The 62,466-nt window shown below is 48.0% G+C and overlaps 21 protein-coding genes across 21 annotated transcripts; 10 read left to right on the top strand and 11 right to left on the bottom strand.

Moving 5' to 3' along the window:
- Positions 1 to 2,590: 2,590 nt before the first annotated feature.
- On the bottom strand, positions 2,591 to 2,996 carry FTJAE_13878 (uncharacterized protein; the record flags this gene model as incomplete). Its single annotated transcript, XM_037347062.1, has 2 exons — positions 2,591 to 2,762; positions 2,821 to 2,996. 2 exons carry the CDS (start codon positions 2,994 to 2,996, stop codon positions 2,591 to 2,593), a joined length of 348 nt encoding a protein of 115 aa, XP_037199122.1.
- A 4,853-nt stretch (positions 2,997 to 7,849) lies between these two features.
- FTJAE_13877 (zinc finger odd-paired-like (opl)) lies at positions 7,850 to 8,943 on the top strand (the record flags this gene model as incomplete). Its single annotated transcript, XM_037347061.1, has 3 exons — positions 7,850 to 7,989; positions 8,048 to 8,653; positions 8,706 to 8,943. 3 exons carry the CDS (start codon positions 7,850 to 7,852, stop codon positions 8,941 to 8,943), a joined length of 984 nt encoding a protein of 327 aa, XP_037199121.1.
- A 2,920-nt stretch (positions 8,944 to 11,863) lies between these two features.
- Positions 11,864 to 12,322, bottom strand: FTJAE_13876 (uncharacterized protein; the record flags this gene model as incomplete). The annotated part of the gene is made up of 1 exon (XM_037347060.1): positions 11,864 to 12,322. One exon carries the CDS (start codon positions 12,320 to 12,322, stop codon positions 11,864 to 11,866), a length of 459 nt encoding a protein of 152 aa, XP_037199120.1.
- An 829-nt stretch (positions 12,323 to 13,151) lies between these two features.
- On the top strand, positions 13,152 to 16,307 carry FTJAE_13875 (FLO9-like protein; the record flags this gene model as incomplete). The annotated part of the gene is made up of 1 exon (XM_037347059.1): positions 13,152 to 16,307. The coding sequence occupies one exon, from the start codon at positions 13,152 to 13,154 to the stop codon at positions 16,305 to 16,307; it is 3,156 nt and encodes a 1,051-aa protein (XP_037199119.1).
- A 3,891-nt stretch (positions 16,308 to 20,198) lies between these two features.
- On the top strand, positions 20,199 to 23,584 carry FTJAE_13874 (uncharacterized protein; the record flags this gene model as incomplete). Its single annotated transcript, XM_037347058.1, has 8 exons — positions 20,199 to 20,384; positions 20,442 to 20,850; positions 21,279 to 21,741; positions 21,800 to 21,977; positions 22,447 to 22,462; positions 22,626 to 22,771; positions 22,932 to 23,302; positions 23,353 to 23,584. The coding sequence occupies 8 exons, from the start codon at positions 20,199 to 20,201 to the stop codon at positions 23,582 to 23,584; spliced, it is 2,001 nt and encodes a 666-aa protein (XP_037199118.1).
- A 405-nt stretch (positions 23,585 to 23,989) lies between these two features.
- On the bottom strand, positions 23,990 to 26,424 carry FTJAE_13873 (nitrate assimilation regulatory nirA; the record flags this gene model as incomplete). Its single annotated transcript, XM_037347057.1, has 5 exons — positions 23,990 to 24,644; positions 24,720 to 25,073; positions 25,117 to 25,433; positions 25,483 to 26,163; positions 26,218 to 26,424. The coding sequence occupies 5 exons, from the start codon at positions 26,422 to 26,424 to the stop codon at positions 23,990 to 23,992; spliced, it is 2,214 nt and encodes a 737-aa protein (XP_037199117.1).
- A 1,162-nt stretch (positions 26,425 to 27,586) lies between these two features.
- Positions 27,587 to 29,199, top strand: FTJAE_13872 (uncharacterized protein; the record flags this gene model as incomplete). Its single annotated transcript, XM_037347056.1, has 5 exons — positions 27,587 to 27,643; positions 27,701 to 28,189; positions 28,235 to 28,615; positions 28,664 to 28,870; positions 28,933 to 29,199. 5 exons carry the CDS (start codon positions 27,587 to 27,589, stop codon positions 29,197 to 29,199), a joined length of 1,401 nt encoding a protein of 466 aa, XP_037199116.1.
- A 178-nt stretch (positions 29,200 to 29,377) lies between these two features.
- FTJAE_13871 (siderophore biosynthesis) lies at positions 29,378 to 29,974 on the bottom strand (the record flags this gene model as incomplete). The annotated part of the gene is made up of 1 exon (XM_037347055.1): positions 29,378 to 29,974. The coding sequence occupies one exon, from the start codon at positions 29,972 to 29,974 to the stop codon at positions 29,378 to 29,380; it is 597 nt and encodes a 198-aa protein (XP_037199115.1).
- A 978-nt stretch (positions 29,975 to 30,952) lies between these two features.
- On the top strand, positions 30,953 to 32,817 carry FTJAE_13870 (threonine synthase; the record flags this gene model as incomplete). Its single annotated transcript, XM_037347054.1, has 5 exons — positions 30,953 to 31,018; positions 31,073 to 31,159; positions 31,241 to 31,567; positions 31,622 to 31,786; positions 31,843 to 32,817. 5 exons carry the CDS (start codon positions 30,953 to 30,955, stop codon positions 32,815 to 32,817), a joined length of 1,620 nt encoding a protein of 539 aa, XP_037199114.1.
- A 3,731-nt stretch (positions 32,818 to 36,548) lies between these two features.
- On the bottom strand, positions 36,549 to 37,841 carry FTJAE_13868 (uncharacterized protein; the record flags this gene model as incomplete). Its single annotated transcript, XM_037347052.1, has 1 exon — positions 36,549 to 37,841. One exon carries the CDS (start codon positions 37,839 to 37,841, stop codon positions 36,549 to 36,551), a length of 1,293 nt encoding a protein of 430 aa, XP_037199113.1.
- A 627-nt stretch (positions 37,842 to 38,468) lies between these two features.
- Positions 38,469 to 40,403, bottom strand: FTJAE_13867 (uncharacterized protein; the record flags this gene model as incomplete). Its single annotated transcript, XM_037347051.1, has 1 exon — positions 38,469 to 40,403. The coding sequence occupies one exon, from the start codon at positions 40,401 to 40,403 to the stop codon at positions 38,469 to 38,471; it is 1,935 nt and encodes a 644-aa protein (XP_037199112.1).
- Positions 40,404 to 43,456: 3,053 nt separating this feature from the next.
- On the bottom strand, positions 43,457 to 46,192 carry FTJAE_13866 (negative-acting regulatory; the record flags this gene model as incomplete). Its single annotated transcript, XM_037347050.1, has 1 exon — positions 43,457 to 46,192. One exon carries the CDS (start codon positions 46,190 to 46,192, stop codon positions 43,457 to 43,459), a length of 2,736 nt encoding a protein of 911 aa, XP_037199111.1.
- Positions 46,193 to 46,872: 680 nt separating this feature from the next.
- On the top strand, positions 46,873 to 49,116 carry FTJAE_13865 (quinic acid utilization activator; the record flags this gene model as incomplete). The annotated part of the gene is made up of 1 exon (XM_037347049.1): positions 46,873 to 49,116. One exon carries the CDS (start codon positions 46,873 to 46,875, stop codon positions 49,114 to 49,116), a length of 2,244 nt encoding a protein of 747 aa, XP_037199110.1.
- An 815-nt stretch (positions 49,117 to 49,931) lies between these two features.
- On the top strand, positions 49,932 to 51,617 carry FTJAE_13864 (quinate permease; the record flags this gene model as incomplete). Its single annotated transcript, XM_037347048.1, has 2 exons — positions 49,932 to 50,832; positions 50,881 to 51,617. The coding sequence occupies 2 exons, from the start codon at positions 49,932 to 49,934 to the stop codon at positions 51,615 to 51,617; spliced, it is 1,638 nt and encodes a 545-aa protein (XP_037199109.1).
- Positions 51,618 to 52,208: 591 nt separating this feature from the next.
- FTJAE_13863 (uncharacterized protein) lies at positions 52,209 to 52,676 on the top strand (the record flags this gene model as incomplete). Its single annotated transcript, XM_037347047.1, has 1 exon — positions 52,209 to 52,676. One exon carries the CDS (start codon positions 52,209 to 52,211, stop codon positions 52,674 to 52,676), a length of 468 nt encoding a protein of 155 aa, XP_037199108.1.
- A 20-nt stretch (positions 52,677 to 52,696) lies between these two features.
- On the bottom strand, positions 52,697 to 54,196 carry FTJAE_13862 (polyamine transporter 4; the record flags this gene model as incomplete). The annotated part of the gene is made up of 1 exon (XM_037347046.1): positions 52,697 to 54,196. The coding sequence occupies one exon, from the start codon at positions 54,194 to 54,196 to the stop codon at positions 52,697 to 52,699; it is 1,500 nt and encodes a 499-aa protein (XP_037199107.1).
- A 1,053-nt stretch (positions 54,197 to 55,249) lies between these two features.
- Positions 55,250 to 56,467, top strand: FTJAE_13861 (beta-lactamase; the record flags this gene model as incomplete). Its single annotated transcript, XM_037347045.1, has 1 exon — positions 55,250 to 56,467. The coding sequence occupies one exon, from the start codon at positions 55,250 to 55,252 to the stop codon at positions 56,465 to 56,467; it is 1,218 nt and encodes a 405-aa protein (XP_037199106.1).
- A 124-nt stretch (positions 56,468 to 56,591) lies between these two features.
- Positions 56,592 to 58,396, bottom strand: FTJAE_13860 (uncharacterized protein; the record flags this gene model as incomplete). The annotated part of the gene is made up of 4 exons (XM_037347044.1): positions 56,592 to 57,286; positions 57,343 to 57,902; positions 58,087 to 58,096; positions 58,222 to 58,396. 4 exons carry the CDS (start codon positions 58,394 to 58,396, stop codon positions 56,592 to 56,594), a joined length of 1,440 nt encoding a protein of 479 aa, XP_037199105.1.
- Positions 58,397 to 58,904: 508 nt separating this feature from the next.
- Positions 58,905 to 59,942, bottom strand: FTJAE_13859 (quinate dehydrogenase; the record flags this gene model as incomplete). Its single annotated transcript, XM_037347042.1, has 2 exons — positions 58,905 to 59,647; positions 59,702 to 59,942. 2 exons carry the CDS (start codon positions 59,940 to 59,942, stop codon positions 58,905 to 58,907), a joined length of 984 nt encoding a protein of 327 aa, XP_037199104.1.
- Positions 59,943 to 60,662: 720 nt separating this feature from the next.
- On the top strand, positions 60,663 to 61,718 carry FTJAE_13858 (4-hydroxyphenylpyruvate dioxygenase; the record flags this gene model as incomplete). The annotated part of the gene is made up of 1 exon (XM_037347041.1): positions 60,663 to 61,718. One exon carries the CDS (start codon positions 60,663 to 60,665, stop codon positions 61,716 to 61,718), a length of 1,056 nt encoding a protein of 351 aa, XP_037199103.1.
- A 184-nt stretch (positions 61,719 to 61,902) lies between these two features.
- Positions 61,903 to 62,355, bottom strand: FTJAE_13857 (catabolic 3-dehydroquinase 2; the record flags this gene model as incomplete). The annotated part of the gene is made up of 1 exon (XM_037347040.1): positions 61,903 to 62,355. One exon carries the CDS (start codon positions 62,353 to 62,355, stop codon positions 61,903 to 61,905), a length of 453 nt encoding a protein of 150 aa, XP_037199102.1.
- Positions 62,356 to 62,466: the final 111 nt, after the last annotated feature.

Here is a 62,466-nt window from a genome sequence, read left to right as displayed (position 1 = left end):
GAAGCACTCTGACTTGAACATAGCCTCCTACGCCCAGGATCATCTAGTGGTGCCCGCGTCCGTCGCCAGGAAGATGACACTTCTTTGCCCACTTTAGTCCCTGGGACCGTACTCCCCAATCCGCCCTTTAATCTCCCCCCCCTCCCCGCCTTCTTCACTCTGCCATTCAGCGTCCCACGGAACATCTGGGACCCATTCTCGCCTCTTGGTCCTATCTTCCTCGTCGTTTCGAGTGTTGTTCTTGACTCTGACCTTGACCGCAAGCGAGCTGAGGCAAGTGATTGCGTTCTCGAGGTCCTTGCCGAGGGCGTCGTTGTCGCCGTCGAACCAATCAACGCTTCATCACGGGGTAGTATCGAAATCTCGAGCAACCCCTTCAGAGCTCCACGGGAAGTCGAGTTTACTTACCGTCAGACCTGTGGTAGCAGTAGCAGGATTGTCGGGGCAATTGTCAACAATGTCGTGGCCAAGCTTGCTCCCCAGGATGCAACCGCGACTCCCATTCCTTCAATCCCCATCAACACTGAACCTGTGACTGGTACCAGTAGTGAGATTGCTACCACCAACAGCGAGACTGATATCCCTACCGGAACCAACAGCCAAGGTGCCAGTACCAACTCCGAGGGAGAGACTGTCTTCCCTACTGAGACTGCCACCAACATCAACAGCGAGGGTGCTACCACCAACAGTGAAGGCGAGACCATCTTCCCAACTGGGACTGCTGTTGAGACCAACAGTGAAGGTGCTACTACCAACTCTGAGGGTCAAACTGTCTTCCCTACCGGAACTGCTACTGGCACTGTCTCTTCTTCTTCTTCTACTGCCACTTCCCCTGCCGGATTCCCCGGCGATATTGGCGTCTTTAGCCTCTTTGGATGTGTTGGCTCTACCGCTGGCTTTCCTAGCTTCACTCTCGCTGAGTCTAGCGATTCTATGGATCTAGAAACCTGCGCTGGTCTCTGCACCGGACGCGCTTACTTTGGTGTCTACGATACGTAAGTGTGCCGTTTATATGGTGAGGTAACCTTGCTAACTCATACAGTGCTTGTTATTGTGGTGATGTGATCGATGTTGCTGATACCAGTAGAGTCACCCTTGATCTATGCGATATTGAGTGTCCGGGAGATGACACCCAGTTCTGCGGAGGAGATGCTGTTAGCGCAAAGCTCCACCGTCGTCAAAATGTCCCCAACAGTCGCCTTCTAACCGTCTACGCTGCTGACGAGGCTGCTGTCACTGTCACTGACTCTGTCACGCAAACCGTGACGGACCAAGAGACTATCATCACCACTTACACAACGACTGTCGTTGGAGCTTCGTCCACTGTGACTCAAGCTGTCACCGCCACTCTGGTATGCTTTGCTGGCAAATGCTATTCTAGCAGCTCTAGCGACGTTGCTGTCTATATCTTTATCGAGATCAATGGCAGCGACTGTGATGGCCAGTGGGTTTATATCTCTGAACCATGCTCCTGCGCTGGTGGTCAAAGATATGTTCCCAAGTTCTGCTCTGGAGGTATCTGTTCTGGTATTGCTGTCTATAAGCCCAAAGAGTGTCATGACTGGTACAACTATAGCAATTTCTTTGTTGCATCAGACTGTGATACCTGCACACAGGGCAAGATCATGTACCAGCCTTGGGAGAACTCTTGGGGTACGCCTGATAACTGCAACAGCGATGTTCCTGTTTGCAAGGGTCACGAGTGCCCTTCTCAGCACAATGGCGGGGGATCTCAGCACGGTGGCCACAACGGCAACGGGAACTCGACTGCTCATGGCGGCTCTAACGGTGGCTATCATCCCAAACCTAATGGTGGCTCCAGCAGCGGATCCAAGAGTGGTTCCAACGGCGGCTCTCAACCAAACTCTAATGGTGGTTCCAGCTCTGGTTCTGACCAAAGCCCCAACGGCTCCAACGGTGGCAGTTCCAAGGACACAGAACCCAGCGTTGTCCCTGTTATCAGCGGGGCTGGTAAGCAGGCCATTGGTCTCCTTTCTCTTCTTGCTGCTATTGCAGCCCTTTTGTAATGACATTTCGCGTCACCTTTGAGTGTCGTTTTCTATCTGCAGCTATATAGCTAGGCTTCAATATATCCGGCTCATTTCCATTCAAGATCTTATTGGAGTTAAACGGAGTGAGTAACAAATGAAGCCTCTTGCATTGCCAAGCAGCACTCATCGCACCAGCATATCAGCACCACGTGTTGGGATTTTACCCGGTCAACGACTTGAAGGTAATGAAAATGTTTGATTGCGCAGACATGCCAAAGAAAAGTGGCATTACGGACCCGGTATGCACAATGAGTTTATCGAATTCCAAAACCGATAAAATCCAAAACCAACTTTCAAACAAATGTCAGAGACCATTGCCAAGTAGCCCGCTCGGTTAAAGATAGTCAGCCCCGTCCTCCAAGTGAGTAAAAGTCTCCAAGCGCATTGATTTGCCACCAGGGCAAACCACTAAATATCAACAGCAACTTTCAAAACAAAATGTCGGAGAGACCACTGTCAAGACGCCAGCTCGATGGAGATAGTCAGCCCGCCCGCCAAAAGAGTGAAAGTCTGGAAGCCTGTTTTCTACCATCAGGGACTTAAAAGAGCCCAGGGATAGCAGGAAGCGAAGGGATGACGGGAGTGGCAGGAGTACCAGTAGGCTGACCAGCAGTGCCAGTGCCAGCAGGCAGATTGGGAAAACCAGGAATATCGGTAAGGCTGCCAAGACCAGGAACGCACTTGATGATACCAGTTACGAAGTTGGTAACACTACATCCAATTAGTAAATGCCGCTTCTCATGGCGTACTAACAGAGCAGAAGGCTTACCATTCGGTCGCTTCGAGGGGATCGACCTGGGTAATCTTCCCAACGCAGTCAAGGATGTTAGGGGCAGCCCCAAGACAGCCAAGGTCGAGAGTGTGAACCTGAGCCTCATCCGTAGCCTTGGGTGTAGCAGCGCCAAGGGCAAGGGCGGGAAGAACGAGCATGCCAAAGACCTTCATGATGGATGGTTTGATAGGAAATACAAGAGTGTAAGCGATTGTGTAAGGAATGTGTTAACTATAAGTGTTGGAAAAGAATGTTGATTGTAAGTGTTGAGGATTGAGTGATAACAAGCGGCAGATGCATCTCCTTTATAGTTTTCACAGGTCATATCAACATTATCTCAAAGGGGAGCATTGCCAATTCTAGACAATGCTAAGAGACCTCACTCTCCAAAGGAGGTGATACCATTGTTTCGGAGATTGTAGAACCGCATTGTGTGCTTTGATCAGTTGAACTCTAAGGTTAGGTACGATACGGGCTATGGTTTCAGCAGTTTGATATTATGTCCAAGTGTGTTTTGAGAAGTGTTGTTCAGAGCTGAGCTTTTCCCGGAGCCATCGCATTCCGCGCACTAAGTTCTCTCTGCTGGTATAAACTCCCAGACACAAGTCTCAACTGCAAAGAACACTTCTAGCTCACAACTTAGACATCAATACCGTCTCAACTCATAGGTGTGTTACATATTGCGACATTCTATCATAAGACTACATGAGCGAAGTGAGGTGTGTGATTGAAAAGTCCCGATAATCGAATCTGATCAACTGCTTGCTTCGGTTTGATTATCCAACATACAATCGTCCAAGAAACCTGAATCCCTGCAGCAAAAGGGGCTACCAAGGTTAGTACCTGTCACTTTTAAAAGCCTGGAACTAGCTCAGAAGAGGGAACTTCGACTCATTGTCCCATATCAGGGGCTAAGATAATGTACACGTGTTCCGCCACACTAACATAAATCCAATCTTGCCTATCTAGGTTATTGAAGCACTTACTAAACACAAATGATCTAAACTTTAATATTCATCACATCATCGCCGAGGATCTGTGGTGTGGCATATTAGCAGTCCTCTGTTACATGTTATACGCTGTAACGTTGCTTAGTGTTAAGGCTAGTATGTTTCAAGAAGATCCAACCAGAGAGGAGCTGAATGTTGATAGGGATCATCAAGATCGACATTCAGCATGGTAGTACTTACACAACTTAGAAGTACACGGCCAGTCTGTGAGTTATACGGAGAAGATGTTGGAGCCTGGGTGACAGTGGAACTCGCTTCCTAATGTGGAAGCTGAGAAGAGTCAAGATGAAAATCGCAATTTGTGGACTGTCAGATCCGCTAAGCTTTCCGGTAGCAACTCCATTTCTGCCACAAACGATCCTAGATGAAGGCATGTTTGACCAGATTAGGCATGATTCGAAACTTAATAGAAACCCAAGTGTCAAAATGTGGCCAAGCGATCCCTGGAAGGCCCGCTTGTCTTAGACTCATTCAATAAACCCGGAGACACCACCAGCCGTGGATCCCGAGGCTAGTAGACGAATTCACTCATGTAGCGTGGTGTTACTGTGATTTTTATTAAGTCTTGTATGCCTCACTCAAATCTCAAGTCTCAATGTTCAACTTATATTATTTCAGAATGGAGATTGACCCCATGGTGGTTGCTATCTTCGGCCGTCCCCCTGAGGGCATTGATCTCTCGGCAAACCAAGAGATAAAGAATACTACCATTGTTCTCTCGATGTTATGTATCTCTGCTTTATTCTTAGCGGGTAGAATCGCTATTCGGACACAGCAGTCCCATTTGAGCTTGGATGACTACACTATTAGTGTATCATGGCTTTTTGTGGCCATTACAGCTGCTATAGTGGTCGTTAGTAAGTCTACATCTATAAAGCATTTGCTTGGTAGTTCCTAACATCAGCAGTTGGCCGAGCCGGTGCGGGGAAACATGTTTGGGCACTCACGATAAATGAGATCGTTGAGATATCAAGGGTTAATCACACAGCCACCTAAGTTTCTTATACTGACGCCATACATCAACAGCTCTCATATATATACGGTTTCGCCTACGCAACTTCTATCTTTACAACAAAGGCTTCTATTCTCCTCCTCTATCGACGGATATTTCGCGGAGGCACCGGTCTCTCATTCCAAGTCATATTTTGGTTTGGAACCATTCTTACGGTATCGCATCTACTGACATTTATATTTTTAATGGTGTTGGGCTGTGCACCAATATCGCACTTTTGGACACAGTACAAGGGAACAGAGGGCACTTGCATCAATATTGGCCAATTCTTTGTTATATTGGCTTTTATTAGTCTCTCTATAAATATAATCCTGGTATTGATCCCGGTTCCCGAAGTAGTTAAACTTCAAATGAGCAGGGAGAGGAAGGTTACAGTGTTTACTGTCTTGGCACTTGGGGGCTTGTAAGTTATAATAAGTGTTTTATTTTGAGTGTGTCTTATTTCGACTGTTACTAATAGATTTTAGAGTCTGTATCGCTTCTGGTATACGTCTTCATTACCTGATTACCTGGACCAAGGCGATCGATACCACGTGGACTATGGGTTCAGTTGCTATCTGGTCTTCAGTCGAGGCATCAATGGGAATAGTATCAGCCTGTTTACCCAGCTTCAAGTCATACCTGGGGCATCTCTGCTGGAAAGGCAGGAGGAAGAACAGACCGGGCTTTCGGGCAGTTCGAATCCCTGGGAAAGGAAAGAGACTACAATCTGATGAAGAGATTGCGCTGCGAAGCCAAAAGGCTAGAGAAAACCATTTCGGACAGGGAGAAAGTAGCACTGGACGGGGGAAAAGCAACACTGGAATGGTTAAAAGTCATATTGGACAAGGGAGTGCACGTAGGGAGGTGTTTATCCGGACGGGTACTAAACAGATTGTTATTGAGATACCCAATGCAGCGAGGCTGCGACCTAGAGTTGAAACTGGCCAGACACCAGTACAGCCCAAGGACCGCACCTCAAAGCCAGTACACGTCGCACAGCTTATGTCGAAATTAAGCCCTGTTTGAATTGATACTGATTAATACCTTTACTGTGTCTAAAAGTCCTTGAAGATTGGGGATGTGCTGTTGGCAAGATGGATGAGAAAGATACCTGGGTTGGATGATGTTATATGCAATGAATAACGGAAGTTGTTTGCGAAGGACAACGGGAGACTTCTTGAGTGGATTTACGGGAAGTTAAGTGATAAGGGGAATGACCTGGATACTATCTGCAACTGCTATACAATTGCACTGACACTAAGTGCTTGCTCAGCTAGAATACCACCGGGATCAAAGACCAGACCATCGATGGTCAATCTGGCAATGATCGGTCTGGCCAGCCTGGAGGACAATCTGCCACTGGAAATCATCAACACGGCTCTGAATCCGTTGCTGCCGAGCCTCAAGCCACTTCTGCAAGCTCCAACAGCACTACCTAAGCTTCTGGACCCGCCGGTAGGTATTCCTGTCGTTGCCTTTAGAGGATCAAGCATCTCCGCGGAGGTCAAGGCGCTGTCATGTTGACTAGCCTCATGCCGTACCCCGTATCGGGAGTAGCCGATCTCCTATGATAATCTTCAGCAACACCCTGAGCTAGTATAAATACAGTTAAAAGGCAACTGGAATTGAACTTCACTGGATGCCGGGATTCGGTGGAACTATTATGATATTCTTACTTACAATCGCTTTTGATTGAGATTTCCCTTTTATTACTTTTGCAACCGTTTTCTATTTCTGAATGCTTTTTTCTTTCTTTCTTTTTTGCTTGTCCCTTAAAATCCGAGGGTGAACAACTTATATTAATCTTTAAACAGAAATACACTTCATATGGTGCATCTGATTAGTTGGAGCCTTCTAAGTGCTTACATTAAGCACCCTCGGTCTCGAAAGGATATCGTCGACTGAGTATAAATTTGATATGCTAACGCCCAAGGCAGGGGTAGGACGCCACTTGAAACGCTTTGGCACGACGGCAGTTAGTATGATGACTCGGCTCGGTTATGGCGAGTCCGTGGTAGCTTGAAACTAATCAGCAAAGCGATAAGATCTGTCATCTACCTCCCGCAATGAGCTAGTATGAGGGGGTACAAAGTATATTCTGAGACAGTATGGCTCTGTTAATGTATTATGGAAAAGCAACGTGAGTTTCCCACGCTGCTGAGAAAACTCAAACTTGTCCAGGTTCTACACATATTGAAGACCAACAATATTCATCTGAGGCTATTCCTTCACGTATGTCAATCACGAGTCTGACGGATACTCAGATATGCTGGGGGACGGCGAGGGTTCCGCCCCGTTCCCGTTCGATCCGGCTCTCGGATGTCGGGCACGCGCGTGGGATCCTCAATTGGGCATGCAGAACTCTATTGTCCTACTAAGCCAACCAATATATGCAAGTCATCAAGGTGTTAGCTGGGTAGTCTTGTCCGGCAAGCAGATGACAGCTGAAAGCTTGGGGTACATCAGCCCATCTTGGCTGTTAGGGCGAGATGGCTTTATTAGTGGGCGTTATCAAACCCGGTATACATGCCCCTGTACCTGGTTCGTTTCTCCCGTCGGCTCTAAATAAAATCCACCACCAGGATAATAGATACTGTATGCAGTAAGCTTCTCATGGTAGCTCCCAACCGCGGTCAAAGCCAGCCCTGAAACCCGTCCCGTAGACTCCACCTACTACTGGAGAAGCGGGCTGATCTTCATTATTGGCGTTTCTGAGTACTTGCTTGCTTGTCATTGATGAAGGTTCGCCCTGAAACGAGGCGACTACCCCTTGGCAATGGCGTCAAGGATGTTTATCTCGGTGTGCTGTGCGAATCGAAACCTTTGGCCTTTCTTTGGGTTCAGTGGACTGTTTACGATCGTCCAGCTTCCCGGTGTGCAAGGCCTCTCGCCGATCTAGACTCGGGAGCCCAGGTGATATGCAGGTCCCTTGTGCCTTGCATTGGTCTTTTACGAATTCGCAAATAAATCCACAGCGGGAATGCAGATCCATAAAGACGTAACATCCCTTGGCCTTCGCATCATGTGTCTCGCTCGCCAGCACTCCCTTGCGTTTATCATGGATTCATTCAATGTCGATCAGCAGCTGTTGCTTGTCTCAGGGCAGCCCTTGAGTTTAGGATCTCCGGGCCTCGACCTGCCAGGCTGGACAGACGTCAGTCAGTGAGTGACACAGTACTACCCGGCAAAAGGAAAGGTTCCTTGTTGACTGTTTCATTAGAGGACACGGGGGTTCTGTATCACCCAGGTCTCACTCTCCAAGTGATGTTTTGCATGAAGTTCCACAGCAGCCTCTTCCTGCGTACAATGCCGTGGCCGCCCCCTACTTCAGTGGCTACTCTGTTGGCCAATGCGACATGGACATGGGTTTCAACTTTGGCCCCACCGCGGACGGTCATTTCGTCGATCAGAGGTCCGCATTCCAGCATGGACCCGGTAACGAGGTCGACTTTCGTTATATTGCCAATAGCATGCTGTTCGACCAGCCCCATCAACTATACGGGCCACTTACGCCTCCTGTTGTCAGTGAGGTCCCGACATACCCTCCGTGGGGTTATGTGGACTACATGCCCACTCAAGAATGGTCGCCTGAATTGCTTAGACGCGAGTCACATTCTTCTTCCGACACGTCCGATTTCAGGTCACATAATTCGAAGGAGACCGCTGCTTCAGAAACCAAACAACATGCTGCAAGCGAAGCCTCAACTCAACCTTCATCGTTGAAGGAGAACTTGCCGCTAGACTACTTCCACCGTTATCCGTGCCCGTATCCGGGCTGCCGCATGCGTTTCAAGCGAAAGGAACACGCCAAACGTCACCATATCTCGTGAGTTACAGAACAGCCTCAGGGGCGAGAAGCTAATTACCTATATGTATAGAAAGCACTTGGGTAAGGGAATACGCTTGACTTGCGAGTTTTGTGGCAAAAACACCTTTAACCGCGCTGACAACTTGAACGCGCATCGCAAACTACATGCCCGTCGCCGTCCTGCAATCTCTAGTGGCGTTCATTATATTCCCCATGCCGAGACAATCCTGAACGTTCAAAAGGAGAAACTTGACGGCGAAATAGAATTTGTTTCATGTAACACCAAGTTGGATGCCAGAAAGACATAAGCGATTATTCTACCTAATTTATCTTCAATGTACCTAAACATAATTCTGCTTGTAGTGGCTTCTATATTATTCGCGCAGAGAACATATCCAAGCTGTGTTTTTGACCTCGCCACCGACCCTACAATGCGCTCCTGAAAGGACTTAAGCCGTACTCCGTAGAGTTTTCAGCACTGAGTACCACTAAGACGACTGACTGTGGTAGATGGTCAACAGGGCATCAGCCTTAGCGTGATAGATCAGCAGGACAAAGCGGAGCGGCCGGAGAAAAACTCAGATGATTGGTGGGTTATCATTCGGGGCTGGCTACAGTCTAATCTGACATTCAGCTAGATGATATGCTCATTGGCAGCCTCTAGTAGGATACTAAACAGTCGGGTCACCGTAACACTGAGGCTTATTGAGCACGTTTTTCACCCTATTCCCCACCTGCCTAAGGGATAGCTTAACACCCCTTAACGCTCTTATGTACTAGAGGTGAATAAAGCCTTGTATACTTACAGGCTAGCGTTGCCATTATGGTTACGAGGAAGGCCGTTCTCAAACTGAATGAACAAGGCAACGCATAGGCGGATAGACGGGTAAGCGGAACTAAACTTGAACCCCAGAACCTTAGAGGCACTCTCTGGCCAATTAGAGAACTAGAACTACGTACAAGCTTTTACAAGGAACACTAGTGGACTTCCCGCTGTCAGTGCCCTAAAGCCTATAGTCGGTCCGGCATCCGGTTAAACTTGGGCTAATGGTGAGTCCGGCCACGCCGCAAAAAATACAGGGGTTTAGGTGTAAGAGCTGTGATGAACTCCGTATCACTCAAGGATCTGAATAATCGTAAACGGCAAAAGCCAAGTTGAGTCAATCAGATGAAGAGCCATATTCAGCATTCACCGAGAAGCCCGGGTCCGTCTCAAAAGGAGCAGATGTCTTGGGCCATCCTGAGCCCCTGACCGCTAAGCTCCTCGGTTCTTGTCTCCTGAGAGGGACACTGAAGGCACCTTTGGGTCCAGAAGAGTATGATACTTGCTAGGGGGGTGGGGGTTTCAGCTGACTTTGTTACTAGAGCCAGGGTTGCTAATATTCCTCGATCAAATCTTTGATTGAACCTTTGAATAGCCTGGGTCATTTGCATTTAAAGCGTCGAGTAGCTCCAAACATGTGGCAAATTCTCTCAACACTCGAATCTCCTAATCCAAGAGTGAGGACGACCTATTCCAGAGGTATTCATCAAATTCGAGCTACTCTAAAAGTGTTTGAATCATTGCTTCTTCGACAACGCTGCTACTCCAGTAATTCCTCTTCAATCTCTGGATCCAGGCTTGGCGCATGTAGTCAGGAGGCTGACAAAACTCTTCAGGACACTAAGCTCACTCAGGAAGCCCAGGTCCAAAGAAGGGGCGCTTACACACCCTTTGAAACAGCCACCGAGCTAGAGCAGCTGCAAGCTCACTCAAACTAGGTAACTGTTACGGTACCGCTCTGATTCGGAAACACTTCCTATTTTTGATCCACGGGATAACGTCAGTGGCTCATCAGCTTAATACGCGAAACTATATCACAAAGAATTGGCCGTCATTATGTCCCCAGCAACCACGTGCCAAACAATAATATCGGTCCACGGAAGACACCGCGAACCGCCGATTTCCGATGCTATGCCGAAGGGTTAGTCCAAGGTGTACTGCCCCATAAGGATCAAGCTTCTTACCGAGAAGCGGTGCTACACGGAGGCAACACCGGGGGTCAGTGTCACCTCTCAGCTAGATCAACTCTGAACACCACTTGTCAGAACATACGTTGCACTTGTGCACCAGATTCATTGACGCAATATCTGCTACGATCAAGGTAACTCTCCACCATCGATTCTCTCTTCTTGGCAGAGACTAACATTGTTGAATCTTGTTGGGCCTATGGTTAACGCCCCGTGAACCTTGCACCGACAGGGGAAACAGAAGGCCCCTTTGGTCCCCACAACGACGGCCACCCGAAACACAATGCCGAAAGACCACAAGCATATCACTCGTAGCGTGGGAGAATGAGTAGCCAATCGGGCGACGGAGATCTGATGAGGGGTATGTATCGCTGTCCACCGCCAACTCCGAACTTGCCCCATATGATCTACGACTCGGCTCCGAACGAGCCATGGCACGCTATCACTATCAAGGGGAAGATTTCCATTTTTAGACCAAAGCAGCCTAAAAGGGAGAATAAGAGACTGACTAGACTGGTTTGGGTGTAAGCTAGCGGGCAGGGGCTTACACCTTCTTCATTTGATGTCATACTTTTGTCCCAATCAAGCTCATGGGCTGCTGTCGATCCCGAAGAAGTAACAGCCAGGCGCCTATCGATCCTTTTGCCTGAGACGACATTCAGACATCGTGCCAGTGTCAGCTGAAAAAACACCCAAGCGTCATCATATAGGCCATATCATTGGTTAATTAAAACTTGATGTGTACAGGTCCATATCAAAGTGGTGAATATTCAACTGAAATGAAATGAGACACACCGTAACCTCCGGCGTTTTTATTATGACATTTATCACAGGAGCTTTCAAATAGAAGCTGAGGTTACAATAAATGAAGTCGTATTTGAACAGCCTGTACTAGTTATCTGCAGTACATCTCCAAGGCTCCCAGTCTATGAATTGGTAAACCAAACCTCTCAACCAAGAACACTGCACATAAGATAGCAGACCATACTACATTATCAGATTCATTCCGTACAAGAGTAATGGATTTATATTTAAATTCTTTCAAATACAGGGAACTGTAGTAAAAAGACAGTAAAAGAAGGAAAATACAGGAATAGAGCCGCGTTATGACCAAGGCCACTGATTGATCATCGCTATTGTCCGTTGGTTCAGTAAGCTAGCTACCTATTTTTGACTGGTTTCATGGCTGTCACGCCTAACACACAGCTGGTAATTCAATCAGACTAAGCCGGCCAAGTGAACGATCAAACTAATAGAGCCCGCCAGGTACATAGCTCTGCTAATGTTGCTAACAATGTTGTCGGGGGCCCCAGACACGTAATCGGGACTAGCAGACGAGGATGGCGTAGGGACAGTGTCAGTCGGGTTCACATAGCCCGAGCCTTTGATTGACAAAACGCCGACGCTGGGGGAATCTGGCTCAACCGATGCAGGGCTGGCGTTGCTGGGATTGACCAGGCCAGAAACAGGCTCAGATCCAGATTCTGCTGCCTTGTTTGCACCAGGAGTGGGAACCGCAGGCATTGCTCCAGGCGCCAATTCAGTCAGAACAGGCGCAGAAGAAGAGGTGGTGATGATAGGGAGCAGATGTGTCGAGATGCAGTCTGCAGAGAGCTCACTGCTCGAAGCTACTCCGAGAAGGAGCGAACAGAAAAGAAAGACAGACGAATGTTTCATAGTGTCTGCTTGATGTCAGGGGGTATAAACGAGTGTAAAGTTTGAGGATTTGATTTAGTAAAGGCCAATAACTAGGCTGTTATATTATAGTTCCCTGTCACGTGAACTTCATGGTTTATTTCTTACTACATGCCTCTTAATCAGAGTATGTGTCGGAATGGGAAATCCCCCCCGATATTCAAGGAGGTTAACCATGTTATTTGTCCTCTAAGCTAAGGGACAACACCCCAGCCTCTCAAGGTTCCCATACATTGGACTTATTATTTACTCCTTGAACTAAAGCAACGGCACAGGCATGCCCGCAATACAACGCAGGGGGGTCAGCAACAAGGTTCAATAATTGGGATTCTCTGATCCACATGTAAGCCACAGATACTACAGATAGACAAAGCGGCACGTAGTCAAGTGCTTAGTTTCGTGCAATAATTCTTTTTTTCATAAGCGATGTGGACTGTACTTAGAGAGGCGCATGTTACGATACCCCTAACACATCCCGTGCGCTAGTCCGTAGCCTCAACCTCGAACCCAAGGTGAGTTCAGACTTACTACATTTAGCAGCTGGTTTACCAAGATCCAGCCTCAGCTGAGGTTTCCCTGTGACCCTGCCGCGAAAGGGGACCATGACTGATCCTCACCTGGCTTTAGACGATGGACACATTTTGTTGGAAGTAACAACGAAATTATAAGAAAAAGAAGAGTGAATGAGAATCTCAAACATCATCACACTCTTTACATCCACTCATTTATTCACTCACTCATTCATTCATTCCTTACGCCTCTACTGCTGGGCTTCTCAACATTCACTCGTTTCCGCTATAGCGCTCAAGCCATGCGTCTCACTATAAATGTGGCTTTAGGCCTTGTGGGCAGCGTTTTCGCTGCCCCTGCGCCAGAAGCTTGTAAAGCCGATAGGACTGATGTTGTGCTCCAGCCTTATGCCATTGTGCATGATGGTAGAACATCTACCACGACTATTACACGCACTTATACGGATAACTCATGGTCTGCCCAGACTCTGGTTCCTTCTCAACAGCATAACCCTGGTTCACCTACCTCTCCCGGAGTCCCAGGTCCCTGCATCAACTGTATTACTATCACTACCACCGGCCCCATTCCTTATGTCACTACAGTTCCCCCTGCTTCGGCCGGAGGAAGGACTACTGTCTTTACCTGCTCCGGGCGCAAGACTGTAACAGCACCTGCATGCCACGAATGCGTTACTGTTACTGTCAGCGGAACCGCCCCTTGGATCACTACAGTCCCCCCGGCTTCATCAGGAGGTAAGACTACAGTCTTTACCTGTCCGGGCCAGGAAACGGTGACCGTAACTGGCACACTGTCAAGCACCACGACTATCAACCCTACTTCGGGATGTAGCGACTGCACAGTCACAGTGATTACTCCCCCAGCCACATCCTCACCAGCCAGCGGACTTGTTACTACAATCACGACTACTGGGACCGCAACTGGCATTACTACCCTGCCTGCGACCAGCGGTGGTACTACTACTGTCATTACCACTGCCACAGGGCCTCCCCTGATTACTGCAACTACGACGACAGGAACAGCAACTAGTCTAGCCACCTTGCCTGTCTCTAGTGGTGGACCAACTACTACTGGGACCCATACAACATCAGCGCCAGCAGGAGGTCTTACTACAATCACTAGGCAGGGTACCACTACTGGTCTAACTACCTTACCTGCTACCTCAGGCGGCACTACTACAGTTGTTACGTATACAACCCCTGGCGGAGGCCTCATCACTGTGACTTCAACTGCATCAACCACGGGTCTGACAACACTTCCCGCCACGACTGGTGGCACTACAACTATTGTCACGTATGTTACGCCATCTTCAGTCGAAACTGGCGGCTTAACTACGTTGACTTCAACCGCTTCTACTACTGGTCTCACAACACTTCCCGCGACGAGTGGTACCACTACTGTCGTTACCCATGTCACCACTGAGACTTCAACTGCTTCTACCACTGGTCTAACTACTCTTCCAGCAACAAGTGGCGGCACCACAACTATCGTCACATTTGTGACACTCCCCGGAGGTGGCCTCACAACCGAGACTTTGACTGCTTCTACCACTGGTCTAACTACTCTTCCTGCTACTGAAGGTGGCACTACGACTATTATCACCTATGTCACCCCCGGCGGTGGTCTTACTACTGAGACCTCCACAGCTTCCACCACTGGTCTTACTACCTTACCCGCGACCTTAGGCGGAACTACAACTATCATCACATTTGTGACACCCCCTGAAACTGGTGGCCTTACAACTGAGACTTCCACAGCTTCTACTACTGGTTTAACTACCTTGCCTGCTACCTCCGGCGGAACTACAACTATTGTCACATTTGTAACACTACCTGGAACCGGTGGTCTTACCACCGAGACTTTAACTGCATCAACCACTGGCTTGGCAACACTTCCGGCAACAAGCGGCGGCACTACAACTATTGTCACATACACTACTCCCCCTCGAACTACCGTTACTTATGAGGCTAGTACAACTGGCCTTACTACCCTACCTGCAACCAGCGGCGGTACTATTACTGTCGTTACTTTTACTACTCCTCAGAAAACTACTGTTGCTTCCGAGCTTAGTACAACTGATCAGGCTACCCTTCCAGTAACCAGTGAGGGCACTCCTATTGTCATTACTTCGACTACTTCTCCGCAAGCTACTTTTACCTCTGAGTCTACCACAGGTGATCTAACCATTACCCCAGTAACCAGTGGTGGCACTACTACTGGTATATCTTCGACGACTTCTCAGCAAACCACTTTTACCTCTGAGGCTCCTACAACTGATCTGGCTACTACCCCAGTAACCAGCGATGGCACTACTACTAGTGTTATTTCGACTACTTCTCAGCGAACCACTTTTACCACTGAGGCTACTGCAACTGATCTGGCTACTACCCCAGTAACCAGCGATGGCACTACTACTAGTGTTATTTCGACTACTTCTCAGCGAACCACTTTTACCACTGAGGCTACTGCAACTGATCTGACTACCAGCTTAGCGACCAGTGGTGGTACTACAACTTCTACTTCTGAGTGCTCTGTGGTATCAGGATCAACCACCGTTAGCGCAACCCTCAATTCGTCAGGATCGGCCAATTTCCAGGTACCCGCCTGTGCCACGAGCATGGCTTTCAGTGTTACTGGTGGTTCCGGAAATCCAAGAGGTGGTTCAGGGGGTAATGGAGCCATCTTGCAAGGTTCCATGCCAGTTGTACCGGGGCAGTCAATCCAGGCTATAGCTGGAGGCCAAGGCTTAGGCTCTGGCACAGGAATAGGTTACCCTGGAGAGGGCTATGGCAACGGTGGCAATGCCACTCAAAATGGCGGAACTGGCGGTGCAGGATCAGCACTCTTCGTCGGGGGAAACTTGGTTGTCGTGGCTGGTGGCGGAGGAGGTTGCTATTCAGCCTATGAGTGGCACTTGTCAGGCGACCAACGATACTACACTTACAGATCTGACTTTGTGGATGTAAGCAGGGGCGGGAGTATCACTGGTGTTCAGGGCTCTGACGGCTGGGACTTATCCATTAATCAATACCTCAAGCCGGGCAGTGGAATTGCGACTATGCTTACCATGGGTGGAGGCAAAGCTGGTACTACCTCTGGTCCCGGTGCTGCAGGTGATTACGTCTCTGGAGTCTATCTCGGCTTCGTTGCAGGCCAGCCAGGAAACGGTCAGAATGGAGGTGATGGCGGTACTGCTAATCATACAGGTCTTGCAGGAGGCGGCGGAGGTGGTGGCGGTGGCTACTTTGGAGGAGGTGGTGGTGCTAGTGGATGGCATCAGAACGAAACCGCATACGGAGCTGGTTCCACGATTTATACTGGTGAGATAGCAGGCTCTCCCGGCGGTGGCGGAGCAAGTTATGCTGCACCTGGCCTTGACGTCTCCGAGACTTGGCAAACAGAAACAGCTCCTGGGAGTGTTATTCTGACCTTCTTCTAAGCTAGTACCTTGTTGCTTAGGTATGAGGAACCTATAAGTTGGAGCTCGAAGGACTTGTATCGACAGAGTTGCAGACTTATGTTGATTATATTTACTTCGGTAAAGCGTTTTTGTTCCACTTTTCCTCCCATTCGATTACATTCTTGTTTTGTATTGCTCTCCAACGCAATAGATAGCTTTATATAAGAGGCTGTTTCATCTTGGAGAGTAGATAGCTTCTTTATATTATTATTCTTTATCACATACACCTTGGCACCGTAGCTATTAGTATTAATGTACACCTATGCTATGAAATGTCTTGATGACTGTGTCGGTGGCTTTCCCCTTATTGTATAGCGTTATTTGCCACAGGGGAGTAGTACAAGCTCAGCCTCTGATGACCTCGAGCGCAGCCACAAACAGTGAGTCTGTGATACGTGAGAATCTCAGCCCTCTCGGATAGCGGGTTATTAGGTAATCCAGACCTTGTAACTGTATACCTCAAAGGGTTTAATTACAGACTCCGAGTTCAGCATGGGCAAACGTTGGGCTTGGTTGGGCAGCATCGAGAAATCAAGCGGGGTTCTCATATGTCGAAGATGCCTGGCGCCTATTCGTCAAGGCTCACGTACAATGACCAACACCCTTCGAAAGAGCCGTACCCACTGCTTCGCCAATCCAGCGCGAGACACCCCGCTCCTGACCTGTCCATACTAGGTTCTCTCTGCCGGAATAAGCTCTCAGTCACAAGTCTGAACTGCAAATAACACTCCTAGCCCACAACTAACCACGGCCTCAAATCTAATCATGGATAACGTAGTTTGCGAATGCGGGAAGAGCGTCAAGGGCGAAAGCGCCCTGGCCCAGCACAAGCGGGACTCGCCGAAACATCGACAAAGCGTGGAGCCATCTGCATCGAGCGATCATACCTTATCCAGAGGCCAAGCCAGTAGTGTAAGATCCAGAACCATCCTACTACAAGCAAGGTTCATATTTACTAATCATCATCTTTATTTCTCGAGCAGCCGTCGTCGAATAATGGCCCTGTGCCGTTCTCGTCTCGTTATCCACCCATCCAATTCGTGAGAGCCGGAGAGTCGATCAAACATAAGGGGAAGAAGGGAAAAGGGCGAATGGGGACGAGGTTGAGTCGTGGAACCGGTTCGGAAGTGCCACAGCTAAGGGTTAATGAGTACGGGAAGTCGTACGTGTCGGGTCTGGGCGACGAAGACTGGAGTCTTTGCGACAAAGACTGTGCCTGGTGCGGCCATTGCGCTGATGGCGTGGACTTTTGATAATCTGCGGGATGTAGCATAAGCTAGGGAATAACAACGATGCAGATACACAGCGGTTCGTGTTCCCTCCGCATACACATGGGCTGAGGATTTTCCGAGCCTCTTGGAGATTATACATCTTGACGAACTAGAATTGCGTCACCACTTGAAGGCCGTAAGCGGGGCTATGGGGATCCTAGAGCACGTGTAGCAAGACTGGAGTAGAAGAGGCGAGAACTGGGAATGAGGAAAATGAGGAGAACTTCGAAAAGGAGGACACTAAGTTGTCTTGCTGTGGTCAAATATTGAATTGCACGCCTGCAAGAGTAGCGAGAGCGCTCAACATCCCCTACAGAACCGCTGACTATGAAGAAACTGTTCAGGTAGATACAACAGCGCTCTGCTTTAGAATCCTGTGTTATAAAATGCAGCATATTCAGTGAAACAGAAGAAGACTGCACCATCACGGACAGCTTATCTTAGTCCCCCAGCAGAGTCCACCACTCCACGCTCGTAAAGCCAGAATGCACGCTTAGATAGCGAAATTGGTGAATAGGTACTAGTGTGTTATCAAGCTACACGAAAGGTCCTTCTGTCTTGTCCAATCTGAGAGAGTCTTGAATTACTCCGTGAGAGCCTAATATGATTAATTGCCGAGCCCTACTACCCAAAGTCACCACTTCAAGGAGTTGTTCATTGCTTCCCGTCCATACCACTCTCAATATCTTGAATAATTATATCCCCTTTTTAATTGAAATTGTTATTACTTTTAAGTATAATTTTCTATCAAGACCTTGTAGGAGCAAGGTTTTACTATATCCGACTTATCGCCGTTAGAGACCTTAAAATAGAATAAGCTTTTCATAAGCTGTGCTTCGCCATTGGCCAATGATAGCCCCTTTTATGGAACCCAAAACTTTGACGCGACGTCTGCTTACCAAATACGGAGTAAAGCAAATCAACTTTTTTCTCGTGCTTATTGACCTTCTTTAAACTGCAGTATCTTCTTATAAAGTGAGGCCATGATTGTTTGATATGCCTTCGAAGAACTACTGCAATATCTTTCGGTCATGTCTCTTACTCGCTTTACTAAGCGAGACGCTACCGGCTTCAGCTGAGCAGATCTGGGAGAGTAAGCCTTGGGTTCGAAAGTATCCATGCAGCCGTGGCTATCAAGGCATAGGTTCCATTGAGATCAATCCCTTTTGGATTGACAGCTTTCGAGGATCATGGAATACCGATGCAGATACTCGGACTGCGAGCTTGGAGTTGAATATCCTCGCGGTCCATAATGCATCCCTCATGAGTTGTGAAGATATTGATGTTTCTTCACTCAGAAACTCGATTGATTTTCAAGTCCTTGGCCACTCAGTTGGAAAGTTGGAGAATTTCTCGAGCAATTGTCCATTACCTATCACTGATGCTTTGACTCCGTAAGTGTAATCTGTGTATCTCATGGGCTTGTCAGGATTCTAATTGGACGAGTAGAATTGAAAAGACGCGTTTCAGTTCCTATCATCTGCTTTACAGCTTTCAAAGCACACATCAATTCCAAACTCTCGCGTCAACGTTCCGCTTCAGACAAACCGATGGCCAGGAATTAGACTGCGGCAAAGCGAAAATAACCCCATACTTGGGCGACAGCATATCAGCAGTTTTGACATTCGTGCCGCTTGCCATTCTGATAATCGTCGCTCTCTCATCATGGCGAGTAAACCAAAGCAGTCTCGCCTATGCCCATAACCTCAATTCCAGTTTGCTGTGGTCAGTCGTTTTGGAAATAACAAGCTACCTTCGCTACCTGCAGTTCGCTTTCATAACGGCTTCGATGACCATCGAATATCCTGGATTCTTTGTTCCTGCAGTGAGCAAACTCTCCTGGGCCTCTTTACTATACTGGTCAGGTCCATTCAGCAGTGGATATATGTATGAGGGTCCGACTGGTGGTATGTACACCAGCAATGCTTCTTATGGACTTGGTTTCATGACACAGATGCTTCGTTACCCAAACATGCTTAATACCTTAGCAAACTCCCTGATCAACCTGATCATTTTGATTTTGCCGATGTTTTTTCTCTTATTAGTCTCATTTTGGACCTTCTCTCGTTCAAACTCGGTGCATTCCCTCTCTTTTCTTTCGGTACTCCAGAAGGCAGCCTCGGCAACTATTGGCGTTGCACTTTGCTTCTTCAGTGTGCCGTTACTCTCTTACATCTCATACGATCTTATTCTTGTCGGCTACCTGCCAAACTACCGCATTGGCTTAGCTGTCGTAATGCTACTCATAATACTTGCAGCCGGGCACTTTCTCGTCCGAGTGCTGGATGACGAAGCGGCCGAGCAACTGAAACCACCGCGTGCCAGCCGATTGGAAACGAATAAACCTAATATGGATTTTCATACACTATGGAGCCTACTTTCTCGTCATATACCCCATACAATGCCGCTTTTACAGGCCGTCGGCGTTGGGAGTCTTCAAGACTTTCCTCTAGCCCAGCTCTTCATGTTAATTGCTTGCGAAGCTTTCATCATTGTTTCGCAACTAAATTCTAGACGAAGCATGCGGATAAAATTATCAACTGCAATTTACATATCGGTCGTGCGATTGGTCATTTTGTTCCTTATCGGTGTATTTGCTATGCCTATAACCGAAGCCACAAGGCAGTCGGTTGGTTATGTGGTATTGGCTCTCCATGGACTGGTCATCCTGATAGGATTCTTGATCGACCACACCTGGAAGTTGTATAAGACAATACTTAGAGGTACACCTGTCGATCAGAACTCTTCATCTCACTCCACTAGCGGAGGGTCAGACTCAATTAATGTAAGTCCCAGTAGAATAACCTCCCAAAATTCTGAACATTGCTAACTCATTTCCCAGTCTTTTCAAATGGATCCTCTTGAAACACATTCAACAGCAGATTTACTTGAATATCGCCAGGCCCCGAGCAGAGAACCATCCAGGCGAGACTTTCAACCAGATCCATCGACGCTGTTCAGACCGCCGAGGTCAGGAGCAACAAGCCCTGCTTATCAAGCACCTCGACCAGCGACTGCTTCATCAATCCCAAGATCACCAACAACGGACAACAGTGGTCCTAGCACAGGGCACTTTAGCATAGATCTGGCCCTGTCGGAAGTAGCACTTCAACCAGGCATCGACTACTCCTTTCGCGAGTCTGACAGGTTTTATGGAATTGATGAAGAAAGGGTCTTTGTCTCATCAACGTCAACTCCAGATGCAGATACAAATACACGGCTTTCGCCAGGACTGAGGCGTGATGAGACTGGTAGAATGCAATTGAAGAATACACTGGTTGCTGGGCTTACAAACGCATTTACGAAGCCCAGGCCAAAAGTACAGGAGAAGGGATTTGAGGTCAAGAGGCCACCGAGACCTCCTTAATCGATACAGAGCATGTGATACTAGTTTTTATACATGATAATTTCTACATGACTAAAGTTGTCAAGTAATAATGCTCTTGTTGCCGTGACATCTAGATATGGCATTACATTCCAAGTGATATTATTTCAACTCTGAGAATGGTTAGAAGATTGCTTAGATAAATGATCATATCATAAATGTAGATCTCTGTTAAAACTGTTGGTTGGTTGGCTCACTGTCACCCCCCTCAAGCCAAGGCTGGTCTGCCACCATTTCAATTAATGGTGTTCGTACGCCGTCTGCATAGTCAAGCTCATACTTACATTTCACCAGCTTGCGGTGATAAAATGGACTACAAATCGTTGCCCCAGCCTCTACCTAGGCTCATACCTGCTGATCAGATTCTTCTCACCATGAAACGAATCGTCGGTCGATATCAGGCTACTCGAGAAGACATTATTCAAAGTGCCGACGAACAAGCAGCCAACTTCGACAACGTAATTCAGCCCCTAATTGATATCGATAACGAAACTCAAGGTGATATTGCCATCATTGCTATGCTCCGTTATGCTTCGCCAGACAAGGTATCTCGTCAGGCGTCAGAGGAAGCATGCACCCTCATCAACGAAGATCAAGCTGCCTTTACAGCTAGACCTGATTTCTGGTGCTTTATAAAAGCTGTCAAAGGCAACCAGGGCACTTCTCCTCATTTTGAGGCTCGAAAATATCTCGATAAGGTGTTTCTCGAATTCAAACAGTTTGGACACGGTACTTTGCAGCCAGCTCAAATTCAGGAGTACCTACAGAGGAAATCACATCGACAGTATGCGGCGAGAGTATAATCAGAGAATCAGAGAAGACACTGGCGGTATTTGGTTCTCTATCGATGAACTAGCAGGTGTACAGCAGCATGATTTAGATCGCTTTGGAAAGGACCCAGACAAGCATGACATGCGATTCGTTCGCTTTTCAACATCTGATTCTTTGGTCATATACCGAAATGCCTCCAAGAGTGCTACACGGAAAAAAAATGTACGTTGGCAATGCTAATAATCTCAGTCAAAATGCTGAGCTATTTAAGGAGATTGTTATTGAAAGAGATCTGAATGCTCGTCTATTAGGATACGAAAGTTATGCGGCCTATTGACTGGAGAAGAGGCTGATGAAGACCCTGACTTAGGTTGAAGGTTTGTTGGCCGATTTACATGATAAAATACAAGCTTGTGGGTAGCAAGATATGAACCTCCTTATAGATTTAAAGTAAAATGAGTCTATGGAGGGCGCTAAATGCATTGAAAAAGATGTTGAGGAGATATATCCTTGGGACTATTGGTATTATGCCTGTCTGGCAGAACAGTACCTATATGTTGACCCTGAGCAGGTAGCCGAGTACTTTCCTCTTTAATATGTTATCTCTGTAAGGCTCTCTAGCTGGCTTGAGTGTAGTTAGGTTTAGGCTGTGATTGAGGCAGCTAACTTTAATGATATTGACTTAATAAAGCTTTGCTACCTGGGAGGTAAGTAATGTTTAAATTATACTAGACTTTGGAGATGCTTGGATACCTTCCGAGGCTGATATGTAAACTTAAAAAAAAAAATTTGTTATCTCTGTGATGTTGGAGATGTTCTCTGAATTCCTGTGAATTCGTTTCTGTCCTATATCCCCGAACCAACTCGAAGGCTCAACCTGGCATGAAGATGTGCGAGCTTATTCTGTTTGGGATGATAGAGAAGCATCGAAAGGTCAATTCATTGGCTACCTCTATATGGATCTTCTCTCGAGAGATAACAAGTACAAGGGTAGCCAGAACGTCAACCTCCAATGTGTAAGTAGCCATATTTGTTCGACGAGTACCGATCTCTAACATTTTGTTCCATCAGGGCTACCTCAAAAGCGATGGCAGTCGAGTATACCCAGCAACCCTTTTAATGTGCTCGTTTCCACCATCTACATCTTCAGCTTGCACACTGCTGAAACACAGTCAGATCATCTCCCTCTTCCACGGTAAGAAACCACATACAAACAAACGAAATACACCAGGACTCATCAGGTCAGAATTAGGACATGGCATCCATGACTTGCTGGCCAGGACGAACTACGTAGCCTTTAACGGCCATAGGTCACCGCCTGACTTTGCAGAAGCCCTCAGCGTAATGCTCGAGAAGTGGTGCTGGATGAAGCCTGAACTCAAACGCCTGGGTCTGCATTACACGAGAACCGATCTGCAGTTGAAGGAGAAATGGCTTAGAGAGCATCCGGGAGAAGGTCTTCCTCCGGGGCGCATACCCAATGATACCATTGAGAAGTTGATAGAAGGTCGTCAGGTGACGCGCTCGTTATGGTATCTTCGTCAAATGTGAGTATTGTGCCTTCGAAAAGCTTCATGGCTAACGTCACTTGTCGTAGGGTTTACGCCCAGTTTGACATGGCAGTTCATCATCCCAAAAGCCACTCGGAACTACTAAAAATGGACTTTACCAAAGTATTTATTGACTTGCTAGAGAAGCTGTGGCTCGTTCGTGCGCCTCAGCCAGAAGACCAAGGATATCCACACGCTGACCTAGGCCATCTGGTATCTGGCTACGATGCGGGCTACTACTCATATCTCAGGCGAGTTGACCTAGATCTGGCTACATAACAATGGCCGACTTGATACTCTTAGTGCCCATGTATTCGCTGAAGAACTCTTCTAATCGACATTTCTTGAGGATCCTAGGAGCGCATCTGCCTGGGATAGGCATAGGAAAGGCATTCTTGAATTTGGCGGAAGCAGAGATGAGTTGGAGTTGCTCCAAGAGTATCTGGGCCATAGCCCTACTTCTGAGCCTTTGCTCCGTGATCTCCTTCCGTAGTTACTAGTTAGTTAATCAGCGGTCTGCGAAACATATGTCGTCGGATCTACATAACATTGTCACTTCCTCCAGGTTACCGATACTCATGTTGGCGGCTCCATCAAGAGATTCCAACCCAAGGCATTAGTAGTATTCACTAGATGTAACATTCTATATTGTCTATACGTTTTCCAAGTCTGATCATCTCTAGCCTAGCTTTTCCTCCCTCCAGATATCATCCCCAAAATCGACCGTCCAGAATTCTCTCCAAGCGTCAACATCGCAAAGCTCCGAATCCAGTTCCCATCCGGCTGCCTGTTCGGATCATTCGCTATACGCAGAATATCCGGAGGACAATGGCTCTCCATATACATCTTCCTCTCCTGCGTCTTCTCCGGCCCTTCAGGTGGAATAGTTATAAAGCTCTGAAGAATTGTAGCGTCACTCGGCGTCATATTCGCCAGAACATCCCGTAACAATGTCTTCGGTAGGTAATAGCCTCTTCCTTGGTCACTGAGGCCTTTCTGGGCGATCAAAAGCGTAGCCCTTGCTTCCTTGGGATCATTGTCTCCGACATCTAATCCAGATCCCGTTATGATATGTCCCGGCTCGGTGGATGTCGTCAAGGATTCGATTTTGTTGAGGGATAGAAATGCTAGCATTGCGAGAAAGCGTGTTAGCATCATGTTTCCGTATTCGAAGCTATGTCGAAGATAGTGAATTCGTAGAATAGTCTCAAAGTAGCCTCGATATCTTGAAAGGCTCTCTTGAAGCACTTCTTCTTCGATGGGAAGGTTTAGGGCTTGTCTCTGCCCTCCCAGTGCGAGAATTTCGTAAAGTTGAACAATAACATAGCAATAATGGAGACTGGGGAAATTCAACACTTGTCAGCTCAACTTCTCCCTCAGAGTCTTGGGTCCAAGTGAAACAGGGACAACGTACTGTATTTTAAGTTGTGAAGGCGACACAATCTTTGTCGGTGAAAGTGGCTCTGGCATCGATTTATACCATGTATCCAACCTTTCCGCGATCTCAATGATCTTGTTACCCCCATCTTGGCGCAGGTAAGAATCAGTTGAATCTTTTTCAACTTCTAGCATGGCCTCGTTCAGAACGACGCTAAAGGTCATCTTTGCTTTAAAGACTAAGCCAATCTTCAGTGGCACCAGTGTCGAGCTCGAAGGGTACTTCAGCCATATTTCACCAAACCAATCTGGGTCGCGGTCAGGATCGGGGAGCGGAGTTTTTGGTGGTGTTTTCAGCAACGGCTGTGTCATAAATTGGTAACTCAATGTACTATTTGGTTAGCTCTAAATCGGCCAGAAGAGGATAGTCTTACCATTGCCAGTGAAACAAAGACCAGGCTGTAAGATCATATGAGTTTCTCAACTTCTTGTTCATGATGTATGTTGTTGGCTCGAATAACCCCAAATCATGAGCTATTTCTATTGACCGTACGAGAAATGCCGATGATAAAGGATCCATATCAAACATGTTGACGATAGTGTTTAGAACAAGTGCTGCTTGTAGGGTTGTCAAACTTCTGTTATGCGTCACCTCAACTATCCATAGCCTTCTCGCTTCTTCGAGGAATTTATAGCCAAGACTATTGGGGTTCCAATACTCTGCGGGCTCGGATACATAGTTTCGACATTGCTAATAGCTTGTTAGCAAGAGTAAGATTCATAATACGTGAGAGACTCACGCATCCAACTGCTAAAATAGCGTTGACGAGAAGTGGCGAGCAAAATGTATTGGATCCACTGATCATATCCTCTAAGAAATAGTCCTTATGGAAAAACGTGAACCAGTCGTATTCTTGAAGGAAATATGCACGTATAAGCTTCCTCATAGTATCATCGCTAACACCCGCAGTAGTCCATCTCGAAGGTACTATCTCATCCAGTCTAGAGTCAACGATGGTTGCTGCATGATGAGGTCTCAAATACTGTGCCCTGTATCCCAAATCTGTGTCTGTGAAAGCCGGGGAGGCAATACTGACAAGATCATCTCTTGTGCTCCACTCATGTATAAGAGATCTCATGAAGGGGTTATCCTCAGTCTGGAGATATGTAGGCATGAGCGGTGAGTAGATAAACTGATATCGCGATCTTGTTTCTGGCTCTAATTGTACTTGGAGGAGTAAATCGGCGCTTGAAAGCTGGCGCATCAAAGTTTCGGCATCGACACCAGATTGAATCCGTCGAACGATTTCAAGTGCTTCAGGTCGTGACCTTGTTTGAATAGCTCGATATACGACCGCTGCAGGGTGTGATTCTAGAAGTGCCTCGTATTTACCACGATAGTCTGTGTCTGGCGTCGCTCTGTAAACACAGTCGGATTTCCGTGCGCGACATTGAGAGCATACAGGACGAGCTCCGTTACACTACATCGGACGATGAGCTGATGCCACAATACCCATCCTAGAGTCTACACTGACCTTTATTTTCTTCTGTCGGCACGATTCGCAAGCCAAGGCCGTTGGAGCTCGCTTTTTTGCTAGGGGAGCAGTTTGATAGTGAGTAGAGCTTTCAGCAGGCTGGGGACGAGAGGCTGGGAGTAATCGTCGAGGGCCGCCTGTTTGAGAGGACTCTTGAGCTGATGATGACGATGCATCGGAAATACTTGGTGTTCTATGGGGTATCATGTTTGGTAAATTGATGTAACTCGGTAGAATTCCGAAACTGACATGATTTTAACGATTGTGATATGTGAACAAGGGCTTGGACAGAAGTGAGATCAGAAAAACGCGCTATTGGCTCACATACATGCCAGTTTCTTGGTAACGAACTTTGACGTACCTTTTCTCTGTTCGAAACATGATGTCATGGTGGTTTAAGCATGATGCACTTCGTTCCTTGGGAGCCACCAGAGCCCATTTATGAGAATTACCTTGAGATGATTCGTTGAATCAAACGCTCCGGCGTATGTCCCGTACTTTTGATTGGCTCGTTCATTGCGGTGTACTGTGCATAGAGATGAATCGATAGAGCCGCAACGCCTCCTTCGAGTCTGGCAGCTCATTGTGTTATTTCTTCAATTAGCATTCGGCATATTTCTATGGTACATTTTATTCAATAACGAGCTGCTATTAGAAATGTCCTTTGTTTTGTCTATCTTTGTCAAGTTATTGTCTTTGCGAAAAGTCCAAGGACTGAACGTTCGCTGTCGTGCTGTTCGACGTGGCATCACATTTTTAGCAGTTAGAGCTTGATCACCTGATCTACTTGTAAAGAATATTCTTCAAAGGTGCAGTGAACGATACAATAAGCCCTATTTCCCTGTGTCGTCACTTGGGGATTTCGAAGATCGGTAATAAGGATCTGTCCCAGAAACTGCTAGGCATAGAGCCGATCAGCAGTCTCACATAATCGATAATCAAAACGGATCAAGAAAGAATATATCAGAGATGCATATAGGTGGACATAGTCATCTGAATCCCGTTCATAAACCCGAATTCCGGCTCTAATCTCACATTTGCCCTCTCCGCCATTCGATGGCAGATCCAGATCAGCCTATTATGCAATATCAAACATCATGGTCCGGGATCAAAGGTCTCAGCTACCAGACTATTGAAGAACCAGGGTCTGGTCGGCAGGAATTACCCAAATCGCTGATATGACGCACCACGCGATCTGCGCCAGGACATGCCACTATTCCCAACATGGTCTTACCCAGCGCTGTCTTCTTTGTGGTGGGGATCATGTCGCCTCACGAGCCAGTATGCAATGTCATAAAAGGCAACAAACTCACTTATATCAGGGCGTAAATAATTCAGTTGGCATGAAATATCAAATTATATGTTTATCATGCCTGGCGTTCCGAAAAGTAGAGGCTGTAACTCTTGTCTGAAGCAGAAGAAAAAGGTAAATACAGAGATCCAAACCCCTGCTAGGGAATAAGGAGTGTACTTACATCAGCAGTGTGACCAAGCCAAGCCAGCTTGCTCAAGATGTGCTCGACTTGAAATCCCATGTGTCGGTTCAGGTGAACAGAAATATGTCTTCAAGCCCGTATCATTCACCAAGCCATTTAAGACCAGCTTCTCAAAACCACGAAAGCGCGAGACGCCCGCTCAGGTATCCATTTCACATAAGCCTCAAAGCCCATTAACTCTTCTGCAAGCCAAACTTGTTGCGGCTCTGGAAACAACAGACCTGCGATATGGCCTCAGCTGTTATGGAGATTTTCTAGAGCATATTCCGCCAAGGCTTGGTCATAGCCATGCTCTCGATGCTTCAGTTGATTTGATGATGAGTGCCTTGCCTTATCATTATACACCTGAGATCCCATCTCAGGTTCTAGCCAAGTATGGCAGCAGTTTGAAAGTATTGAGGGATACACAAAACGAAACAGGTACAAAGCTCAGTCCCGAAGACGTTGCAGCCTTTCACATCATGATGATATGCCAGGTTAGTACAATCTTGAGAATAGAGCATGCACTGATAGATTCAAAGAGCTGGCTAGGACAAACAGATAATGGCTTGAAGAGCCATGATAAGCAAGTCCTTACACGTTACTTGGACACCGTAACAGAAAAAGGCTGCAGTATCACTTTTGAGCTTCAATTACTAGAGACCTCATTAGTAGCTCTATTCTTTGAGGCTCTTGTTGATCCACGCATCGAGTTGGAACGTTATGTCAGTCGGCTGCGCTCACAATCACGCCAAAACGAGTACGATAGTAATCCAGATTCTATTTCTGGATACTTTCAAGTACAAAGACTACTCAGGATACCGAGATTTAGGCAAGAACCTCTGCGTTATATGGAGGAAATCAAAATCACATATCAAGAGCTACAGGACGATCATGCCAGAATACTGCACCACCTCGAGAGCGTAAGCACACAGAAGTCTTCTTCTGAAGACTTACACTGTCGGCAAAAGGTTATCCACAGGCTTAATGTCACGGAAGCTATCCTTCTCATGACAGCACTAGCTTTGAACAGCATACTGCGAGCAACATATCCAGATGATAGCGTCTTACTCTTGGAGGCATCGACGTTGGCGAACGAACTTATCGCCCTTGCCAAAGGGGTATCCCAATACAGACCTCTTGGTGCCAGCTATATCCCACCATGCCTAGTAGCTGCAGTAAGTCATTCTCCGGCTAGTAGGATCTCATCCATATTTCAAATTACTAACCACTTACATAGTGGGCGACTACGAGTGCTTTGGAAACCCAGAAAAATGAGATTGAGAGGTTGTTCGCGGAATATCAGCACGATTATGCTCGCATAAAGTGGATGGATCAGGCTGTATCACTGAAGGTTCTACATAGGACGCTGTTGGAACGAATATCTGGACCGAATACTCGGGATAAAGTCGAAAAGTCTGAGAACGATAGAAATCTCAAGATGTTGATAGTCCATTGTAAGGCAGTCTTTGGGTCCATTGGTAGCAGCTTCTTCCCGTCAAGCTGAGGCTCTTGGTCATCAAGCCTATAAAAGCTGGCCGGGAGAGTAAGATTCGAGCTTTTGGGGGAATGAAATTAAATATTATTCATGCCAAAGGGTTGGCATCATTAAAAGCTCGACATTATTATTTGACTCATGTCGTACATCAATATGTTCCCGTCAATCGTGAATCTCTAGGGCCAGATCACAGGAGGACAATTGCTCCAAGCGCCACGCCAGCGACGGCAACAATAGAACCCTCCATAACTCGAGCCGCATTTGGCGCAGCTGTAGTAGCTGCAGCAGTAGGCGTAGAAGCAGAAGCAGCTTGGGTCGATTTACTTTGCGATGGCAGTACAGGAGCCACGGTAGTCGATCCGGCCGTCGCAGTGACTCTAATTGATTCAAGCGGTTCCGCCGATTCAGATACGAAATGCCTCGTCGTAGTCCTCGTCTCCACCTTGATCACAGTACTAGGCTCAGCAGTTTCCGTCACAGTCGTTTCCGATGTCGTCTCCGCAGCTGCAGCAACAAGCGTAGTCGAAGGTTTCCAGCACGAGAGATACGAGGTTCCGATGGTTTCGGTGCCGGTATATCCGGCACATCCAGGCACGCCAGTCTTGGGAGGTGCTCGACCGCCGCCGCAGTCGAGGGGATCGCAAATCATGCCGTCGTCGGGATCGAACCAGTGTACTATTTTATCTTCGCATGTTGTGTAGCTGTGCGTTGAACAGCCGAATCCAAGGGCTTGCTCGGCGAGCATGAGCAGGGGAATAGCCGTCAAAAGAGTTGATTTGACCATTTCCAAGGTTCGTAACGAGTAGATCTTGTGAACGAGTGACAAGTTTAACGAGAGATTTGACATGATTCTGGCGTGGAGGATGGCCGTGCTTTAAACGAAAATCCCACAGGGGTCTTGACAGAATTGCCCGGTGACTGACTCAATGAGTGAGCCAGTTGTAACGTATGATCTTTAGCGTTCGCCAAATCCTTCTGAATTGTTGTCCTATGACCTCTAAACGACCCATGCTGTAGGAAATTGCGGTAGAAGCGAATGGGTTAGTTCAAGAAACAAGAGCTTTGATTGGTTGGCGAAGCTCGTAATTTCTTGACTGTGCCGTTCTTCCATCCCCTGAAGGAATACGACGAGCTGCGCCTTGCTGTCAAAGCACACTGGCGGATCGACTTCAGGGATTATTGGGTGCTAAGAGGGGACATCATGGAGTTGACAAGACGAGGCCATTTCACTTGAGAGACGAGTTGACTGGCTTTGCAATTTCTTCTTCTCCTTGAGACTAAAGCCACTCTAAGGGCTTAAAAGTGTTGAGCCAAACATTGGTATCATGGAGATTGATCGAGTCTCCAATTTGTCTTGTCAATTTGAGGTTGTCGGGATAAATGCGAGCATCGCCGGTTGCTCAAGATGGTGTTGAACGTACAATACGGAGTACACCGTGAGACATTGTGCTACATCACACCCGTGAATCCAGTGGCCCTAACAAAACTCTTATAGCAGCTCTTTATATGACTAACAAATTGAATATGTAAGATAGTATAAGAAAACAATGAACCAATCATCTCAACTCGTTTAAACATCATGACTCTATTTCATCGCTCTAGGTCTCAATTAGTGCATCCAGCCCCGGCTCCGGTTCCGATACCGGCCGGTCGATTAAAATTCCGGCGGGGTGGCTTCAATTCGCGACTCATTCCATCCCATTTTCCCAACGAGGGGCAGCACCAAGAATAATTTTCCAAGCATCAACGAGCAAAAACAACAATGGCCACCGATTCGACACATACGCAATCGCAAGTCTACCTCTCCACAAGAGGTGGCGACTATGGTGTACGAAATATCCGTGATCAATCGCAATGGAGCACTCCGCTGACCCTCTGAAAGCTCTCCTTCGAGACCGTTGTCCTAAAGGGCTTGGCTGCTGATGGCGGTCTCTTCCTCCCCCATGAGATTCCCGCTGCGACAGAATGGGTGCGTGCGAGTCGATTTCTCATACTTCCCGGCTTCGACCGAAAGCGACGAATCTTGGGATGACGATTAACGCGATACTAGCAAAGCTGGAAAGATCTCTCGTACCAGGAACTGGCCTTCCAGATCTTCAGCCTCTACATCTCCCGCAGCGAAATCCCCGCCGAAGACCTACAAGGCATCATCAACCGAAGCTACTCTACATTCCGCGCCCAAGAAGTCACCCCCCTCGTCCAGCTCAAGGACAACCTGCACCTCCTCGAACTCTTCCACGGGCCTAGCTACTCCTTCAAGGACTGCGCGCTGCAGTTCCTCGGTAACCTCTTCGAGTACCTCCTTGCGCGAAAGAACGAGGGCAAGGAGGGTAAGGACCGACATCACTTGACTGTTGTTGGTGCGACGAGTGGTGATGTGAGTCATGCTGTGTGCGGTCTGATTGCGGTAATATCCTAACCTTTGAACTAGACTGGATCCGCTGCTATTCATGGTTTGAGGGGTAAGAAGGATGTGTCTGTTACTATTCTGCATCCCAAGGGCCGTGTCAGTCCTATCCAGGAGCTTCAGATGACGACGTGCACTGATGCCAACGTGCACAACCTCGCCGTTACCGGTACCTTTGACGACTGCCAGGTGAGTACGCCCTTTCGCACGCCACGCCTTTCGCGCCGCGCTAACGAATTTGTTAGGACATCGTCAAGGCCCTCTTTGGCGACCCCGAGACCAACGCCTCCCTCAAGCTCGGCGCCGTCAACTCCATCAACTTCTCCCGCATCCTCGCCCAGATCGTGTACTACTTCCACTCCTACTTCTCCCTCGCCAAGAACTCCTCCACCTTCAAGGTCGGCGACAAGGTGCGCTTTGTCGTCCCCACCGGAAACTTTGGTGACATCCTCGCCGGCTACTTCGCCACCCGCATGGGTCTTCCCGTCGATAAGCTTGTTATCGCGACTAACGAGAACGATATCCTTGATCGATTCTGGAAGAGCGGGAAGTACGAGAAGCAGCCCGCCAAGGGTCCTGAAGCCCAGGGCGGTCTGGAGGTCGATGGTGTTAAGGCCCATGAGGAGGGCGTCAAGGAGACGCTCAGCCCTGCTATGGACATTTTGGTTTCTAGCAACTTTGAGCGTCTGCTTTGGTTCTTGGCTTACGAGTTTGCTGCTACTGTTGGTATGGATGTCGAGTTCAACCGCAAGCAAGCTGGTCAAGAAGTCGCTACTTGGCTCAAGGATCTCAAGGTCAAGGGCGGTTTCGGTCCTGTCTACGTGGACGTTCTCAACAGCGCCCGCAAGACCTTTGAGAGCGAACGCGTCAGCGACCCCGAGACCCTCGAGACCATCAAGAGCATCTACGAGCAATTCAGCTACGTTCTCGACCCCCACTCCTCCATCGGCGTCACAGCCTCTCTCCGCTCAGCCCAACGCGCCGAGGCCAATATTCCTCACATTTCCCTGTGCACAGCTCACCCCGCCAAGTTCGCCGGTGCGGTTGAGCTTGCGCTCAAGGACGAGAAGGACTTTAACTTCCAGGAGAAGGTTCTTCCTGAGGAGTTTGTCGGGCTTGAGAAGTTGCCCAAGCGAGTTTCTGATGTTTCGAATGATTGGAAGGCTGTGAGGGAGCTTGTTAAGGAGCAGGTTGAGAAGGAGCTTAGCGGACAGCGATGAATGTGAGATGAAGGGTTTTTGTTCTGGGTTTCGAATGCATATTTAGAGGGTCAAAATGATCAAAAGACAAAAGACGAATTAGACATCTTTCTGACTTTGAATATAAGATGAAGTGAGTGTTGCTGAGCCGGTTTCGGGGTCGTATTAACGTCCGCTCTTAGTTCTATTTGAAAATATGCCTTGATTTGCCTTGCCGAGCCACTTGTTAGCGCTATTTACATGCTTGAATAGCACGTGGCCTAATTCTTGTGGTTTAGTTGGTATAAATGACTCGCCAAGCCGGTAAAATGTTCAGCTGCCAAGACGACCCCTGCTCTCAGCAATATGCCTTGGCAATTAGATAAATGCGCTGCGTCTTCTATGAACCTACAATCATTCCTCAAAGCATACAATCACCAGTTATCTTCAACGACAATGAGACCTCATTTTCTCACCCTACCCCTGCTCTCAGTGCTAGTCAACATATCAGCCGCAGCCAACACCGAAAGCGACTATCTAGCAACCGTAACCCTCGCCCCAACCGCTTCTGGAGCTGAAGCTTTCGATCTTGAAGAAAAGCGCGCAGAATGTTTCCAAGCTTGCTACGAGACTTATGGAAACTACAAGTCTTGTACTAGAGGAGGTGTTTTTCAGTGCTGGTGTAATGAGTCTGTTGACTGGGTTGAGAGAGAGGAAGATTGTGTTTGGGACATCTGTGGTCCATCTGCTTATAACCGTGAGTTTCATTTTATGAGGAATTTATGAGATAGAGGGCTGATTTTGTGTCAAGTCTATGGGGATGTTTGGAGGAGGGTTTGTGAGACCGTGACGGCTTCTGCTCATCAAACTACTGAGACTGGATTAACGGTTTGTTCACAAGCCTCTGACTATCAAACTGGTCTGCTAATATGGAATAGTCTTTTGAGGAGAAAGTAATTTCAACTTCGGTAGAGACGACGAGCAGAAGCGCAGCCGAAACTACAAGCAAAGCTGAAGCTAGTCAAGCTCAAGCAACAGAGACCTCAACTTCTGGTAGTGGTTCCACAACAGCTACAAGTGAGACAGCAGCAGCAACTACGAGTTCCGAACCCAACAGTGCTTGGAAAATGGGCTCTTCATTGGGTATTTCGGCTGCTATTGGTCTTGGTGCAGTCTGCCTTGCTAGAATGGCATTTTAGTATTGTACTGATGTGCCGGAGTAGTCAATATATCAGAGAATCGCATAGCATATCTAATTAGAATCAATTATTATCTCCCAGAAGCCCTCGGAGAGATTTCAAACTTCCGACGATAAAGCAGAGTGCCGATATTGATCGGCCGAAAGACCTTCTAAACCTATACTGAACTTACCTAAGAATTCTTAAAACTTAGCATAAAGTCCTTGAGCCTCCTGCTCCCCATTAGAGACCATTTAGCTACTTCAGAGTACTCATCCAAAATCAGAGGCCTATGTCAACGAGATCGTAGTCAGCGTTGGTGCTCCCCATTAGTTGGTTACCACAAGCTCCCGCGTCACTACCCAGCCAAGTTCAAAGCACAAGACTAGCCTCATTTTTGGGCTTCGTAAATTCCAAGACCCTCCGATACCTGATCGCTTAATCCATACCGAGGATCTGATATCTAGTTGTGGCACTGCGTCATCTCTCCACAGCCTTTTCCCGGGAAGACGGCAAAGGCGTGTGTGGGGCTCCAGTACCTTTTGGGTATATCAAATAGGTCCCTGGTAAATGATCGTCACGGAGCTGAAGCAATGAGACTGACATCTACAAGTCAGCAAACGAGTTTGAAACCAAGCAAGGGTTCGCTGTTTGCTTTCCTCTATCAGATTTAGTTCTGCGGCAAATCATGGGTCTTACTTAAACTGCTCTTTGCGAGGACCTTCAAACCTTGTGTTTATCATAATGTAAACTCATGTTACAAGATCAACTACTTTGAGAACACAACATTTGAGATATGAATCATGATAGAAACGTGGCAGATTATACTGGCTGGTGCTACTCTCTCTGGATACCTGCTAGCCTTGCTATACCCAGATAACCAAAAGTCAATCTTTTCGCTTGGCTTCTCAGGGACATTGTGCTTAGAAACAGTCCTCTGGTGCTTTTACAGGATCATAATACGGTCCCGATTCATTTCACCGCTTCGTCACATCCCTACGCCTAAAGAAAATCACTGGCTTTGGGGCCATGGCATGAAACTGTATGGAGAGCCGTACTGCTCACCAGTGAGAGAATGGTAAGTAGACTCCAATCTGAATTCCTCAACGCAACTCATAAATCTGGGAACAGGAATGAAACAGTCCCCAACGATGGCTTCTTACGATACCTGGGATTCTTCAACGCTGAACGAATCGTTCTCACATCTCCAGATGCTCTTCACGAAGTTCTCGTCACCCACAACTATTCTTTTCCAAAGCCTGCTAGCTTGAGAGAAACAGCAGGGAGATTCTTAGAAATGGGCCTTATCCTGTCTGAGGGTGATGCCCATAAGTTGCAGAGAAGAAGCATGAATCCTGCTTTTGCGCCCAGGAACATCAAGGCTCTATACCCACTGTTCTGGGATAAAACCAGAGAGATGGTCGAGAGAATCACAGCTGATAGACTTGAGACGGTGGAGGTGGTAGAGTAGGCTTCGAGAACAACTCTCGATCTCACCGGTCTAGCTGGCCTAGTTCGGGACTTTGGCGCCATACAAGACGCGAAGAACGAGATGGTGAAGACATATAACATTGTCTTCCAACCATCAGCTCAAGCCTGTATGCTGCACCTTATCGAGAGTCTGGTTCCAGCCTGGGTTCTCACAGCTTTACCTATCAAGCTCAACTCAGATATGAGTGAGGCAGCCCGATCAATACGCGAGACGTGTAGAGATATAATCTCGTTGAAGCAAAAGAAGTTGAAGGATAAGAAATTAGATGATATGGATATCATATGTGCGGCGATGCGGAGTGCGGACTGGGACTTTCACCGAGGATGGACTCATTGATCAAGCCATGACATTGCTTGCTGCTGGTAAGTTATCCTCCCATAAAGTATCACAGTTGCTAATAGTTACAGGCCACGACACAACAGGAGCAGCGTTCACATGGGGAATTTACCTCCTCGCCAAACACCCAGAAGTCCAAGACCGACTCCGCCACGAAATCCGCCACTGTCTCCCTCCCCTAACACAAGCAAAATAAACCCCCATATCAAGCGTCAACATCGACTCAATGCCCTATCTCCAAGCGGTCTACAGTGAAATCCTCCGCTTCTACGCACCCGTCCCCCAAACCCTCCGCGAAACAGCCCACGACACCACCATCCTCGATCAATTCATACCAAAAAGCACACGCATCGTCATAGCACCATGGGCCACGAATCGGTGTACTAAGCTCTGGGGAGCAGATGCACATTTATTCAAGCCTGATCGATGGTTGAGTGAGAGTGGACATGGTGGTGCGGAGAGTAAATATGGGTTTTTGTCGTTTTTGCAGGGGCCCAGGGCGTGTATTGGACAGGGGTTTGCGAGGGCTGAGTTGGCGTGTTTGATAGCGGGTTGGGTTGGGAGCTTTGAGTTTGAGTTGAGTGATAGGAGATTGATGGATGAGAGGGTTGTTGATGTTAAGGAAGGTCTTACGGCTAGACCGGCTGGTGGGTTACGTGTGAAGATTAGAAGATTAGAAGAGTGGTAGAAGACTTAGACATATAGATCAGCAACAATGTGAATAACATGTTTAGCGAATGTATTTCTCTGTGTAACTATCCGCGACTCTACAGCTTAGCTTTCTTCTCACCAGCAATATCTCCCAACCACTCCCCCACAAACACTACACACTCATCCATCCTCTCATAAACAACCTGATGCGTCCCCTCAACCCACCTAACTTCAACCCTCCTCTTCAACTTCCTAACATCAGCCTCAAACATCTTCGCCGGCACAGCAAAGGGCCTCTTCGGCATTATAGCTAGTAAAGGAACGCTCATATCCTTGAACCGATCATAGCACTCAGCAGGAGTTTGCTTGTCGTACCATAGAGCCCAGTCAAGGCTTGGATGGGCGATGAGCTTGACGCCACCCTTTTCGCTGGGGATGATTCCGTGTTGGATGAATGCTTTGATGGCGCGTGAGTCCCAGTTTCGGGTCCGTTTATTCTCGCGGAGTGCTTTTTCGACGGCTTTGTGATCAGGGAAGGTTTCTTTGAGACCAAGACAGAATATCTCCTTGGGGAGCTTTGTCATGGCGTCGTTGATCTTTCCGGCGGGGATCATGGCTGGATCGACAACCATTAGACTGCTGAAGATGTTTGGTGCGTGGACGGAAGCTAGGATAGCGGCTTGAGCGCCGAGACTGTGGGCAAAGACATGAAGATTCTGCCGTGTAGGCTGTTGAGCTTGGCCTGCTGGTTTGCGTGCCTCAAGGTACCTCGGCAGCTCTTTACCAGGTTGAACAGGTAGATAAGCAGTAAGGAATAGCAGCAAATCTCGAACGATGTCCTTCTCATTAGCATATAGATATCCCACAGGATTAGCCTTGGCCGTCTGTCCGCTAAGAGGCATGTCTATCGCCCAGATCTCTTCAACCTTGACACCAGACTTGCGTAGTCGAGGGAGTACAGCTTCAAGCATAGGCTCAAACATCTCCTTGGGAACGCCCATACCTGTAAGCGTGAGAAGAGTTATACCCTGCTCAGACTTTTCGGCTTGCTTCTTTGGGAAATAGCGTTTAGCGGCCAGCTTAGGAGGCTGGACGGTTGATGTCTTTCTCTGTTCAGAGTCGGAGTACAGCTTGAAAACGCTGGTGCTTGCTTTCTTGCTTGCGGGATCGTATGGGATGTTGTATGCCTCGTCGTTGGGAATGTTGGACGGATCATCGTTGAACTTGGCAGGCGGCCACGCAGCAGTCTCGTCGCGATCATCTATTCCCAGAAAGATATGTGTCGAAGCTCTCCATTGGGGCTCCTCAGACAGAGTTGCCGGCTCGTTCGTGGCATTGATGTCGGTGAGAGGTAAGACAAGCGGACGGAGCAATGCCCGCTTATACGCCGTGGATAGATCAAAACTCATGATTATTGGTTTTCCCGTATTTGAATATCTCAAATCACAGTTATAAGAGAATGATTGGAAAAAGGATAGAAGAGAGAGAACAGTTCAGCTCATTGCAGTGGTGTTTCGATCAACTTATCCCAGGTCGATCTATGCCCGAATTCGGCAATTATATAGAGCATCCATGCTGTGGTGCCGTGTTCCCGCTCCCCACGGGACTATTTGAAGCTAATTCTGTCAATCAAAACACTTGACATCATTGACATCATATCAAGGAGCTCAGTGAAGATCAGGGTTATGGAATGAAAATCAATTGGAATACTTCCGCTCTCGTTCCGTGACTTACAGCATATCGAGAGACTTCGGGTCCGAAACATTATTCAGGCTCTGAAAACGGCATACTACCGCCATCAGTTTACTCTGATCTGCCTAGTCCGATGCTCTTTTATTACAAGGCGATCATGTAAGCCAGGACTTTCTACGTTGTCGTGAAAGTGTTAATGAAAGGACTGATACGTCGGTCTTCTTACTTGCCATCTAAGCCTATCCAGATAATAAAGATGCTGACTGATCGAATCATAATAAATTCCGTGTATCCATGTATATAATTAGAACCCTATAATGCCCTACCCCCAATAGAATGCTATTTCAACTTTCCGTCCCCCAAGTATCAACCTGTCCAAGTCTAACACTCTCATCATGCTCAATCTTAACTATCACCCTCCCAGCCTCCTTCTGCAAATCATCCAAGTCCGTTTCCTGCGTATGGCCCACCACATTAGGTCCATAAAACAACAACGGAAGTATCGACGTCTTCCACACTGGCATTCCTGGGTTCGTGAACCCTTGCACAACCGCAACTATCAACAACAACATCGTGATGGCCACCAGCCCAGCCGGCAACAGCACCCATCGCCAGTCAAACACAGTGCAGATAGCCATCTCTGTAGCTTGGCCAGAAGCCTTGTCGTTCTCTTCCATGGAACCATTTCTTATAGCCTGGATGCCCTGCCTGCGGAAATTGTTTGTTATGGCAGTCGTGAACAAATCAAAAGATGCATCGAGACCTTCGAATGTTGAGTTGTAGAGTGGAGGTAGCCACCATTGGTCGCCACAATTAAGCTGGCCTTTTGCGCCGGCGAAGGGAATGGCGACGCAGAGGGTGTTGAAGAGCGTCTTCTCAATGAAGGTTCCTAGTGCTTGCCGGTACCCAAAGGTGAGTTGATAGACACATTGGTTCGGAACAGTATAGTTGGTCCCGTCGACCGGGACAACTATTTCTGAGTCTGAGGGATCCTTGGTTTGAGAAAAGTTGGCAAGTTTGTATTCCTTGCCATCGATCAAACAGGGCGTTTGTACTCCAACACGGTTTCCTGCATCGTCATCGGTAGCCCTATCGTAATCGATGGGCTGCTCGTCAACCACCTTCTCGATAAGCGAACCTCTATCCACCTTGCCGTGGTATTTCTTTATGCAAGGATAGAGGGCACATGACGTTGCTATGGGATATTGCTGGCGCAGGGGCACTGGCAATCTTGAGGTCAGCCTATTCTCAGGACATGTTGCGTTGGCGCTGGTAGTAACGTTGCAGCCTTTTTGCGTGAAGCTAAGGGTCGTGATGTTGGAAATAGCGACTTTGGCCAACTGGGCGAACCTGGAGTTGGGTGTGTCGAGCGCCCAGCCTAAATCTCCCGACATGGCTATGACCTGACTACTGATAACAGCCTGAACCCACTGCGTATTTGGCAGACTGAAATTGTAAATCTTGCCAGCGTATCCCCCTACTCCAGTAGCGTTATTCTTGCTAATGTTCAGTTCGATGAACTCCGTGGTGTCAATACAGGCACTACACATGGCAACAGAGGAGTGGGTTATTCCCTGGGAGTTTGCTGGGAACGTGCAGTTTCCAGTCGAGCAGGTTGCAGCTATGGCTGCGTCCTTGCCCGTAGGGTTGACAAGGCCATTCATCATGGCGACTTTCATATCACCTGAAAGCTCATAGCTGGCGGAAGATGTTTTAAAGCTTGAGTTCCAGGCAGGGACATAATGAGTGATTGGTAGAGATGCCTGCGCGCCTTCGACTGTTCTTGCGCAGGGAACTGTGCTGACAGACTGCTGGGCAAAGGGAGTGATTGCAGGAGATATGATGATGACAAGAGCGGCGATGATGCTCGTGAGACGAGGAGGAACAGTCCAGAATAGCTTCAGGGCTCCAAGGATGCCGCGACTGGCATTGTTGAAATGATGAAGATCGGAAACAGGACGGGGCTTCTGCATGGCATTCCATCCCATCTGGCCGATGAGCTCAGCAACGACAAGTAACATTGAGGCTCTCATAAATGTGCTAAGGATAGCAATAATTGTGTTGAGGCTGATGTCGTATGGCCATGGTTTCAAGACTCTGTTATTGTTCTGTGCTGGGATGACAATCGTAGCTATCAGCAAGCCCAAAGCCAATAGTAACGATAGAGTCTCCCATAACCAGGAACGAATAGGACCAGGTTTTGCTTTTCGTGAAGAAACATCTTTGGTTGTGATGCTGATATCGTGGTGTTTGTGCTGTTGCCTTGAAAAGGTCTCCATAATGAATGTTGTGTGGTATGATGAACGCCGCAGAAAGCACAGAGCAGCTTCGCTCTTTATCATTGACTCGAAGCGCTCCCCGAGTCCTGAGAATGCCTTACCTTCTGCAGGCGAGAGGCGTGGTACTTGGCTCGTGAGGATGCTTGTTAGTGCTACGCGCCGGACAAAGCGGGTGGGACTAACAGATTTCTTGGGCGGTTCTGTATCCAGTTGCAGGGTTTATGCTGTAGATGAAACGCATACAACCAACATGCATAAACCACAGCCAATAGCACGCGCCAATTTCGCGCTGAGACACAGTTTTATGGACCATCGCAGAATCCTTTTATTAGAATCATGTTATGATCGTCGTTTTATTTTGGAACCATTGGAAAGTCGAGAGGAATCATTGCAGCTTCAACAACAATTCTTTGACAATGCACAGAAGTCTTGTTAACAGGACCATAACCTTGGAGATGATATGAAATTCGCATGACCCTATTACAACGAAAAGGCAGAGATAATAGATTGGATGTAAAGAGAATCCTAGATCTCGATCATACACTGCCAAGTTGAATGCCGGCGGTTAAGTTTAAGCGCTTGGTTAATCTCCAATCTCAGGAAGTGCTGTTCGCGTCAACAGCTCCAATCAGATTTCCTATACTTATTCGCTTAGAAGCGAAGCAGGGTATCAAAGAAACGGCCAAGGTAATTATTATTAGAGTTTGCCTTCCAACAGATAAGTTATAAAGGCATCGTTGGATCTTGATCCTTGAAGCTTGTGGTGTTGGTTGCTTGGCCCAACGCTCGGCCATATTGATTCTTTTACCCTTTCACATTTGTTTTGGGACACATTATTTCAAAAAAACACCTCATTCAGACTTGTATTGATAATGTGATGATAGAACTAGGAAACCATTGACATCCATAGCCCCGGCAACTCCTTCATGCACCCACCATCTTTGTTCCTTAGAACGAGTGGACTATTTCTGTTCACACACAGTCGTTAGACATCGTAATATTCGAGAGTCTTTCTGTACTTACGCCGCAGTTCTTGCAAGAGCAGCTCTGGCCACAGGAGCAGGAGCTCGCTCCGCTGCAGCCGCAGGTAGATCCACAATCGCAAGCCATGATGACAGACGTGAAGTTGTAGATTATATGTGAGGATACAATGTTTTGAGAGATTCGAATGTCGAGAGTTTTGAAGGCTCAGGTCATGAACTTGGCTACCCAAGGCGGTTTATATACCCCAACCCCCGCATCTATATCCGGCAACGGGCCACATGTGATGGATATCAGCATGATCATGACGCATTCGTGACTAGATTCTAGATGGAAGTTCTTCGGGCCGTCGGTCATTGTTTGCTCAAGTGGGGATAGACTCTGCCCTTACCAATCTTGGCTATACGGCTAGTCACGAGCTGGTAGTCAGCCTATCAGTTTTTGAGTATATGACGTTGAATAATGTCACGTCGGCTTACTATAGAAGTGCCGTTCAATTGATATGACCGAGTATGAAATCAAAGACATACAAAGGGATCAGAAGACAAGTTACTGAACCAAGAATCAATCAACACGTCAAAGTGATGTTGTAATACTCTTATATAACTTTGCCAACTGCTCAACGTCCCATTGTCTCGTGGCAACAGGAACATGAGCATCTTTTATCTGCTCATCCACTTCATCGCTGGGGAATAGTGCCTCCCGTAATTGGTAACCGTGTAACTGTACGAACATACCGGCTGCTATGAGAGCCGTCCTCTTATTCCCATCCTGAAACGAGTGATTTAGGATGATCTTCTGGGCAAGAATGCTTGCTAGCTGGAAAGGATCATCTTGGCCATAGTTCTTGTGTTACTGGGGTGAGAAAACCGCAGACTCGAGGTAAGTCATTTGGGTAGGTCTAGCGCGAATGATATTTGTCTCGTAGAGTCGAAGTATTTGAGCTGCTGTGAGGAAACGAAAGCATGGGGAAGACATTATAAGCATAATAGCAAAAGAAACCAACTGACTAAGGGTACTTTTCATCTGGATATCATGGTATAACTCGGCAAAAAGTGTCAGTGATTGAGAGTGAAGGATGAAGCGGAGTAGGATATCGAAAATGCATGGATACCTGAGGCTCGAATATAAGCAAGAGAACAGAAGCCGACTTGTGCGACATTTATACCTCAACTGGCTCCTAGGTGGACAGCACAATACATGGGAGACTCTACATTCAAGCAATCTAATGATCGTAACCAGGCTAGCTATCCTTCAACTTATCCAACGCGCCCTTGAGCTTGACCGCGGTTTCTCGAGACATTCTCTCAAATTCTTCTATCAACATAAAAACAAGAAATGATTAGAGCAGTTCAAGATTTGGTATGCGAGTGCATGATACGAACCGTCTGGTGATCCATCGAGCGTAATAGCGTTCCAGTTCCCAGTGAGCCAGAGTGTTGCAGGACTCACTTCTTGCTTGGAGTCCCCGAGGTTTCGCTGCAACTCAATTCGAGGGAGTGGTAAAGATTCTGGGCTTGTTTAACACTTGAATTCGTGCTCTGCCGCCGAAATAGACTTACGATGTGTGAAACACAATGAGCGATGATTAAATTGGAGCGAAAGGGTTTCGGATTGAGGATGGCTGCTGGGCTCACTTTGAGAAACGACTGCACGCTGGATAGCTTTCCCGACATCGGGCTCAACATAAATATAACTCTCCCCAGGATCGCCAATCATTATGTCAGTGTCATAGGTGATAGGCGTGCCCTTAGAATCGATGGTGGTGAACTTTGCGACAGCATTGTGATATGAACGAGACGAGATGTTTAGGGTAGGTTTGACTCCACGAAGAGATGTGCGGACGAAGCGTTGCATCATGACGTGAAATGGGCTGGGGTACGTTCGTATTAGTCCAGAGGGATGAAAGAATGAGCGAAAATGAATTGGTTACAGTCACGAATTATGTCAGGTGATATTGTAGCCTGGCGTTGGTTCAGTCACGAAACAGGCGGGACAGGCATGATGAAAGTGGCCATGTCAATCGACTTCAATGAGCTATGCAAATATATTACTCAAACTCCAATTCATTATCATGTTTCCTGCTCATCAAGCGACTGCAGCCTAGGCTGTAACTCCTTAAAATTCGACTTGCCCTCCTCAACGGGGTATGCCTCAAACACCATCCTCCTCATAAGCCGCCGCGGCGCTCTCCTCCCAGTAAACAACTCAAACTGAGCAAACCCCTGCTCTGGCAGTATATCCAGACCATCCATACTTACCCAACCGCGATGCGACTCTGCTCGAAACTGTGCCAGGAACGGTGTATCTAATGTTTTGTACCCCCACTCAATTGCGACACCGCCAGTTCGACTTCCCAGCCACTCGTTGGGGAGGATAAGTTCGGGGGCGGGGACGTTGCCAATGCGGTGGGTGGGAATACAAGAAACAATGACGGTAGGTAGGCGGAACTCTGCCGGCCAGGCATCTTCTATTGATTCGATGACATGGAAGCGGGAATGCTCGCTACCGGCGCTCAGTAGGCCATGGTCCTTCCTCTCAAGGACCTGCGTAAAGTGCGACACCATTTTTTCGGCGTTCTTTGGTGTGCGGTTGTAGATGACAATGTTCTTGATGCCAACTTGAAGCATGGCATAGACTGTAGCTCTGGCCATGCCGCCTGCTCCAATGACCAGGCCACAGGTGCTGGACACGACTGCGTTGGCCGGGGAGAGGCCACGGCGAATGCATGCGCGAATGCCAATCCAGTCGGTGTTTTCACCATACAGAGCCTTGATGGGACCTGAGCGGTTGACGCTGTCGAAAAAGGCAGCCCCAGATGGTATTGTTCCATCATCATTCAAAGAGCGGATGGGAATCAGTGTGTTGACAGCACCAATTGCGCGGGCGTGTTTGCTCAACGAATGGGTCAAGGTGATGATCTCGACTTTGAAGGGGAGGCCGATGGAGCCTCCACCAAACTCTGGATCCTCGATCAAATGCTTGATTCCTCGAAGCGACGCACAAGACACTGGCTCGTAGGTATGGGGCAGCCCGCATGCCTTTAGAGCTGCTTTGTGCATCGCAGGAGATAAACTGTAGCTGACGTTGGCGCCAATGACGTAAAGCTTCATCTGGTCGTATATAAAAGACGAGAAGAGTGCTTCTGTCGCCCCGACCGTGGTAATGGATGGCGTTATTGGGGGCCTGGGATTCACCCGCTCCAGCGAATCTGGGCGGACAACAGTAAGAATACGATTGAAAGCCTGCGAATTCCGACCAAGAGGGCCAGAATTGTAAGAGATAAGTGGGATCTTGGGCCCCTGTAGAGCTGCAACTGATGTCTTGAGGTAGTGAATGCGGAAATTGTCTTCAATAGTAACTGCAGGTCGAATCAGTCTGGCAAGATGGCATCCTAAATTGTTGGCCTTCTTATACCACGACATCCATATTGGAGATTCCCATGAGGGAGGATCTGTGGTGATGAAGCAATTTCCAATCATCTTTGTTCTCTTTCGGATAGATAATATGCGTGAGATGTGGACGTCTTCGAGTCGAAGATCGACTGTCATCATCTCTGGTGCGAGACGTACAGAATGGTGGACAAGATCAAGGTAGACACGCAAGACTTCGTCACTTGCTGTATGAGGTAGGAATAGATGCAGGATTATGGGTAAGATAGTGCTTCGCCTTACAATACCAACGCCTTTGGTAATGTTGGCAAGCAGTTTTCCGCTGGCTTCGGACGTCAATGTGCCTTGCTCAGCATGCTCAGCCAGGTCATGTACAACTATTTGCACAACATCTGCTCCGATAACATGCTCTTCGACATCAACAGAGTCTTTAATGACATCTGAAAGAGGAATGGAGGTGGCGTAGGTAAAGTTGCGTTCCTCCGCAGGTATCCTCGATAATGGGAATGCAGAATCTGTAAAGGGTATTGTGCCAGCAGGATAAACAAGAGATAGAAACTTGAGGAAGTGTCGCTCAACATGTTTTAATGTTAAATATGGAGCTGGCGATCTTTGTGTCAATGACTCACGAGAGAGCGACGACTTGGAAGCCTTCTCTGTGACATTGAAGAACTCAAAGTTGGTGCAGGACCTGAAGATGGCGTTGCTCACATCGAGCAAGCTCTGGACCTTGGAACCGTCGCGGATCTTGAGATGGTTCTTAATGGCATCAAAATCACGGACAATGTGGATAACAGGGTTGGTAGCCGCAAACTCTCGTAGGAGACTCTGCACGCGACTCTCCATCCAAGAGCAGACAAGGATACAGCCAGTGGAATGTCGCTGCAAAATACTTTGCAAGACCTTGGCTTGCTGCTTGTAACACTCCGAAGACCCATGTTCGGACTTATAAGCGGCACTCGAAAGGCCCATGGATCTCTGGAAAGCTGGCTCCAGATCAATGACCTTGCGGTCCATTGCTGAGGATGCCATGATAGCCAATGTCGACTTTCCAGCTCCGCGCATACCAACAAGTATCATTGACGCGTCAGGACTGAAATCGGGGACCTGCCCAGTCAAGGGAGGAAAGGTTGGAGAAGGCGTTCGAGTAAGTCCATCGTGTTGGTCCGCATTTGACGGAGCCGCGGATTGGGAATTGGCTCTCGAATTGGCTCGAGAAGTAGCCCGCGATGGAGGTTGAGACTGGAGCACATCGCTCAGTTTAAAAGACTGGGATTGCGGTGTCGAATTATCGAGGTTATCGCGGGGGATTCCATGATTGTAGTGGACGGTCTTCGGTCGGCTGTGGCCGTTTGGTCGAAGCAAGGTATCGTCGTGGCCAAGAAAGGTCCCTAGCGACCTCTTGACGCCTGCCATTTCGTGCTGCATTTGTCCGGACTCTTTTGACCAGCGCTGTTTTCAAGAAGGCGCCATAGTCACCAGGATATGGCAGTTGTTGAGACTATAGAGAAGGATCTCTTTGTTGGGTAGGGGAGAATGGTGATGTGGGCTTGTCGAGAAGCGCTGAGTCCGACTGTCAGTTGTGAAGTGGGTGGGCGATGGGCGAGGAAGCTCGGTAGATCCCCCACCAGACAATCCGGGGCAAGCGAGAGGCGATTGGTCGGGAAAGCGTTTATCCGACCCACTCCGAGCCCGCTGTCCAATTACATCGGTGGTGATTTCGGCGGTCGGAACTTGGAGGCTGGAACCTACAGACCATCCCCAAGCAACACAGAATTATTCTAGGGCCCCAGATTCTCCCCGCATCACGTCTCATCGCATCGTATTGCTTTTGTCCGGCACTGTTGCTTTGAGATTTCGGTCATGGGAGACAGATCTGCATGACAATGGCACAGGAATCGCGTATCTGAGCTGAGCTTTATTGACATGGGACTCGTATACAATTCCATTCCACATCATCGTCATACTAGCAAGCATTGATCTCTTGTCAACTGCTGTTAGGCTCCTCTCCCCTCATCTCTCTTTTCATTTCGTCATGACTGCTGGCCTCGCGGCGCAGGCAGCTCATTCATTCTTTGATCATCTACATCCAAGCAATGCCGCCTAGGAAACGCGAAAACGATGCGGATACTACCAGCGCTCCCGCAACCTCAGCTCCCGCCAAACGCCAACGAGTCTCCCTTGCCTGTGATTCATGTCGCACTGCTAGAGAAAAGTGCGATGGCGCCCGTCCTCACTGTGGAACATGCACCGCGCAAAACAGGCCATGCTCATACACCCCTGCGTCCCGCAAGAGAGGCGTGCAGACGGGATACCTACGGACAATTGAGTTGTCGCTGGCATGGCTCTTTGAACAGGTTCCTGGCTGTGAGGGAGCTCTTCATCGTCTCCTTACACAGAATGATGGAGCAGATGGTACCCGCATCCTCGCGACCAAGGACAAAGCTGGCCATCGCCTCTACCGACGATGGAGCAAGAGTCGGGTTCACAAAGACATTGGGAGGTTGCTGTCGGATGAGAAGACGCCTCAAAACGATACATCCGCAGACGACTCGGGAACTGAAGATAGCAGCCCGACTGGTGCGCAATTGTTCGACGGCAAACCATCACCCGGGCTATCGGTACAAGGCGTCAATCCATCGCAGACGAGCATCCCGACGGCATCTTACAACTTTAACTCAGACCAGCCATCATTACCTACCAAGCTGACGTTGCCTCCACACTGGAAAAGACTGGTCGATATCTACATGTCTTATACTCACAGCTGGTTCCCAATTATTGAACCCGGAATCATCACACGCACAGCTTTGATGTATCCCCCAGAGGGCCTTTCCATCGAAGCCAACCCCTCCTCAGCGTTACACGCTCAGCTTTGGGCTGTTTTTGCTGTCTCTTCATTTCAAGACGCGGCTTCTTCCAACCCGTCACGACACAACGGATTCTCTCCCAACGAAATTTGCTCCATCGCGCAACGGCTTATACCCCCCGACGACGAGACATTCGAATTGGCCCATATCTCCTCACTCCTCCTTCATTCGCTAGTACTCATGGGCCAAAAAAGGACGATGACAGCATGGATCATGATAGGCCGGGCTTCGCGCCTTGCTTTGCATTATCGCGCGACAGCATCTCACATGTTTCCGGTCAAGGAAGGCGACGCAGCTTCTCTGAATCATAACGAAGTCAGGGTGCTGGCAGGAAGCTTTATCCTGGATTCTCTTGCCTCACTCAGTCTTGGTCAACTGCAAGTGACATCGGGAATTCGACATAGCCTTCCTTCAGTTGTTATAGAACAGGCTCTCGACTTGAACGAGCCATGGACTTCGCTTTCGGGATTCGGAAAGGCGGCGGATGATGGACAAGAATCAACACCAGATTGCGCATCACCACTATCAACCTTTCGACAACTTTTTGCCTTCTGTAGACTTTGGGGTACTAGCATGGATGCAAGGCTATACAATGACCGCAATCCTCAACGAATCACCCCAGAGGACCTTGTCAGAAGCCTGGACGCTCGGTTTTCATTTTGCAATTCCCTTATTTTTGGTGGCTCGACGCCAAGAGTGCCCTCAGCATACCTGCTCCAAGGCATGTTCTTGGCAATCACATTGGACTTGGTGCCAGGGCATCGGCCGTCTCTCTTATCTAATTTCATAGAGGTTGTTGAGTCGTGTCTGGAAAACTTTGGACCAGGTGGAACACCGCCAATCATAGCCATCTTGATGGATATAGTCAAGCACCACGGCCATGGAAACCGAATGCCAGAACACGACCAAATCAAGTGGAATTCGACAATGGGATCGCTCACAGACGGCTGGAAGCTCAAATATCAAGGGTCAGAGGCCCCTAAAAGCAACCAGCATACACCTAGTTCTGTGGATCCGTCACGCCGCCCAATAGTGAGCCCATCATTTATGGATGAGATATCAACCGCCTCTCATCCCTCGCATCACACAGACCACCCTGCCCCTATCACATCCGGGGAACTGGAACATGAGCTCGGCCGGATGCAGCAACGCCAAAAAGAGCAACAGGCGTTATCATACGAACGGCAACGTTATCAAGCTGCGGACCGTAGCCCGGCTACTTCACAGTCTCTATACACACTAACACCCAATTTGACCTTTCATACCCTTCACACACCATCTCTTGATGGGCAAATGGGATCATTACAAAACTCGATGCCGAGTCAACTCCTTGATTACGACGCAATTCTGGATGAGCTTGGATCCATAGACTGCGCAGATGGTATTGATGTGGATCCTCAGTTTATGACTAACTTGGGCTTTGCGCCAGGATGTGATCTGGGCGAGATGTTTCAAGGTGATTTTGGGTCATGATTTAATGCAATCTAATCAATATTTACACGGATACATATTCACCCAAGTTGTTCCCGTCTGCCTGCCTGTGATGTCTTGGCTGATGGGGCGTACAAACTGCCCAGACTGACAGCGCTGATCACATCTATTCATGTCGAGATCCTTACAACATCCCAGCACTAAGATCCCTTCATCCTCGGAGAATGCTACGTTTTGCTGACGCGGTGTGTTGGAGCTGCGGGAATACGTCCAATCAACCTCGGAATAATGCCGACATCGCCGTGCAAATGGGGACCACAGGGATAAACGATGAGCGCTTGAGATTTTCTCCCCATTTCTTGACAAAACAAGGTTAGATCCGCGGCCACATGGTAGCAATGATGCGGAGACCCCAGAACAGTTGAGTCAGGATGTGGCACCGCGGAAAAGTCTTTATCCCTCGACGCGTTCTCTCAGCAACACGAGGCCCCAGCATCCCGGTAAACAGACAATGACACTCTTGAATCTCCTTGCAACGACGGAAGCATATTCTTCCCCCACAGATCCAACCCCGCAAACCCCGGACTGTATCCCCAATTCTGGAGAAGCAGTTGTTCGGTTGTTGAATTGAGTTGGCCCTTGCTGGCTCCAGCGGCACACTAGCTCTTGGAGACGGTTTTACTGCTAGACTAGGGGCAATATGGGTCATCTTGACTTGTATAAATCTTTGCCCCCCACCGGGGTTTTGGGGATTGTCTCTTCGACTCTCCAGTTCATCCACAATCTTCTTTGCAACCTTATCTCCCCACAAGCTGCAACAGTTCTCAAGCAGGTTTGAACCTTGAGACGCCGCAATCATGGGCCTCTTGACTCTGCAAGAAGATCGGCCCACGCCGAAGGCCGTCTACAACTGGCGCGTCTACACTTGCGCCGCCATTGCATCAATGGCTGCCTGCACAATCGGTTACGACTCTGCGTTTATCGGAACCACCCTTGCTCTGCCCTCATTCGTCAAGGAGTTCAACTTTGAGAGCTATGAGCCTGGTGCGCTTGCGCTGGTCAAGCAGAACATTGTCTCTGTGTACCAGGCCGGTGCCTTCTTTGGATCTCTGTTCGCCTATGTCAGCAGTTACTTTCTTGGTCGCCGATACTCTCTCATCCTCTTCTCTCTTGTCTTTATGGTCGGTGCTGGTATGATGCTGGGTGCCAATGGAGCCCGGGGTCTCGGCCTTATTATCGGTGGACGCGTCTTGGCCGGTATCGGTGTCGGTGGATGCTCCAACATGACACCCATTTACATCTCAGAATTGGCTCCTCCCGCTGTCCGAGGTCGCCTTGTCGGTCTCTACGAAGTCGGATGGCAAGCCGGTGGTCTAGTTGGTTTCTGGATCAACTACGGAATCAACCAGCACCTCCCTTATGCCCCTGGCCAGAACGAGAACGTCTGGCTGATCCCCTTTGCCGTTCAGCTGATCCCTGCTGGTCTTCTTCTCATCGGTGCAGTCTTCATTCCTGAGTCGCCTCGATGGTTGTTCTCCAAGGGCAAGCGCGACAAGGCTATCAAGAACCTTTGCTGGATGCGAAACCTTGACCGAGAGGATATCTACATTGTTGAGGAGATTGGCTTTATCGATGCTGAGATCGACCGATTCAACAGCGCTGTTGGCGCTGGCTTCTGGAAGCCTTTTGCTGCTTTGAAGGAGGCCAAGGTCCGGTGGCGTTTCCTCCTCGGTGCTCTTCTCTTCGTCTTCCAGAATGGTAAGCACACTCGTCTAGGTTTTCAGTTCAATGACTAACATTTTTCAGGCTCCGGTATCAACGCTATCAACTACTACAGCCCCACTGTCTTCAAAAGTATCGGCATTACCGGTACCAACACCAGCTTCCTCACCACCGGCATCTTTGGCGTCGTCAAGACGAGCATCACCTTTATTTGGATTCTAGTTCTTATCGATCATGTCGGTCGTCGAAACCTTCTCATGATTGGCGCTGGTGGTGGTGCTTTCTGCATGTACTTTATCGGCGCTTACATCAAGATCGCCAACAATGAAGCCAAGGTCGCTGCCGGAGCGGACCCCAAACTATCCTCCGGTGGTATCGCAGCTGTCTTCTTCTTCTACCTCTGGACCGCTTTCTACACACCCTCTTGGAACGGTACACCATGGGTTCTCAACTCTGAGATGTTCGACCAGACCACCCGCTCTCTGGGTCAAGCCAACGCCGCCGCCAACAACTGGTTCTGGAACTTTATCATCGCCCGTTTCACCGAGCAAATGTTCAACGCCTGGGGATGGGGAGTATACATCTTCTTCGCCTCTCTCATGGTCATTTCCGTCTTCTTCGTCTTCTTCTGCATTCCTGAGACCAAGGGTGTTCCTCTTGAGGCGATGGACAAGCTGTTTGAGACTAAGCCTATCTGGAGGGCTAACAAGATTGTCATGGAGGAATTGAGACTCCAGGACGAGGAGTTCCGTCATAATGTTGATGGTGCTGATCTGCGAGAGGAGAAGGCCAATGCTGAGCAGATTGAGGGCAAGGTCTAAGAGTCTTGATGATGATGAAATGTGGAATTTAAAGCGAAATTGAATAGAAGCCAGATTGGATTAATATACCCCTTGTACATCACTTATGTCTTCAGTAATTGGATTATTGACGATCCTGGTTGTTACCATTGAATTGTTAAAGTTCTGTGCGAAATTGTAAGCGTTCGACCACAAGTCTTGGAACGACTGAGAGACCTGGCTTAAAATTCAGAAAAGCTAGTTTATGGCTTTTTTGCCCCCTTTCAAGCAGTGTAAGATTGCTGCCATGTTAATGTGATGCTTCTTAGACTAAGGTACCCTAAACTTACCTAAAGTTGTAAAACTTTACCTAAATATAAGCTCAGCTGGGGAAAATTTTAAGCATTTCACCCAATCACTGTAATGAATGATCAGGCAGCAAATACATAGACTTTTATTCCCTTTCGTGGTTATAGAAATAAAGAGAACGCCAAAGCTGGGGCGTTCTGCTACCTGATCATTGGCTGTGATCGGGATTTCACCTCGACATATTCCCTTCAACGTACGCACCCAACAAGGCACAAGAAACAAATAATCTACACGCCTTATATTCTCTCCACTAAAGGTATCACAATGGTGAAATCTTCGAAGCCACGCCCTCTCTTCGTCTATGGCACACTCCGCGCCCGCCCTCTACTAGCATGGGCTCTAACCGGAGATGCCGCAAACACAGAATCCATCTCGGCGCTCACCCGTCCAGCCAAAGTACGCGGTTATGCACGCTACACCGTCCGGTCCCGAGATTATCTCGCCGTTGTAAAGAGAGATGGGCACGAAGTAGAAGGGGACTTGCTTGTCCTGGAGACCAATTCCCAGCGCAAGAAGCTCGATGACTTTGAGGGCGAGATATATACTCCTACGAGCGTTGATGTCGTACTGGAGGACGGAAGTGTAGTGGAGGCGGATATGTATGTCTGGGCTGGAGATCAAGATGCCCTGACCAATGAGCCATGGGAGCTGGATACTTTCGTCAAGGAGAGGTTGGAGGATTGGCTTGATCTTTTTGAGGGCATGGAGATGATCGGCGAAGATGAGGACTGAAGAGTACCCTTCACTTCTAACTATGAGCTTGACTCGTATCTACTCCTCGCCCTAATCCTCTCCCCATAAACAAAGAAACACCACGGTATAGGCGCCATCAAAAGCGTAAAACCCGCCAAGAGCGTCGTTGCCCACCCCGCACCAAGCTTCTCAAACATCTGCAGCGCAAACATCGGAAACGCAAAGCTCAACGAATATCTACTCAACATCATAGCACCCGATGCCGATGCTCCATATAAAGGGCCGTAAGCATCAAGCATAAAGAGATTTACACCAGCGTAGATCAAAAGACAAGCCATCATCGTCAGTCCCTGGAAGAATATGGGTAGAATCCAGTGGATGCGGAATTCAGCTGTCCATCCTGCTATGAGGAGACTAGCGGGGAGGAGAAAACTTCCTATCATGGAGGAGATGAGACGATGTTCTGGGGGGAAAGACTCGCTTGGGTCATGGGTTTGGGTCCAGTGGATAAGGCGCTTTTGATAGTATGAGAAGTCGATTAGGACGAAGGGGGCGCAGGCGAAGAGCGTGCCGAGAGTTATGCCCAGGTATGAGAGGGACTCGCCCGTTGCGCTGAAATTATAGTAGTGTCTGAAGATCCAAGGAACAGAAATGATGAATGTGTACAACAGTCCAAAGATAAAGCCATTGTAGAGACTGACCAGAGTGACAATTGGTTCAGTAAACAGCATATGAAGCGGTCGAAGGATAAGAACCGTAAAGAAGTGTCGAATCGTCCTCGCAACGGTCGTCTGCTGAGACGAGCTATCGCCCAATCCCATTCTGATAGCTCGTCTCCGCAAAACAACCTTTTTATAAGTCTCCCTCGTGAACAGAACGGGGATGTAAAGAACACACGTTATCACAACAGCAATCCACTGCGTCCACCGCCATCCAAACGATCTCTGCACAAATCCTCCAACGAGAGGTCCAACGGCTGCTCCAAGTGAAGGTATAGAGTAGTATATCCCCAAACTTGCACCACGATACTGCGGGGCACAATAATCCATTATCGTAGCAGAAGTATTATTAACGTTCGGCGATGCAAACATCCCTGCAAAGAACCGACAAATCGATAAACTCACAATATCCCTCGCAAATCCCGATCCTAGCAGAAAAGCAAGGAATATAGGTGTAGTAGCAACATAAACTGTTTTACGGCCATAAGTTTCAGATAGCGGTGCTCCGACTAGGGGACCACACGCCATACCGAGGTTATACAAGCTCAGAGGCAGGACGGTGAGTAAACGGTTTGTGTGAAAGTCATGGCTGACGGCTGTTTGAGCGGGGGCGTATATTGCGCCGGCGAAGCAGGATGACCACGCGAGGGATGTTATAGATGCGATACTGAGGGTTTTGGTGAGGAGGGAGAAGTTTCGGGGGTTGGAAGGGTCGGTGGGGGATGTCCAGTCGTAGGCTGCGTTGATGCGGGTTATTGTTCGTGAGATTGATGGTTCTGGGTGTGAAGTGGTGTTGACGTCTATCATTTCTGGCTGAGGGGATGAGATTGAGGGTACCATGGTGTTGGATGGGAGTTTGAAGGTTAGAGGGTTAATGGGAGTGACGTTGGAGTTGAGAAATATATGTTCGGCAAAGATGATATCTTGCCGTGGCGTTGGAGATTTTAGCTTGGCGAGATATACTCCGGCACCTGAATACCGAATCTCTCAGTTTCATGTTGTTCTCTCTCTCATTCAATCAATCAGTTAAGCTATGAACAATATCTTTTTACATATTTCTCACGATACTTCACAGAATACTCTATAAGTCATGTTGAGCACCTATATCAGTCCATTGCGGCACACTCAACGCCAGAAGACGAATGAGCTACAAAATAAGGGTCTACAACAAGCCATCAAGCCTATTTAAGAGATATTGAATTTCTTCACTGGCTAATTCACGTAATGTCAGCTATGGTTTTCATTTTGACCGTGTATCGGTAAGAATGCTTCATGGCCGAATCGTTACCCCGACTGATCTGCAGGGTCTTTTACGTTTGTGGAGTAGTTCTGGTCCATGGGTCGTCATGAGAAGGGCGTAAGCACAAGACTTTTCTTGAGGCAGATGATGCAGTGGGATGATCCTATGGAATACTAACTGAGAAGAGTGAGTCACTCGAGATTTGAGGATGGTGGTCAGTCTGAATGACGTCGTCTGACTGGTTGATTAAACAAGCACTGTGGAACTCCGTATTCGACTTTTGGAGCCAGAGCTTTGTTAAGCTTCCTGAGGAGTTCATCGAGAAGACAATAGATTTCTATCATAATAAAAAGTGGCAGAGAATTCCAACTGTTGACTCACCGGGCATATAATAGTGGTGATGAGAAAGAAATGCTTCAAGTCGATTCGCTCGCTCGGAAAATAAGCAGTCTGATTGGCTGCTGTAACAACTCGCCGTGTAGAGACCCACGTGACTGAACTCCTCTCGGATGATTACTTCGTCTGTCTTACATTAACCAACTGCATAAATACTCAGATTCCCAATGCTATCAAGACTAAAAATCACTCATCAATCACTCTACGCTGTATCTTTCAAAGCACCCACCGGAATAAAATCTTTCTCTGCTCTTGCAATGGCGAGAACCATCGAGACGAGCTTCCAAGCCGCCATCGACTCTGGCAAGATCAACGGGGGCATCATCTGTGCTACCAACTCCAAAGGAGACTTTTCCTACAATAAAGCCCTTGGCCAGCGAACTCTTCTTTCCGGTGAAAAGCGACCTCAGCAGCTCGATGATATCCTCTGTCTCGCATCAGCTACAAAGCTCATAGCTTCCATTGCAGCTCTACAATGCGTTGACGATGGCCTTCTCACTCTGAAGGATGATTTATCAAAGGTCGCACCGGAGTTAGCAGAGAAGGAGGTTCTCACTGGATGGTCGGAAGATGATGAACCGATTCTTGAACCAGCGTGTCAGCCTATCACGCTTGAAATGCTGCTTACGCACAGCGCTGGATTGGCTTATGATTTCTTGGCCCCGAGCATAGGAAAGTGGAGCAGCAAGTATAAACCCAAGGATGGAGAGAAGAGAAAAGTTGAGGATACTTTCATATATCCTCTCTTACATCATCCTGGAAAGGGATGGATGTACGGTTCTGGTTTGGACTGGGCTGGTCGAATTGTTGAGCGTGTTACTGGAAAGACTTTGGAAGGGCATATTCACGAGCGTATACTGAAACCTCTTGGTTTGAAAACCGACGCTCAGTTCTTCCCTGTCACGAGAGAGGACTTGCGTGAGCGTCTCGTCGATCTCAATCCTGATGACCCAAATGGTATTGGTTACGCAGTCATGGGTCAAGGAGCTGAAATCAACAGCCGTTCAGATGGATGTTTCGGCGGCCATGGCCTCGCAATGCCTGCACCAACCTATCTCAAAATCACTCAGTCCCTACTCGCCAACGACGGAAAACTCCTCAAGCCAGAAACATGCTCGGACATGTTTCAGAACCATCTTGCCCCTGAAGCACTTATCGGTCAGCAAGGCATGCTAGCTAGCCCACTCGGTCCTTTCTTCAGAGTTGGCATCAGTGAGGAGACAAAGGTTGGGCATGGGCTTGGAGGCACCATTACACTTGAGGATGTTGAGGGGTGGTATGGTGCTCATACTATGTCTTGGGGTGGAGGTTTGACGTTTGCGTGGTTCATTGATCGCAAGAATGATATTTGTGGTGTAGGGGCTATTCTTGCAAAGCTACCTCTTGACGGAGGCGTTGCTACAGATCTGAAGGATGTTTTCAGGAAGGATATCTATCAAAAGTATGCTGCGTGGAAGGATAGCGGTGAGGTATGATTTGAGACGGTCAAGACGCGCTCTGATAAGTTCATCCTGTACCAACTCAGCTCTATCCTAAAAAAGAATACTTTATCTATGCAACTGCTTCGCCTACTTGGAAGTAGTTGGAAAGACTGAGTATTTAATAAATGCCGCGGGATTCCTGTGTCATTGGTTTGTACCACCATTGTCTGTACCCGTCCTGAAAAGCCCTTAGCTGCGCCTCTTCAAGTGTACTATAAGCAAGCCGTTTCAGATGCAAGTATGGAATGATCATTGGTCTTTTCCATTGCCCCTCATTCTTGTCGAAAGGGGCGTTGTTCACATTAAACAGACGATGCGAAGCAATCTTTTCCCACTCCTGGATCACTTGCTCCTCAAGATCAAAGCTCGGCCCGTTCTGTAGATATCTCCATGTGATCTGAACTTTATAGTCATCCATTTCACACCGAAATAAGCATCCATATCCCTGGTAGGAGCACGAGAGTTCCATGGTGCGTAGGCGAGGCATCATCGCTGCTGCTTGGGCGGCTGATATCAGATGCTTAGTTATCATGCACTGAGGTTCAAAGTGGGCCAGATACATGGTGACGATAGAAAGGTTCTCGAGTTTGGACTCTTTACGCTCTCCACCCGCTACGATGTCGTCGAAAAGTATTAACGGAGGGATATCATGCGGTGCGCGGAATTCGGTGAATCGGTGACATGCTTGGGCGAAGAGAAGCGATTTGGGGAGTTTGTTGATCCAGGGATGGCATGTATCTCTGACTGGTCTTCTGCTATACCTAAATGTCTTGAGGGATGCGGGCAGGGACGGCAATAGCTGTGTAGCAAGATCTATAGTTGTCAGCACAGTCTCATTAAGCAGTTGAACTAGAAGGGGGAGGGTCAACCATCGAGAAAATCTTGTTCTTTGTGATCAGTGCGCTCCATGTAAGTAGAGTAAGAGAAATATTCCAGTGCCATAAAGCTCTCCCGCATGATTTTGCCCAGGGATTCAAGAGCAATGAGTCGAGGCGCGACCCTTCGAATCACAAGTCCCTTCACAATCGGTGTAGCTGGTAGGTTCCGCACGATTTGAGAGTAAGCCCACCCTCTCTTTATCAATGATGGCTTGAGTTTGAGGTGTTCTCCCCTAAGTCGACGCGTCGAACTGTAGTTGACTTTCCAGGCTAAGTTCATAGAGCGACGTGTGAATCCTGGTAGTATACCCAAGGATCTTTTGACTATTTCGTGTCTCTTCCTGTAAAACCTTTCTACGGTGTCGAAAAGTTCATCTTCGTTTTGATGACGGAAGAGAAAATCATCGTGGAGTTCGTATATGAGATTGAAGTATCTGCAGTCACTCGGCGATCGTGCATCAAGCTCAAGCTCAAGTCCTCCGTAATCACCGCTCCAAAGAGACAGGACCTTGAGAAGAACTGCCATGGCTTGTGTGAAAATTCTATTGTTCCTGTTGGCCGATGTTAGAGAGCGTATAAACTCAGTAAAGACTCGCCCAAACTTGGACTAAATTGTCTAAGCCTTTTCATCCCTTAGGATAAAGATGTCAAGTTTCCTTGCCTACCCCCCGTTGGCCGATGTTAGAAAGCGTACCTAAGATCAGTAATGCGCCGGCTAGTCTAAATTTTACTTACTTTGTGACATCTGTCGCGCTTTCAGCCTTGTATTGTAACTGTCTGCTGTAGGGCATAAGATTGATGCGCAGACGTAGGGTCCTGATATACCCGAGTCGGGTGACATTGCTCTTTATAGCTGAGGCGAAGGCATACAAATCACGGCCAGGTCTTTAAAGGTTGATCTCTCGAAAAAGTCTTGCCATTCTCGAGAAACTGTAGCTAAGACGGGTGCTGTAGGATCGGGTGCTGTAGGATTTGGGCTTTGAGAAAGGGAAGCCTGGAAAACCATTCGACGAATCTCGGGCGGGAGCGAATTCCATGAGGCCATTTTGAAAAATGTGTAAGGGTGAGTGTCAAGCATGAGAAATCGGAGCATCTTATACTTCTTAAATTACCTTTGAAAAGGTGAAGTTTATTGGCATTTTGAGTTTTGGCTTGATATGTCTCGTTGAGACGCGCTCAGGTGGGAAAGAAAACACTGAACCTTAAGGTAGGGTGTCAGAATAAGACAAGCAAAGAGTCCCCTAAGCTTAGGCTAAGTTTTCCTAAACCTTTTCATCACTTATGAGAGTCAAGGTACATTTTAAAATTTATAATTAAATACTTATAATTTTATATGAAATTTAGATAATTTAAATTGAGGTAAAGATTTACAACTTAGGTACGTTTAGGGTAACTCAGTTTAGGGTACCTTAGTCTAAGAAGCATCACATTTCATCGTCAACAACAGAGCAGCAAAGAAGGGCATTGTAGTAACAAAAAGTCCAATCATTTATCTAAAACTCCAATAAGTAATGCACGCTATTTCTATGCCCAATAAAACACAAACCCCTCGCTCATAGCTTTGCCGCCTCCGCCCTCTGCGCAACCTTCTCCGCAATAGCAACATGCACCTTTTCAATCGGCATCTGGTCCAACTGCTTGCCCGTCCAGTACTTATCCTGCTCCAAGCCCTGATAAATCAACGCCTCCGTTCCCAGGATAACCTTCCACCCTTTATCCTCCGCAATACCACCTAATCTCGTAAAAGGCGTGGGGTTGTAGCACATCTCCAGAATAGCGCCCTTTTGCTCCTTGTCCAAAAACGTCTCTGTCACTGCGCGCGCGCGAATCTCCTCTTCTGTCTCGGGCTCAAAGTCCGGCACGCACGCTACAATCGCACCGGGTGCTTCGAGGCCTTGTGCCTGTGACACATCCTTGACGTGTAGTAAACCCTCGCCGTAGCCGCGCTCAGCGCAATCGGCGATCACGGCGGTGACTTCTGCCTCATCGCGGTTGACGAGGTAGATCGTCTTGACCTTCATCCACTTGCGCAGCGCGTAAATAGCGCTTCTAGCGGCGCCGCCACCGCCGACTACGAGGGCGGGCTTGTTGTGGAAGACAGCGTCGGGGTTGTCGATGTTTTGGTAGAACGAGTCGCGGATGCCGATGACGTCTGTGTTTGCGCCGCAGAAGATACGGCGGCCGTCGCGCTCACGGAGAAAGAGGGTGTTGCAGGCGCCGACGTCGCGGCATTCTTCTGTGAGTTCATCTAGGTAGGGGATGATGGCGACTTTGTTGGGCATGGTGACTGAGGCGCCTATACATCATCTCATCAGTATCTTAACTCAATTGAGTGAGAGGAGGAACATACCGTAAAAGTCGGGATGTTGCGCCAACTCCAAAAAGCCAGGAATATCAGCTGAATCAAGTCTAACTTGACCCCACTTCAACCCAAGATCTTGATAAATAACATTATGAAGAAACGGCGACAGCGAGGCAGTCAATTTCTTGCCAAACAGGTATCCGTGGCGTTGCAGCTGTGAGACCTGGTTGGATTGGAGAGAGTCTCCAGAGACGGAGCCCTGCTCAGAGGAGATTTGTTGGACAGACATAATATGATAGGTAGATAATAAGAGAAAAGAGACAACCTAAAGAGACAAGAGAAGACAGAAAGTGGCCTGATTGAGAGAATAATCCTGGAAAGTAGCGACGATAGATCTATTCAAGTAATAAAACCCATCCAGTAGCAAAGAACACAATGGAAAGGGAAAAAAACCCCAGATCCTCAACTCCCCCACCCCGAAACCTCCGCCTCAAAGGGTTTATCCACTAAAGCTGGGGTCGCAATGCAAGAAATTACCGGGTCTCGACCTCCACAGTCGGATAAAGACTTAGCCACCTCAGTGCCCGGGTAATGGATAAACAAGACGTTCATCCCCCATGATGCAAACAGTGTGAGGTAGTGACTGGGGAAATTCCCTTATCATTTTTTTGAATGGAGCATCCCTCTTAAACGATTAACATGGCTTCGGCTGGTACCGCCTCGTGACGGCTTTTCAGCATGACGATGGATAAGGGAAGATCGAGATGGGACTACGGGGGGTGGTGTTGGATGAATGATTGCTTTATCATCGAGTCTTGATCTGGGGCATTCTCCGCTCTGTAGATTCTATATCAAGTTGCCACAGCATCAGTCTAGTTATCTCATTATTGTATCTATCGCTGTTCATATAAGCATTCTATCACCAAGTGTCATTCACCATACCATCACTTATACCCAGCACAATAACAACTCAACCATATTGACGAAACACTATCATCTGACCGCAGCCATGGCTCACAAACCAAGCATATGCACAATGTCCCTAGGCCGTTGTTTCGCAGGCCACTCCCTCCCCCACAAACTCGACATGGCCGCCAAATACGGCTTCCAAGGCATAGAAGTCTTCTACGAAGACCTCGTCGACCTCGCCAAGTCCCTCCCAGGCGGCGACACACCCTCCAACCAAATCACAGCCGCCCGCACAATCCACGACCTCTGCGCCGCCCGCTCCCTCACCATCATCTGTCTCCAACCCTTTATGCACTTTGGTGGTCTCATCGATCGTCAAGCACAAGCACAACAATATGAAGAACTCAAGCTATGGTTCGAGCTATGTCATGCTCTTGAAACAGATCTTATTTTGTTCCCTAGTAGCTTTTTACCGGAGGAGCAACTTACGGATGATATGGATGTTGTAGTCGCTGATTTCACGGTGGCGGCTGATATGGGGCTGGAGCAACAGCCGCAGATCAAGTTTGCGTTCGAGGCGTTGTGTTGGGGAACGCGGATCAACAGGTGGGAGCAGAGTTGGGATATAATCCAGCGCGTTGACCGTGAGAACTTCGGTATCTGCCTGGACAGCTATAACATCCTCGGCCGCATCTACGCCGACCCTGCAGCAGTAAACGGCAAGACAAAGGACTGCGACACCGTCACAAAAGAATCCATCAAGCATATCCTCACAGACATCGACGTCAGCAAAGTATTCCTAGTACAAGTAGCCGACGGCGAGAAACTCAGTTCGCCACTGAACGAGAGCCATCCGTTTTACAACGCGGAGCAACCGTCGCGGATGAGCTGGTCGAGAAACGCGAGGTTATTCTACGGGGAGACTTCGTATAATGCGTATCTGCCGTGTAAGCAGTTACTGAGGGCTGTTGTGCAGGGGTTGGGGTTTGAAGGGTGGTTGAGCTTTGAGGTGTTTAATAGGAGGTTCTGTGATAGGGATCAGATTGTGCCGGAGGAGACGGCGAAGAGGGCGGCTGAGTCGTGGGAGAAGATGAAGGTTGAGCTGGGATTGAGAACGGCGGATGATGTTCAGCCGAGACTGCAGGCCATGTTGTAAATAATCTTTGTTTTGTTGCATTGTTTATAATACCACCAGAATGCATTGTTACCATCATCTACCATCTTCATTGCTCAGTGAACACTCCATCACAACTTCACAACCCTCAAACCTGAGATCTTTTATGGACTGTAAACAAACATTTTCGAATGCAATTCGATAAGCATTTTTAATTCAGTGACATTTACAGCTTCGTCCTCAACTTCAAGTGCTTAACAGCATACTCAATCGCAGCACTATACCCAAAAACCCCCAACCCACAAATCACAGCCTCCGCCTTATCACACAGATAACTATGATGTCTAAACGCCTCCCTCGCATGAACATTCGTGATGTGCACCTCCACAAACGGGATATTCACTCCCACCAGCGCGTCCCTTATCGCAACGCTGGTATGTGTGTAGGCACCCGCGTTGATGATGATCGCATCCACGTTTCCTCGCGCTTCGTGGATCCTGTCGACGATGGCGCCTTCGCTGTTGGCTTGGAATGATTCTAGGCTGGATGAGAGGGATGATGCTTGTGCTGAGGCGGAGGATTCAACGTCGGCGAGGGTCGTTGAGCCGTAGATGTGTGGCTCGCGTGTGCCGAGGAGGTTGAGGTTTGGGCCGTTGATGAGGAGGAGACGACGAGACATGATGGCTTGTGTATGTCAATTGAGACTGAGGATACAGTATCTCTTCTCGAGTCTCACTTTATCAATGATCACTCGCAAAAGTAAAACTCCGCCAATTCCCCAGCTTTTCCT

The sequence above is a fragment of the Fusarium tjaetaba genome (genome assembly GCF_013396195.1).
Source record: "Fusarium tjaetaba strain NRRL 66243 chromosome Unknown NRRL66243_c0000489, whole genome shotgun sequence".
Taxonomy (NCBI): Eukaryota; Fungi; Ascomycota; class Sordariomycetes; order Hypocreales; family Nectriaceae; genus Fusarium; species Fusarium tjaetaba.
This window is presented reverse-complemented; position numbering and strand designations above follow the sequence as displayed.